Below are 72089 nucleotides of genomic sequence, written 5' to 3'. Positions count from 1 at the left end.
TTGAGGACATGTGGATAATAAATTGCGTTGTTTCTGGAACTTTTGCAGATCACGATCAAGGTCCAGGTCCCCAGTGCCATCTGTAAGTACACATCTATTGCTTTTATTGGTTTTATTGCAGAGCTCATTTTTGTTATAGGTTAAAATCGTTGAACTATATAATCTCCTATTTATCGTTACTTTGAATGGGGTCTAAGACCCTTTTTATTGTTTGGGTAGGATATTTAGTTAGCTAGGCTTGTTTTATGTTATTCTGTCCATGTGCAGCAAAAGAAAAATTTGAGCAAAAGCCCCAAGAAGGGTAGCCCCAGCCCCCGTCGGGAACGGAGCAAGAGCTTGAGCAAGAGCCCAAGCAGGAGCAGGAGCAGGAGCAAGAGCAAGAGTAAGAGCAAGAGTCCATCCAGGTACAAGTCTACTGAAACAATGGCTATATTCTTGCTTTTGTAGAACATCATATTATATTATTGCAAGATCTTATTTGGAAAATTTGGATAACAGGTAAAGCTGTGTTGGCTCAATTGCCTTAGCCGTTGCAAATCTCCATATTGGTTGCAAGTACTCAATTGGTCAAAGTTGTGGGAGATTAACTGCAAATAGAGATATTGGAAGGCTGGCATTTCTCAAGTATGATTATGTACTTAGAAGAGTGTTGTTTTTAAATTTTAGTATCATATGTTTGGTACTAAGGGTCTTTGGTAAACATTAGTACATTACTTTGTGATGACCAAGGGTCTTGTCATCGGTAAACTTTGAATCTTTTGCTACTGGATAAACATAGAATTGCTTCAGTTATGTCTAAACTGTTCTTTTTTGTTGATTAATCACTCCAGTTGTGTTTGGTAAGGATTTTAATCATTTTATGCTTTTCTGATCTCGTGGTAACATCAAGCAGTGCACCCAAATTCCTTGGGGTTGGCGCTCACAAATTAGTGAGATTCGATCAACATGAAAGTCGTATTACTCTAATCATTGACCTTATTGAAAATTAAGTAGCTAGAAGACATGTTGAGGTTTGACATGTTGAGGTTTGAGGCCAGCATATAAGAACAGTTGTAATTAAGCCTGTAGCAAGATTATAGTCCTCAACACTTCAACTATGTGGTTGAAGAACAAACAATGATAATGTTTCGTCAACACCATAGGCCTTTTGTATTGCAACAAACGTAACATACTTGATCATTTAACCTATACCTATAGCCAAGTATATCTTTAGTAAGTTCTCGCGCTGATCGTTAGACCTTCATTCTGATACCATCAATCTTGGGTGGTTGAGCTATAGTCTATAGGTGATAGGGTGTCATGACATTCTTTCAACGGCAATATGTAAAGGGTCTCACCATTTTGGCTGTGCAATACGTGGCTCTAGGTATAAATGGAATGGAGGATGGATTTTGCTGTGATTTGCTCAACTTATGTGAGTGTGTGATGCTTTGTTGAATTGCGGGTGTTATCATTGGAGTTGTTGGTAGATAATTTAGGCGGAGTTGCATCAATAGGAGAACGATGTGGGTGGAGATGTAAACTTGTAATGCTATATCTCAAATAAAAGTCGTTGTCGGATTTGACCAATTTAAAGGTAATATAAAAAATAATTTAGTGGGTGATCATATTTTTGTTTTGGTAGAGAGTAATTAATAAAGGCTATGAGGTTTTATTTTTTGTTAGAAAATCCTATTGTACCGATGTCTTTTACATGTTAAATCAGTCTAGCTTTGCAGGTCATACTCATTGAGAGTAAGAGGTTAAAAAAAGAGAAACATCACCCCAAAGAGCACGTATAAGTCACGAGGCCAAACTTTTAACATTAGGAGGAAACCAAGCTTTGCTTGGTGAACAAAGGGGCTATGAGGTGGAAGATGATTACTTACTTAGAGAAGGAGAATGGTAGATATAGGCATGTAGCTCATGGATGATTAAGTGATACTATAGGATGTAAGTTTTGATTGGAGAATTAATGTGATCTTTCTTGATTGTAGTGTATTAGTATATATAGCCTCCCTTGATGTGGAATCCTAATTGATATTTCTTGAAAGTGGTCCACGAATCTTCTCCCACACATCAAGATTACCTCAAATGTATCAAAATATTGATAACTCATCTTTATTTAAGTGTGTTAATCATCAAGGAACAAATAAAATTAAAATTGTGTCGAATATTATAAAACGATGTGGGTTCGGATTTACAACGATTAAACATTTTTCCTCTCTACTTTATATTAAATCGTTGCAAATAATATGAGACGGAGGTAGTATATATTTGTGTATGAATTGTGACAACATTTCCCGATCTGTGACGAAAGGATGTAGAATATTCTAATGAAAATAACCAAGGGAGAGGTAACACTAGTAGCACTGATTATTCGAAGATTCCCAAATCGGTGGATCTCTTAGTGCAGACAAAGTTGTGGTTGTTAGGAAGTAATGAAACAACGAAACAATTGAAGCCATACATTTAATGAACTAGAAAAAGGAAGCAAATGGATAGAGATAAAAGCACATGGGTATGCCACTATGTCCAACTTAATTACTTAACATTATCGGTCATATACTCATATGAAATGATTTTCATGGACCTTATATAATCTTATATTATAGTCTTTTTATGTATATTAAAATCTTGGGATTACGTCTAATTGACGCTAGTTTAATGTTTAAGCATTAGGACCACATCTATGTTTACTTACCAAGAGATTTTGCTTTGTAAATCATTCCTAAATTGGCCCATATACAAAGTTGCTTCTTTTATTATTATTAGAATATAAAAATAATAGGTTTCAAAAAAAAAAAAAAAGAATATAAAAATAATAAAGTTTTATTTTTGTACTTTTAGGAATAGTTACTTGAAACCCTAATCTGAATTTAGATGTTTTTACTTCAAATTGAACACTTATTAAAGACTAACAATTGTTCATTTCAACTTATTTCTTCTTATCTTATTTCGATATTATCTTATCCAATTCTTAAGTATTACTTCGATATTATCTTATCCAAATCTTATTTTACCATGCATATCTTAACTAATAGCTTTTTTTTTTTTTTTTTTTGGACAAGTTTAATAGAATTTATTAACCCTTACTCTAATCCTATTTAATCTTTATCAACCCTTCTATGAATGGATATAATTATCCCTGATATAAACTTACTAATGTATATCTTATATTATTAGTTAGACCCTGAAAACTAATCCATATTGATTATTTGACCAGAGACTTGATTTGGGCCTAAAACAATGACCCGAAACCTGACCCTACCCGAAGTAGAGTAGACCCGCTTTTGATCTAATACTCAAAGTGATTTTACTCGACTTACCCAAAGTTACATGATACGAAGTACACGAATTGACCCAACCTGATTCCAACTTGAATTGATTTGAATTGACTTAAATTGATTGATCGTTGACATTAATTATTTAATATCTTTTACTCCGTATCTTGTAATGTGTAAGTGTAATGAATCCGAGTGTTACCTAATGTATTGACCCAACGTGAACTTGTTTAGAAGTCTTAACTTGAAATCACCCAACTGAAAAAGACCCGAAGTCTCAATCAATTACTTGACCCAACCCTATTATGGACTATCAATCAACTCGAACATTCTCGAAAATCTAAATGACCCGACTTAAAATAACTTGACCTTGACCGTACCCGTACCCAACTCGAATGATCTGATTGCCGTATCCATAAATAAGTGAATGTGAGAAAAATATAACTTTTTTTTAATTTTGAGAAAGAGAAAACATACCCAAATGCAATTCAAGATGACAAAGTAAACAACTTTTATCAGTAATTCTATGCCACCATGCTTGAACTTGCATGCAGCATTACCTTATAATAATACAAGTAGTATAATACACAACCTATTGACTATTGGATCGTGTACTTAGTTACACCAAGCAATTCAACAGCTTTTCTTAGTCCAACCAGATGTGCTCATTCTCATTCTTCATACTTACAACTTGTTAAATAAATATATTCTTTTAATAACACATGCTTTAATACTAACCAGAATAAAACCATCAGAAACACCAGACTCTCACCCTCACATACACCAAACAAAGATAAAATTAAATGACCCCACACTAACTTTGATTATTTGGACCAAATATTGACACGATACCAACATTTCTCTTCATGCATTTCCCTCCACTAATTTCCCAACTTAACTAACACCTCCATTTTCTCCGCTTCATCTTCATCTTCATCTTCTCACCCCATTTTTCTTCCTCTCTTTAATTTTCTCCTCCATCAAAATTCCCACCACCACCGTCACTACAATGACTGACACCACCTTTTCAAAATTATCCGACGACGTAACCCTTAAGATGTTCTTTTTACTTGAGGATGACCCCCGCCACTGGGCGCGTTTGTCTTGCGTTTCTAAGAAGTTTAACTCCTTGATATCTACGGTATGTTGTAGATCAAAATGTCTTAGTTTTCTTCCTTCTGTTTCTTCCGATCTTCTTTCGGGATCGTCGTCGGACGGTTGGGCTTCTTTGTTGAAGAACGCTGTTTGCTGCCCTGGCCTCCTCCATGCCGGGGTTTTGCTCGATAACTCCGATTTCGGCCTCGGCCGTGAAATCGGAGCTACCGAGGAATATCTACAGCTCGAAACCCTAATCCAAACCAAACCTGAAACTGAATCAGAAACCAATATGATCTCTGCTTCGCTGTCAACCGTCAAGGATGATGACGGTAACGAAACCCAGATTGTAACAGATATCAATTCAAATGAAATCGATGGTGGTAATAATAATAATCCCAAGTTTGGGGGTTGGTCGTTGTACGATGATTTGTACTTTGATACAATTTATGACAACTCCGAGTCTAGCACCCCAATGGAGATAACAACAGGGGTGGCGAATCTAGACTCTGAGTTTATCGTTACAGTTAATGAAAACAACGAGGCGGCCAAGAGACGTAAGGTCTTGAGGCCGCAACGGTCGCACCTCGCTTCAGGGGTGTGGAATCTAAGTAGAGAGCAAGGGAGCAAGTTGTTAGCGAGTCGATTTCGAGATGATTGTTTGTACATAAGTGAATGGCCAGGGTGTGTTCATATTGAGGACAAGCGGAATTACATGTTGTTTCGAGGGGTGTTTAAGAACTTCAAGCGAACTCGAGTTTGGCGAACGATAAACGACGGGAATCGGAGTAGTATTGATCTAAACTGTGCGTTTTGTAATTGTAAAGAGACATGGGATTTGCACTCAGCGTTTTGTTTGAAGAGAGGGTTTGGGTTTCATGATGATGGTGAGCCTGTTGTTAGAGCTTATGTTTGTGAGAATGGTCATGTTTCTGGTGCTTGGACTGATTTGCCCTTGTACACTTAGGCTGAAGTGGGTTTCGAGGCAAGGGTAATATGGGAATTTCATCTTTAATTGAAAGAGGGTTATTCTTGAGTTGGAGGGTAATAACTTGACAAATTTGATTGCAATATTTTTGCTTGTTATTTAATCATTAGTATATTTTGTATTAATAATTCATAAATATATAAGTATTGATTTATTCATTTTGATAGTTGGTTGAAGTTACATTTTTTTTTTCCTCAAAATTGGTTGAAGTAACATACTTACATGATGGTATTCTCTCAATATTAAAAAAAAAACCTTATTATGACTCTTTGTACTATTCACATAAGTCACTTTGATCAATGTCCTAATTTATACTTCCTCCGTTTTCTTTTACTTACAACACACCTTTAGGGCACGCAGTTTTAGAAGATGATTAGTGACGGTAAACGAGCGATTTTATCAATATAATTTTTACACGAAGATTAGAATATGGTTAAGTATCATTTGTAAAAATTATAATGAATAATTTATCCGTTTGTATTACATAAACCCGACCTCAAAACATGTGCCACAAGGCTGTGTTGCAAGTAAAAAGAAACGGAGGAAGTAGAATGCATCTTGGTGCATAGCTTCTACGTTTTTTTTTGAAACACATAGGATGCTAATATAATAATTTGACATCTAAGAAGGCATATTTAGGGCGTGTTCGGCAATATATAGCTGTGAAGGTAGCTGTAGCTGTGGAGGTAGTTGTTAGCTGTGTAGGTAACTGTTAGCTGTCCTGTTAGTTGTGAAGATAAATAATATAGATATGAGTGTTCGGTAAAGTAGCGGTTGACTAGCCGTTACAACAATATTTTATTTTTAAAACTATAGATTAAATTTTTAACAGCTACCTCAAAAGCTATCTCTAATTTCAAAAGCTAATCTTTCTAACTTTTCATAAAAGCTACCTCCACCACTAAAAGCTACCATAACCACTACTTTGCCAAACACTCACATTTTTTGTTAAATAGTGGTTTGACTTGGTCAAACCACTAAAAGCTACTCAAAAGCTAACGCCGAACACACCCTTAAAAGTTTCATGTAGGAATTTCAATGGGGCGAGAATGGGTCTTGATTTGGCGGGTGGTGGGGCTGGGATGGGATAAAAATCATACCCACCATAGGTGATGGGGTGGGGTGAATTTTACATTGTACCTGCCTCATTTCGTACCCGCTGCATCCCCACCTCACACTCACATCTTTATATTTTTTTTAAAAAATTATATACACTATCGAATTATTGGACCGATATCATGGACCAAACTAAACTAGATTGGACGTTTTTCATAAACAAGATACGAAAAGAAAAATTTTCATAAACAGAAAGAACTATTTTATTAAAAATAGAGAAATCATGAGACTCTTTCACATTTCACTTTGTTTGATAATCAATGACGTAAAGGTACTCATCATCGGGTCTGGTTTTTGGGGAGACACAATCAGGTGTCTACAAAGGGTTTTTTTTTTGGGAAATTCTACATGGTGTCCTCCAGGCTTCAATTTTTCTACGTAGAAGACACGCTTTTTCCAACTCTCTCAAGTGGCACTATGGTTTTGCAAAATTATGTATAGTGTCCTTTTTTTAGTTTATGGCTAACTTATTATTAAAATGGTTAACCTAAGGTTTTTTAGTTTAAAAATTAATTAAATTATATTTTAAAATAATAATTAAAAAAAGGAATTTTTTTTTTTAAAAAAAAAATCCTAAACCCACGACCACCCTCCCACCACCACGTCCACCATCCACAACCCCAACCCCCATACACCGCCGACGCCCAGAATCCCCTTTTACCGCGCTGGCGCCGACGGCCCCGTCCCTGCCCACTGAACCCACCACGGCACCACCTGAACCCCATATCCCAAACCCAAAACCTTAAATTACCCAACCCGAAACCCCTTAAAAACTCTCTCCCACCACTTTAAACCCCAAATCAGGCCCTCCCCCACCCTTGAAACTCCGACGCCCAAGGTTTCGAGGGTGGGAAAGGTCCGTATTTGGGGTTTAACGTGGCGGGGGAGGGTTTATTCGGGTTGGATATTTGGGGGGTTTCAGGTGGTGGGTTCAGTGGGTAGGGGAGAGGGGGGACAGATCACTGGCGCCGGCGCGGCAAAAGATTGTCTGGGTAGCGGCGAAGGTGGGGGTGGGCTGGGTTGTCGGAATGGTAAAGGTTGCCGCCTTCCGGGATGGTGGTGGTGGGGAGGGTGGTCGTAGGTTGGGGGCTGTGATTTTTTTTTTTTTTGAAGAATTTGATTTTTCTAAAAATAAAATTTATTGTGGTTAACTAAAAAATCAAAAGGTTAGCCATAAAACCCAAAAAAGGGCACTGCCACTTGAGAGAATTGGAAAAAAGTGTGTCTTTCATGTAGAAAATTGAAATCTGGAGGCCACCATGCAGAATTTCCTTTTTTTTTTTTTTTTTTTTTTTTTTACAATGAAAAATAACTTGATACCCTCCACTTTCATTTTTTGTCAAATAAGTATGTACATTACTACCCTCCACTCTTGATTTTGTGGGATATCGTATCAGACTTTAGCAGTTTAGCCCCCTATTTTTATTTTTATTTTTTGTTTTCACAAGCTAAGAGACACACGCGATGCGTGCGTGTACAATATAAAATCTATCATGCTCGATTCTTTTTTTTTTCCCCTTGAAATGCTATTCTCCTTATTCTGATAAAATAATAATAAAAAAATACAGTTAACCATTGTTGATAAAAAAAAACAAAAAAAATATTCTTATTAAAAAAAAGGAAAAATTAGAAAAAATAATCCCAACTTTGTCTTATTTATGTAGAATAATCCCAACTTTCATTAATATTGGAATAATCCCAACTTTGAGGGGTCTTCTTTTTCTTCAATCCCAAATACTGGTAACCGGTTCAATGGGTTAATTTTTTTTTTGTTAAAGTGACACGTGTCACAAATTAATTGGCTAAAAATATTTATAAAAAAACAAAAAAAAAAAAAACAAATTAAAAACAAAATAAAAAAAAAATAACCATAACCACAAGCCAAAGCCCCAACCACCAGCCACCTCCCACGCCGGACCTCCAGCCTTCCCCCACCCCTAAAGTCGCCGCTCCGAGCCAAACCACCATCCCCCCTCTCCGAAACTCCGACACCTCTATCAAAAGCCACCAGATTCGAAAACACCAAAAGCCACCAGATTCGAAAACCCCGAAAGCCACCAACCCCACTCTCGAATATCCCTCACAGCCACCAGCCCACTTCCGAAAACTACCAAAACACTCCTCCCCCACCATCGAAAACCCTAGACGCTAGGGTTTCGGGGTGGGAGAGTAGTGTTTTGGGGTTTCGTGGTTGCAATTTGGGGTTACGATGGTTTTTGGGGTTGGTGATTTAGGCGGTTGCGTGGGGTTTCGGGGAGAGGGGAAAACGGCGACTCAAAGGGCGGGGGAGATGCGGCGGCCTGGGCTGTGGTTGTGGAGGTTAGGGTGGATAGGTGGGGCGGCGGGCTAGGTTATGGTGGTGGTCAGGTGCATGCTTCGGTGGGGGAAGGGGTTGCTGGGTGGTTTTCTTATTTTTTGTTTTTTTTTTTAATTTTTTAAATTTTTTTTAGACCAATCAGGACTTGACACGTGTCAAGTGACCTGATATAATAGGTAATTGACTTTGGTTGACCGGTTTGGGATTGAAGAAAAAGAAGACCCCCCAAAATTCGGATTATTCCAGTATTAACAAAAGTTGGGATTATTCTACATAAATTAGACAAAGTTGGGATTAATTTTTCTAATTTTTCCTAAAAAAAAAAAGAAGTATATGTTATTAATAAATTTATGTTGATGAATTCATGGATGCCAAATAATAGAATATAAATTCTTTAAAATTGGCTTAAAATTCTTTAAAATTGGTTTAAAATAATACCAAATATTAACGGTGTGTGCAAAATAATAAAAACTCAACTATTTGCTATTAGTGGTACCACCCGCTACATGTGCAAAATAGTACGCCAATCTCCAAAAATGTATTTTGCTGAAATTCCGTCTATCTTTTTAATTAATAATTATTTTTTATATTAATTTTTTTTGTTTTGTTTACAATCCAAATTAATAATGGCCCACCCTTTTGTTAGGATTTTTTTTTTTTTAAAATGTAATTTTTTTTTTTTTAATAATACGTGAGGAGGTAGGAATATATATTGCGTTGTTTGTTTTGTTGGAAGGGGAATTGTAAGGGGGATTGGGAGTGAGAATAAAATTGCTCTATTCCCATGATTTTATTACCTAGGGGGGCAAGTATTAGAGATAGAAATTAGAAATAAAGAGGAAAAGTCCATTTTGCCATTAATGAAAATTTTAATAAGGATATATCATTAGCAAGGTATTATTGCAAATTTGCAATTTTATTCACAATCATTTCTTTTTTTTTTTCACAACTGAAACAAGGGGTTGTTAATATTTTATTGAATCCCGAACTATAAATTTCAATTCCATTCCCAATTCTCTAATCCCCACATTCCCATTTCCACTTGCCAAACGCCCCTTAAGGAGAACGAATACAATTAGGGAATTAGTACTTTTGTTTTTAAATACTTGCTCCTCTTTTCTTTTCCGACCGTTTTTTAAATACTTGCTTCATTTTCTTATTTGGAAAACTTTTACAATATTTAATTCATTTCTTTTACCTAATGGACCCAACATAAATTATATTTTATTAATTTGATATTCTCTCTCCATTAATTCTCTATTTTATTACTTTTTCCAAATTCACCGCGTATGGAGAAATAAAACAAGTATTTAAAAATAGAGGGAGTTCCAGAAAATGGTGTGTGATATACATTAGAAATCAAAAAAGGACAAAAGAGAATAAGAGATACGAGTAGTATTAAGCATAAAATTGTCCAAGATGGCTAAACCCAAAGAATTTATCCAATTAAAGAGAGACGAGAGAGGAAGAAAATGCAGAAATGGGTGATAATAGCATGCCTTCTCTACTATTTCTTGATTAAAGAAATTCCGTTTATTGGAGTCAAACACTATAATCGCTACGATTTTCCTTCAGATTTTATATTTGGTGCTAGTTCTTCTGCTTATCAGGTGCTCTTTCCTCATAATTTTTCCTCTCTTGTTTCCATGAATATTCACTGATATCTACCAATTTAATTTATAGTAATTATGCTACTCCCTCCATCCCAAAAAGAACGCCCCATTTGGGTTGATTACGCGGGTATTAAGGAAGTTAAGTAAAAAGAGGTAAAAATATATTGGAAAGATAAATTTACATGGGGTTTGTAAAAAATAGAGAGAGAAAATAATAAAATATCATGAAAAATCAAATTTTCATATGGGAAGCTAATATTGCACAAATATTGTAGCAAATTGGTGAGTGTTTTAATGCAAATGGGTCATTTTTTTTGGGACAAAGTTTTGGCCAAATGAGCTGTTCTTTTTGGGACGGAGGGAGTACTATTTACACTGCATTTATCGTGTAATGTTCTGTTTCTCTTGAGGTTGTAATGAAAAATGCTACTTTGTCTTGTTGATAATTGTTTAACAAGTTGCAAACTTGAAATAAATTGACGTAATTTTGCAGTGTTTATAAGTAAAATCGTTACTGAATTTTAGCCAAAAATATTTATCAATTTTCAGAAGAGTTTGTGATCATTTTGAATACAGTGAAAAGGAAAGAGAGTTTATTTCTCCATTAGTTTTTAATTATACGCAGTAGTGGATACACTTGAGATTTTCACAACCAAGGATAAATGGTTGGAAAGTGAAAGAAATGTATTGAAAGAGTGGAATGTTGTTAGAAAAAATAGTTAGTGCTACGGTGACCTTTTGAAATATGACTACTATATTATTTTTCATGATAAATAATATGGTCGGTTTATTTTTTTACATTATAAAATGGACACAATTAGTCCTAATATATATATAGGATGCAAATATAATTTTTGAAAATTTTAATCTAATATAAAATTAATATTGTTCAAGAAACTATAAAATAAAAATAAAAATTACATAAATCGGATTAGAAATTTGAAATATAAATAAAAATGTTGCTATTACTATTTTATACCAAAGATTACGTAATCTCTGTATAATTTATTAATTGGAGAAAAATATGTCAACCATGAACTATATAATTATTAAAACATTATGGTAGTCATATTGTGATTTTAATTTGTGCTTCCACTTTGGAGGCTGCCCTCACCATGAGTTGCTAGGAATGCCTCCTTAATACGAAGTATATCATATTGGTAATTACGAAATTTTACTACCCAATGCTGTTGGACCTGCATTAATTAGATTAGTGACAAATAAAATGTACAATTGTCCAAACAATGAAAGGTTTTCCATTTAATTTCGATTTTAGTTATTGCTTAACTTTCGTTCATTTGATTGTGGAATTGGACAATGTTGGAAATAAAGCTTGTTTGAAGGCTATACATCCAAGCAAATTTTGCATGAATTTCATAGATTAACATTATTAACCATGTGAGCTCATTTAACTTGTGACACTCAAATTTGACCTTATAAGGCAAAGGAAAGACATTTTTATGTGTATATGATATGATGTGAGAATAAGTTAATTCTGCTATACATTGCTAGATTCGTGTCATGTCTAGTGTCTAAGCATGTGAACAAACATCATTAGCAAAGTTCTTGATATTATGAATTTCTACATTTTATGCATCCTAAACTCTTAATGAAGCTAGGTGTGTACCACCCAATGACGAGTTATAGTGAAGTATTGAAGAATAGGTTGACCATGCTAAAAGAAAGAAGTATGAAATTACATAGTTTTTCCTGATATGTTGGAACCCAATGTATCTCACTTGTGAGTGTCCCACATTGGAGAAAGAGTAGAGGTGGACAGGTGTTTCCACTTTATAAGGTAGAGGAGTAACTCTTACTATTGCCAACATTGGTTTTAGTATGGAAGCTCTTAAGCATAGTTTGTGGACCAAACTCTCCTCCTCCTTATTCGGGTTGCCTAGGCCCATTTCATATTGTTTCGAAATTTAGCATGATATTAACTTCTGCACATTGATAAATATGTATATAGGTGGAAGGAGCAGCATTTGAGGATGGGAGGACTCCTAGCATCTATGATACTTTTGCTCAATCTGGTAAGTTCTTCTTGTTGTGCCTTCTGCACTTCTACCTCAAGCTAACTTTGATTGTAACTTGTGATATTGATTTTTTGATGTGTTAAATTACTTACCATGCCCTGATTTGATTTGCTTCTTTTGTATAGTTGTTCCACTTCCTTTGGTATGTGTTCTAAGAGTGAAAGTTTAGGCATAAGTTTGTAATCACTATTAGTTGTTAACTGGTTTGCAAATCCAAGCATCAATATTATGGACATCCACCAGCCATTGCGTCATACCTTCAGTTTGGCAGTCAGCTATTCACATACCCATCTTTGACTGTCGTTTGTGAATCATGCGTAAGAAAATGTAAAGTTTGCAATTCTAAAGAGAACAGAGGAAGTGTATTAATAGTGTTGTAATTTTCTATTCGATTTTCTTCTGTGTGATGCTTTTGTCAAATGAGTATATTCTGTAAAACTTGTTTACATGTGAATCCAGATCCAAATCCATGTAACTAAGATTCTGATTTTTTTTGCATGTGATTAATCTGCATCAAATCTGTATCCTAGTTCAAAGATAGGGATAGGATCCGATCTGCTGCTACTATTGGTAGTGAAAGACTCAAAGGGCAGCCTCGCTCCCTACCTCATTGAAGTGAGGTACAAATCTTAGAACAAACTATTGTGTGTAAAAGCAAGGTAAAACAAGTTGTAGACATGAATACCGCAATCCATACACATTTCTGCACCACATCAGTAAGCCTCATTGAAAATGCTCTTCCAAGGCCTTTTGAGTGCTCAAGCAGCAGGCACAACTTTTTGAACACTGCTTATTCTGTTAGTTTGTTGATGGGACAAATCTATATGAAAGTAATTTCAATTAGTAAGATAATTTCTTTTCTGTTACATATCTTTGTCACAGTATTCATTCTTCATTTCAAATGCAATATTTATTTCAGGGCGTATAAGTGGTGGTGGAGAAGTAGCATGTGATGAGTACCATAGATACAAGGTGACCAAGTCTTGAAGTTCATCTTTTTTATTTTTATTTTTATTTTTTTATTGCCATAACCATTTCCCTTTTCTGCCACAATTTTCATACTCTTGTTAATATTATTGTGACCTATTCAGCATAATTAAGATTCACTTGTCTACTCCTCAGGAAGATGTTCAACTTATGGTAAACACAGGATTGGATGCTTATCGATTCTCCATCTCTTGGGCGAGACTTATACCAAGTATTATATATTTATATCTATCTTCATACACTACTTTCTTGGTTGAGACTTATCAAGACTTATATTAAGTCAGATTAGTGAGCCATAATTTTTTTAAAATATGTAACCACACTTTCTTTGTCTTAGATGGTCGAGGACCTATTAACCCCAAAGGTTTGGAATACTACAACAACCTCCTCAATGAACTTATTAGCCATGGTAATATATTTGTCTCCCAACTGATGTTTCATTGCTTATGCTTTAGGAACAGCTATGTGCACTTCAAAATGTATACTCCTCCATTAGGTAATTATAGCTCATTGCATCCTATATGATTTAAATTCTTTAGTTTAAATTTGCAGGAATACAACCGCATGTTACATTGGTTCATTCAGATTCACCACAGGTCCTTGAGGATGAATATGAAGGGTTTCTTAGTCCAAGGATCATGTATGTTGCTTATTTCATTGCTTCAATTTAAGAAATAGTTTTGTCAGAATTTTCTATTCCAGTTTACAAAATTAGTTAATGTTTGAAGAAAAAGATTGATTTTAAATAAGTTACTTACCATTCTATGTGAAAACAGAGAAGATTTCACAGCATATGCTGATGTATGCTTCAGAGAATTTGGGGATAGGGTTCAACATTGGACTACTTTCAATGAGGCCAATATATTTGCCTTGGGTGGTTATGATGTCGGGATTACACCCCCAGCTAGATGTTCCTATCCCTTTGGATTTTTAAATTGTACTAAAGGAAATTCGACAGCAGAACCATATATTGTTGCTCACCACATGTTGCTGGCTCATGCATCAGCAGCAAGGCTGTACAAGGAAACGTATCAGGTACTTTTTTTTTTTATTATGTGCTAATGGATTTTGCAAGAGTTGCCTCAACAAATATTTGCATTACGGCGTGTAAAGTTTTGTCTAACTTCATCTATTTCATAATATTTTTGTCATGTGGCCTCTTAAAATCTTATGAATTTCCTCAAGTTTAAATTATTTTGGAATGGAGAAAGTTAAAGTTGTGATTATCATCTTAACGTCCTTTTTATTTTATTGTTTTCATTTTTAGGCCTTGATAATTGGTAACAAATTTACCTCATTTTGGGACTAGTTACAAATTTTGCTGATGATCCATCTTAACATAGGCAAAGCAACGTGGATTCATAGGGTTCAATCTGTTTTCCTACCATTATCTTCCCCTCAGGAGTACAGCAGAAGATATACTTGCTGCTCAAAGATCATACATATTTACAATTGGGTGGTAAGTTCCAATAATTTTCCTTTCAGTTACAGTCTGACTTCAAAAAGTAAAAATGACAGTTCTTTTAACTGATTGTTGTCTATATTTCATAAAACTGTGGACAAGAATCAATCAATCAAAGCCTTAATCCCATAAGTGGGGTTGGCTCTTGCCATTGCTAGAAGGGCCATGCCTGAACTATGGACAAGTGTGTTGAATGTGCATTTTAAACAATGGATGCAATAGCCTATTAACGGGCCATAATGCCATGGTTTGTCTGTCACCAGGTTCATGGATCCCTTTGTGTATGGAGATTATCCTGGAATAATGAAAACTATTGCTGGCACCCGGCTTCCTTGTTTTACCAAAACTCAATCAGAAATGGTTAAGGGATCAATCGACTTTATAGGACTGAATTACTACACTATCAGTTTTGCCAAAAACACAAAGCTTATCCAGGAGCCAAGGGATTACATGGCTGATAAAGGAGCGAAATGGTTGTGTATGTGTTGCTTAAACTTTAATCTTAGTTTTGTGTACTTCGTACTAGTATTACTTTGTCTTAAAAATAGTCTTCCCTTTAATCCCCAAATAAAAGCCTTTAGTTTGCCAATTTTTTTTGTTTTGTTACTCACAATATTCACTATTTTTTAAAATGTGTTTACTACAGTTTTTAACAATAGCAGCGAGTCTCCTGCTGACTTGGTAATTACTAAGAAATTACATGTTAGCCATTGAAGTTGGTACATTTGCATTTCTCTCTTCTTTCTAATCTAATTACATTTAACTTCCATTTGATCCCTCAGCTTACATATCCTAACTTTCGATGGGGTTTGCAAGGATTGTTGGAGCACTTCAAGAATGTTTATGGCAATCCTCCTGTTTACATCCATGAAAATGGTACATTCTTCCCCCTTTTGCTGCTTGCCACATGAACTATAATTCAAACTGCAATGTTACTATTTTACTATTTCTCCATTCTCTTTGTAACACCGTTCTTATTTCAATGTTTGATTTATCATTTATGCATCTGGATGTACCTGTTTTAAAACGACAATCTCATCAATATTAAACTCGTGCACCTCACCATTAAATATATTTAGAGAGCCACAAGGGCAGAGGTGAAATCATATCGATCTCAGGATCTCCTGGAACCAGGAGGGAAGCTCTAACCACTTGAGCTATTCCCCACTCTCTCCACCATTATATATGTTTAATCTACATTCATAAAGATAATTTGTCATAATAAACAGAACATAGAGCAAATAAATATAATTATATAAAATTCAGACTCAAATAACATATAGTTCAAATCTATAGTACATATATAGGTATGTAAGAGATTCATGTTTATTGTAACGTTGAGTTATTTTCTTTTTTTGTATGCATGGAGTGGGAGGCACTCGCATCATGAGCAATATGCACCTAGGTTCATTGTCTAATCTTGGTTCTTTTTCTCTTCTTATTCGATGAAGATGTACATGAACAAGTTAATCCAATTACTTTTAACAATTCTTTGGTATTAAATGTACTTTTATGCCAGGCCAAGTGACAGAGTATAATTCGTCGTTGAATGATCCATCAAGAGTAGAGTATTTGCAAGGTCATATTGGGGCTGTGCTTGATGCGGTGAGGTAAGATCAGTTATTTAATGTATCCTGTTCAGTAACCATTATTTGAATCGAAATTCGAAAATGAATGCATAGAGGGTAAACCAGATCTTGTAAAGAAAAAGCTCACCCTTGCAATTTATGTCTGGTTAAGCTGTTAATAGGGATTGGCCAAAAAGTTGATGAAATGTATATGCAAAGGTGACCATTTACAGTATATTATTATATGGTATTCCTAGTAAATTTTTAGGTGTGGTATCCAAGATATGAGACTAAAATCCGTCTATACTATGGAGTATGGAGTAGTATCTTAGGTTGCTCTATGAAGAGAGAATAATGGGTGACTGAATTCCAAGATGATTGACATGGATTAACTAAATTTGCATTGGTAGTTGCGAATGTTGCCTTGTAAATATCACAGCAATTTAAAATTTAAAGTAGAAAGAGAACAAACTTGGTAATAAAAAGTGAAGAAAAATGGTTAATGTATTAGGGGGTTAATGTTTTGAGTAAATTCAAATTTTACTTTCATTGTGCTAGTCATTTGAACACAAATTTGAGACATCTAAAGTGTAGTATAAAATCAGAACCTATGAAGTGTATTGAAGTACTTCAGTTTTGTTTACTGTGTACCACTCTTTTTTCAATCAATTCTACAGATTTAATGTTTTAACCCTCAATTTGTTTGCAGAAATGGATCGAATACAAAAGGGTATTTTGTGTGGTCATTCTTGGACTTGTATGAGTTATTATTTGGCTACGATTACACCTATGGTCTATATTATGTTAACTTCAGTGATCCGAGTTTGCCCAGATATCCTAAGTTGTCCCAAAAATGGTACTCTGGATTTTTGAAAGGGGAAAGTGTGAAGATTGAAGAAGGCGATAAAGCTGAAGCCATTAAGCACCATAGTTACTAATATCGTACCTGTTACTTATAATTGTGGAAGTTGATTTTTTGATTTAGAAATTTGCAGATGAATGAAAAAGCAAAGCTATGTATATGTCTTGTAGGCAAAAATTGTATTCAAATATGTTATAGGAGAATTATGTTGTATAAAAAAAATTATAAGGGCATCTAAGGATAAGGTTATTACTACATTATGTACTAATAAAGTGTTGGTTCACTTGGTAAGATTCTTACCCCAATTTTAGAGTTTTGGAGTTCAAATACCAAGTGAGGGTAGAGATTATGTTATAGGACAATAGGAGAGTCATCCCCAAAAGCTAGCTCAAGGAGAGGAGAGCCTATTGACCTATATAAACCCCACATTAGCTCCCCAATGACCGTTGTTGGACTCAAGTCTTAGGTCTTGCAATGGAAAACTTATAACAGATTCCCTTACCCTCCCCTCTACTCCCAAGTGTCTGACTTGTAAATACTGGACCAAAAAAGGTGAGGGTTTGAGGTCTGGTTAGGATCCTCCTCACTATATTATGTTAGTTTATTCGCTGATGTTTAGCTACTTCTAAACTCTCGTATCTCATATTTTGACAACCATCAAACCCACAAGCATCCCTAAAACCCTCCCTTATAACTTATGAGCACCGTAGGCGTTGTAGTCTCATGCATTGCATCTATATAGCGTTCATTAAGGTTGAGCATGGGACGGGAACCCGTACTATTAGTACTAATGATTCGGGTACCCGGAATTTTGGTACCCCGATTTTCGGATCTGTTATCGGATATCCAATAAGGTATCCAATATTGATAATCAAACTTAATAAATTAGTTATTATGATATATTTTTAACACTAATTAAGAACAATAACACATGATCTTGACCAAATTATTAATAATATTACTAATCATTGATATTATATAGTGATTATGAAGAAAAATAGAATTTAAATATTGGAAAAATAGAATTTTAAATGACACCCAAAAACCATACACGATAACAAATTGTCGGAACGAGTACCCTAACGTTATGGTTATCGTATCGAGTACTCTAATATTCAGAACGGTAACGGAACGTGTTTTCATCGGTTTTTCGAGTAGTTTTGCTCAGCCTCATGCATTTTTGTTTTTGAAAGAGAAAGTTAAGAGGGAAATTCATCTCATTTCAAAGAACGGGATATTTTTTTGCATTAGTTAATAGCCCGAGCGTTGTCCCAGGTTGCTACTTTTGTAGATGTGTAATCAATAAATTTTGTTAAAGGCTCTTTCCAAACTGAAATTGTCATTAAAATTGAGTTATTCTTTGATTTTTTATATTTAATTTTTTTTCTAATTGAACCTTGTGGACTTGTGGTTTGCATTATATATTTTTTTGTACATATTAATAAGATAGCTGATTATTGGCTTGGATGGTCAAGTAGCCATCTTTCTTATAAGAGGTGGAAGGTTTGAATCTCATTATCCTCATGTTTTTATATGGATTGTTGTTGGTTGTTTGGGCAGCTCCAATCAAAATAATATTTAATTATTAAAAATTAATGGTAAACAGTCAAAATTGCTAAATTACGAAGATATAACTATTAAAAATTAATGGTAAACACCGCCCTCAAATCTCCAAGTAACGCCCACAAAATAAATCTAATTACAAACTTACCCTTATGTATTAGCACCATTGTTTTTAGTTACTACCATCTCCAATCACTTTCACCAACACCCATTTCACTCAACTCCATAAACTTTCACCACCACCACCACCACCACCACCACCACCACCTCCCTTTACTTACAAATCACCCAACCTTAGTTAATAGTAGTTAGGACAGTTAGTTATTGGTAATTTGGTAATAGGACAATCTATATATATCAATTGCTCTAAATTCTGGCTTATAATTTGGGGCACCGCCACCAACCCACCACCACCACCCTTATCCTGCTGTTCAAATCTGAACTAGATATGTCAATTCTCTCCAATATTCAACCATTTTTTCTTTTATAATTTATGTAATCCTGAAGTTCTGCCATTTCTCCCTTTAATTTTTATTATTTTTTCTTAAAATGTTTTTTCCCCTGGTTATTCGTTTGCTGAAATTTGTTACTAAATGATGAATTTTCTGGGTTTCTTTAGTGAATTTTGGTAGGAAACGCCCTTTTATTTCGAAATCTCTAGGTGGAAACGCCCAAAAATTTCGAACCACCGTCCAAGAAGCGAATTATTTAGGCGTTTCCTACTCTAGTATGCGAAAAAATGGGCGTTTTGGCCAGAATGTATTATTTGACGCCCAAAATTTATGTTAGTTTGTACTCCGTAGTTAGTATTGTTATTACAGTATTATTAACTTATTATTGTTGTTGACGAAGACGACAATTGTGGTGGAGGTGGTGGTAGTTTACATTGTCTAATTGCCAAGAACCCAAGCTGCAGCTCGCACTCATGAAAAGGAGGCTTATATGAAATCAATAGTGGAAAGCTAAACGTCGCCCTCAAATCTTCAACTAACGCCCGCATTTAAAACCTAAAAATACATTTCTACCCTTGTTATAAAACTAATCAAATATTTTGACTATCCTCTCTACTTCTCTAGTGTTCACCAGCCACCAACGAGGCAAGCAACAACCATCGATCACAAATTCACAACCATAACTTTCAAAATCAATTACATAATTCCAATTTTACAAAATCAATACTCCGTATTATTAATAACACAAACAATAATCAATAATAAAGACAATACTAATAATAATAATACTATTACTAACAACCACAATAATACTGTAATACAATAATCAATAATAATAATTGATGTGTTCATTTTATATATATATTTATCCCCGTCCCTTGTTCGTAATTAGTAGTGTTTTTGGCTCCTACGAGCCACTTTTATTACTAATTTGTGTTTTCCAGTGCTTTGGTAGTGTTGCTTGAGTTTTGTAGGAATTTGCGTACTTGGAGCATTTTCCCGGGTTTTCGTGGAGCATCTACAAGTGTTGGAAGACCGCGACCCAGTTCGATAGCCCAAGATCGATTGGAGGTAGCAAATCGGTGATTAAGGGCTCGGTTATGAAGATTCGAGGCGTTTGGGCCGAGTTCGAAGACCCAAGGAGGAAATCCGATTGGGCCGGAGAATAAAGGCCCAATCGAAGTCCAAGTGATTGCCCCAAAGAGAAGAGGCCCGGACCATTGGCCCCGCCCGGAGAAGGTGTTTGAGATGAAGAAGGCGGGCCCGGTCGGGTGGCCCCTTGCCCGGCCGGGCGCGTGTAGCTTTTAGGAAGTTGAGCTTTCCGATCAGTTTTGTTTAGCGAATAATACTTGCTTAGTATTAATGTGTTATTATTAGGCAAGATTAGGGACTTCTACTTACCTCTCTTATTCTAGTTTTTATTTTCCCCTCTCTCTATTTAGACTTTCTCTCTCTAGACTTTTATTTTCTCTTGTTCCTTAAACTCCATTGTAATTCCGCCGTCTTGGTACGATTTCTCTCTTAATCAATCTCAGTATTTTATTCATTCAATTTCTTCATGTCTTGTTTAATTATTATGTTTTGCTTAGTTTTAATTATGTCTGAGTAGTTTTCCTTCTAGGGTTTATGGGGATCTAATAAATAATATGAAGGGGTAATTTTATGATTGTTGATCATTAATGCTTAATTGATTTCCTATTGATTGTTTAAATGCTATGCAATTAGATTTGGCCAGGTTTAATTGTATGAGTTTAGCAATATTGATTCGAGATTCGAGAGATGAGAATTGATGTTTAGGCTTAGTTTCAATAGGCAGATTAATTTATAAATGGTTAGGTCGAGATTCGAGAGATGAGATTTAATACCGGTAAATTAATTCTGTGATTGTAATACGTAGCGAAAGCCCTTTATGATCTGATTAATTAATGCATTGATGATTGATTATTGTGTTTTGCCCTGGAATACTGTTTATTAGTGAACCTATGCCCTAGGTCTTTTAATATTTGATTTCTTCCTTAATTATTCTCCTTACTCATAATCTTCGTAGTATAGTTTATAATCACAAACAAATATTGGTCACTTTAATAATTTAGACTATATTAATTAATTAGGAGTAGAAAGACTTGTTTCCCTGTGGATTCGACCCTACTTCCCTATCTGCATAAGCTAGTGGACTTAGGTAATTATTTTTGATTAGGTGATACGACTTTAGCCTGTCAAAATTTGGCGCCGTTGCCGGGGAAACGGTTTTATTTTTATTTCTAATTGTTTCTGTAGTCTAGATTATTTTTCTTTTGCCTCAAAGGACATTAGTTCTTTGAGGTAGTTCTAATATCTGTCTTTTTAGTTCTTTGTTTATGCCCAGGTGTTCCAGATCAGGTTACATTCCATTCGATCCTGAGATCGAACGCTCGTTTCATAGACAGAAGAATTTTAATAGGCAGATCCTGGCAGGTTCTGGGAGTAACAATATTCCTAGAAATCCATTACCTACTTCTAGTGATTCGGAGCACTCTTCTGATTCAGAACTAGAGATGGGTACACCACCACCACCTCCACCTCGCAAGCTTAGCGATTATTCGCAACCATCCCTGACGGATTTTCCACATCTTTCCCCTACACCTGATCTCGAGGGAGTCCAGTTCGAGATCAAGCCCCAGTTCATAACGATGATAGAAAGAAAGCAGTTCAGTGGAGCTAAGGGTGAAGATCCTAATTGTAATACCCCTCATGATTGCTTTAAAAGAGTTTGATATACTACTCATATCAACAAGATGCATCTTCCTTTTAGGAAGCTCATATGCTAAGAATACTCCATAGTTAAGCGTGCTTGGCTGGGAGTAGTCTTGGGATGGGTGACCTCCTGGGAAGTTTTCCTGGGGTGCGCATGAGTGAGGACAAAATGCGCCGGAAGGACTTGTGTTGGTCTGTGGGGACAGTTGTTGGCCCTCGATGCGCATTTCGTGACAATAGGCCCCTCCCTAATTCGTTTGGGGTCGGGGTGTTACACTAATCTTCACATTGCAGATTTCTGTCAATATTGCAACACTATTAGGCAGAATGGGGTAACGCAGGATCAAATCAGGGAGATTCTTTTTCCCTTTTCTTTATGTGGAAAAGCTAAATTGTGGTTTAATGGTTTGAATAGAGCTGCACTTGGTATTACTAACTGGGAGACTCTTGCTTTAAATTTTTATAATAAATATTACCCTGCAGAGAAAACAACTTTATTGAGAAGTGCCATCCAGAATTTTGCCCAGGAGACAGATGAAGCATTATATGAAGCTTGGGAAAGATTCAAGGATCTGCAGAGGGAGTGTCCCCACCACAATTTGGCAAAGTGGCAGTTGATTCAAGCTTTTTACAATGGTTTAGGAAATGCATCTAGGACAATTTTAGATTCCGCAGCTAGCGGTAGATTTTTGAATTTAAATGTTGATGATGCAGGTCAGGTTATTGAAGATATGGCGATCCATAATTCCCAATATGGGAATACTAGAGGTTATGCTAATAAGGGCAAGCATCATGTTGATTCAGTAACCCTTATGCAAGCCCAGCTTACTTCTATTTGCCAGAAACTAGATAGCCTTACTACTAACAATCCTAATTCTGTTGCTAATGTTTCTGCTGTTTCTAATAATGCTAATGATGCTTTTTGTGAAAATTGTGGAAGTGTAGGTCATTATGAACAAGATTGCAGGAGTTCAATGGAGCAAGTTAATGCTTTCCAAACATACAAGCAAAATAACCCATACTCCAATTCCTACAATCCTGGCTACCAGAACCATCCCTACCTATCTTACCGTAGCACTAATGTTCAAAATCCTCCACCTCCACAACAACCACAACAAGCACCCCCTCCACAGCAGAAATATTACCACCCTCATGCTAACCAGAAACCCCCATCACAAGCCCCTACTACATCTTCAGACCCTGCTTTATCAGAAATTAGGGCAATGCTGACCAGTATGCAAAAACATATGGAGAGTAAAGACCAACAGATTGACTCTATTATAGCCCATAATAAAGTCATGGACACCCAAATAGCCCAATTGTCCTCTACCCTTCAATCTCGCCAGCAGGGAGCTTTACCAGCGCAGGGAATTCAACCTACAGATCATGCTAATGCAATCACCTTAAGGAGTGGTTCACACTACGATGGGCCCCAAATGCCCAAAGAGGATGAACCTGATTTAATTAATATTGCTAATCCTGATTCCGTTGTACCAAGTTCCCCTGCAGGGCTGCAGGGTAAAATTCCTGATACTAATATTTCTGATGATTCATTGCAGGGTACAACCTCAGGGAAGGATGCACCCCAGGGGAAGAGTAGGGAAGCACCACCAGTTATCAAATTACCATTCCCTAATCGCCAACTAAAGACTAAGTTGGACAAGCAGTTTGGTAAGTTTCTGAAGGTTGTTAAAAATTTGCAGGTAACGGTCCCCTTTACTGAACTTATTACACAGGTTCCTGCATATGCTAAATTTATGAAAGATATTTTGACTAGGAAGAGGGCCTTTAATGAAGTAGAAACTGTAGCTTTTACTGAGGAGTGTAGTGCATTGTTACAAAATAAATCTCCTCCTAAATTAAAGGATCCTGGTAGTTTTTCTATCCCTTGTCATATTGGTATTGTCTTCATAGATAAAGCATTATGTGATTTGGGTGCTTCTGTTAGTGTAATGCCATCGTCTATTTGTTCTAAATTGAATATGGGTGAATTAAAAATTACTAATATTACTTTGCAAATGGCAGACCGTTCTGTTAAATATCCTCTAGGTATTTTAGAGGACGTCCCTGTTAGAATTGGTAAATTTTTCATCCCTGTTGATTTTGTTGTTTTAGACATGGTTGAGGATACGCAAATACCCATTATATTAGGTAGGTCTTTTCTCCATACTGCAGGAGCCATTATAGATGTTAAAAATGGTAAACTAACTCTATCTGTTGGTGATGATAATATTACTTTTAATTTAGGGAAGGTTTTAAAAGGTCCTATGCTTGAGGAAAATTGTTGTTTGATCGATGTTATTGATATAATGGATGATATTTGTGAGGATAGCTTGACACAGATTCTTGCAAGGGATCCCTTGGAAGAAATACTTTGTGGAAATTTGTCTGCAGGTGATGCGAGTATCTGGAGTAAGGAGGTGGATAGTATTGAGAAAGCTCTTGCCATAGAAGAACTTGATGACAAAGAAAACAAGAAGGTAGTAAAATTTGTTCAGGAATCGAAACCTGCAGAGGTAAAGAAACCTTAACTAAAACCTCTCCCTTCTCATTTAAAATATGTTTTTCTTGATGAGCAGGAAATGCACCCTGTGATCATTAGTACTGCACTTGATGACCCACAAACTTCCCAACTTCTAGAGGTTCTCAGAACCCACAAAAGGGCAATAGGGTACAGTATTGATGATCTCAAGGGTATAAGCCCAGATTTTTGTATGCACAGGATACACTTAGAGGACAACTACAAGCCTTGCATTCAACCCTAGAGGAGGTTGAATCCCAATATGCAAGAGGTAGTCAAGAAAGAGGTTATGAAATTACTTGATGCAGGTATTATCTATCCTATTTCTGACTCTAAATGGGTAAGTCCTGTTCAGGTGGTTCCTAAGAAGGGTGGGATGACTGTGGTTAAAAATGAAAAAAATGAATTAATTCCCACTAGCTGTTACAGGGTGGCGTATGTGCATTGATTATCGTAGATTAAATGTCGCCACTAAAAAGGACCATTTTCCTCTCCCCTTTATTGATCAAATGCTTGAGAGGTTAGCTAATCATAAGTTCTTTTGCTATTTGGATGGGTATTCGGGATTTTTCCAAATTCCGATCCACCCTGAAGATCAGGAAAAGACTACATTTACATGCCCTTATGGCACTTTTGCATATCGTAGAATGCCTTTTGGTTTATGTAATGCACCTGCTACTTTTCAACGTTGCATGATGAGCATATTTTCTAATTTCATAGAGTCTATCATGGAAGTCTTTATGGATGATTTTAGTGTCTATGGTTCTTCATTTGATTCATGTCTAATTAATTTAGCTAAAATCCTGAAAAGATGTGAAGAATGCAACTTGGTCTTAAATTGGGAGAAGTGTCACTTTATGGTGACAGAGGGAGTAGTCCTGGGTCATATTGTATCTGATAAGGGCATACAGGTAGACAAGGCAAAAATTTCAGTGATTGAGCAATTACCTCCCCCAGTTAATGTTAAGGGAGTTAGGAGTTTCTTAGGTCATGCGGGGTTTTATCGCCGTTTTATCAAAGATTTTTCTAAAATTGCTAAACCACTGACTCAGCTTTTGCTTAAGGATGCCCCTTTTGTTTTTACTGACGAGTGTCTTGAGTCTTTCAACAGGATTAAGCAGGCTTTGATATCGGCACCCATCATATGTGCACCCGATTGGAATCTTCCATTCGAGATCATGTGTGATGCAAGCGACTTTGCTCTAGGAGCCGTGCTTGGACAAAGGAAGGACAAAGTTTTACATGCTATCTACTATGCAAGTAAAACCTTGGATGAGGCTCAAGTTAACTATGCCACCACGGAGAAGGAGTTTTTAGCTGTTATTTATGCTTTAGAAAAATTTAGATCATATCTAGTTGGTTCTAAAGTTATTGTTTTTACTGACCATGCAGCTCTAAAGTACTTGATAGCCAAAGCTGAATCAAAGCCTAGGCTACTCCGGTGGGTTCTCTTGCTCTAGGATTTCAACATTGAAATAAGGGACAAAAAGGGTGCAGAGAACGTAGTGGCAGATCACTTGTCACGAATCAGGTATGATGAGGGTAAGGATTTTCTTCCTATAGATGATTCATTCCCTGATGACAACCTGTATGGAGTTGTAGAGCAACACCCCTGGTATGCCGATTTTGCAAATTATTTAGTGGGTGGTACTCTACCTCTTGACTTGTCCTACCAACAAAAAAAGAAATTCCTTTCTGATGTTAAACATTATTTTTGGGATGATCCTTTTTTGTTTCGTGAGTGTGCAGATGGACTATTTCGCAGGTGTGTCCCCGAATGGGAGGTACATGGTATTCTCACTAGCTGCCACACATCACCTTATGGAGGACATCATGGTCCCTCTAAAACAGTGGCCAAGATAAATGAGTCAGGATTTTATTGGCCCACCATGTTCAAGGATGCTAACATTTTTGTGCAGGCTTGTGACTCTTGCCAGAGGACTGGCAACATCTCGCGGCGGCATGAGATGCCTCAAACTGGGATTCTGGAAGTTGAAATTTTTGATGTTTGGGGTGTTGATTACATGGGACCGTTCCCTTCTTCTAGAGGGAACCGTTATATACTAGTCGCCGTAGATTACGTATCCAAGTGGGTAGAAGCCATTGCCACTCCTACCAATGATGCCAAGGTGGTCCATAGGCTTTTCAAGAAGACTATTTTTCCTAGATTTGGAGTGCCTAGAGCCATAATCAGTGACGGAGGATCCCACTTTCATGAGCGGAAGTTAGATACCCTCCTAAAGAAGTATGGTGTTTACCATAGGACAGGGTTAGCCTACCATCCCCAAACTAGTGGCCAAGTCGAAGTGTCTAATCGCGAGATTAAGGTCATCTTAGAGAAGGTGGTAGCAAAATCTAGGAAAGATTGGAGTGATAAGTTGGATGAAACCCTTTGGGCATATAGAACCGCATTTAAGACCCCTATAGGTACCACTCCCTATAGACTTGTGTATGGTAAAGCATGTCATCTTCCGGTGGCGTTAGAGTACAAGGCATATTGGGCTATAAGGAGCTCAATTTGGATGCTAAGCTAGCGGGAGAAAAGAGGCTTCTACAACTTAACCAGCTCGATGAGTTTAGGTTGATGGCCTATGATAGTGCGCGAGTCTACAAGGAGAAGACTAAGAGATGGCACGACAAGATGATCCTTCCGAGAGAATTCAAAGAGGGTGATAAGGTGTTGTTGTTCAATTCTAGGCTTAAACTGTTCCCAGGAAAGTTGAAGTCAAGGTGGTCGACGAGCATGGTAATGAGTTCAAGGTAAATGGTCAGAGGCTTAAGATATATCATGAAGGGGCTACAATTGGTGCAGTTGAACTACTACACCTGACTAGTTCCAGTTCACCTTGAGAATACTATGGTAAGAAGGTCGTGCGGGACCTAGATAAACCAGCGCTTTGCGGGAGGCAACCCGTATTTTACTTGCTTTTATTTTTGTTTTTCTTCTTTTTCTTATGAGAGGAGAGAGGAGGGAATTTAATGAGTTTTATGAGTTTTTGGTACAGATTACAGGAAAAGAGTTAGCGAAAATTTGAAGAAAGTTAGGTCGACTAACTTTGCTCTCGGGCCCGGCAGGGCGAAGCTTCGCCCGACCGGGCGCGAGAGTTGGGTTGGAAAAAGCTTGAAATTGGCCCGACCGGGCAAAGGTACGCTCGGACGGGCGCGAGAGTTGACGTATACGGACATTTTATTGGCTCGACAGGGCGAAATAACGCCCGACCGGGCGCGAGAGTAAGATCTCAATACTGAAGAAAATCGCCCGACCGGGTGGTGTGTCGCCCGATCGGGCGCGAGGAGAGGGATGATCAGTTGTTGGAGATCGCCTGATCGGGCGAAATGGCGCCCGACCGGGCGCGAGCAAACGAGTCATCCAAGGGTTAAGATCGCCCGACCGGGCCCCATACCGCCCGGCCGGGCGCGACAAACCCCCCCCACCCGTCTTCTTTCTTTTCCTTCTTTCTTCCTCCTTTCTTCTTTCTTTCTTCTTCCTTTCTCACTTTCCTCCATACTTTATCTCTCTAAAACTCAAAATTTCTCTAACTTCTCTCTAAGATTTCTCCTCCATTTCTCACCCAAATCCAAAACTTATTACATATTTATACTCCTCTCTTCATCCTCTACATTCCTATATCAAAAATTTCCATTTTCCACAAAATTAATTTTTGACCACTACACTAATGGCGGCTAAAAGAGCAAGAAACCTACTAGGAGGAAGCTCGAGCGGCTCTTCTCAACAATATGATCCAGCCTTGCAACTCCCTCAATGGCCGACGATCAAGATCGCGACGGCGGAACAAAGGTAAAAGTTGGAGGTGCTCTACGGACGAGAGGTAATTCCCTCACGGTGGTTACACCGTCCCACTTTAGAAGCTTTAGGTATTTATGGCTTTGTTAGGAGATTTTTGAATGATATTGGTATGCGTAAATTTGTAGATATGCATTATTCGACATACCGTGAATTAACTTGTGAATTCTTGTCTTCTCTTGTTATTCAAAGTCATAAAAATGGTCCAAAATTAATTTTTAGGCTTAATAATAGAAACATCACTCTTTCTTTTGTGGAATTCTGTAAATTATTTGAACTGGAACCTGATTTAGATAGGCAATGGAATGCTGAGTTTAAAATGGATGATGTTTATTTTGCTTTGACTGGTATTCCCCATGTTTCTGCACAACATGCTAGTGCTAGGCCTATCCACCACCCCGTCCCCAAAATGTGGCAAAGATTTGCCGGTGTCTGTTTCCTAGGTAGGAACGAACCCCACAACTGTCAGACCAACGAATTAGCTGTAATTGGCCATTATATGTTTGGGTTTGGGAAATTGAACATAGCCCGATATATCATCCACCACCTAGGTAGGCACGCTACGGCCAGCAACCAGGTCACTACCCCCATCCGTCTTGGTGGCATTATCACTAGGATAACCATCAAGGCCGGCTTTGTAGAGAGTGGACCCCACCGCATGACTAACATGGGACCCGACACCTACATTACCTCTAGGTACCTTGAGGAGCTTGGGTGGTTGTGGGTAGACGGGAGCCAGGTCGCCCATTGGTGCATTAGGATAGGGACTGAACAACCCTTACCCATCTTTCCTTTGCCCAACCCCGACCTGACTGCCTTTCCCCCAGGGCAAGAGTCTTACACTTATGCCCTCTTAGTTGCACATGCTAGGGGCCAGGATCCACAGCAGGCCCAGGCCCAGCCACAGCCTGTAGTTGAGCCTATTCCACAGCCACCATCACCACCCCGACAGTCCTATTCCGTCCCTCACGGTGACTCTGACCCAGTTTGGGACTTGCAGAGTATAGGCCAGGCCATAGGTCGCATAGAGCAAAACCAGACCGAGTTTAGACAGATGATTGGTTCTGTCGACCATAGGCTAGGCTACCTAGAGAGGAACCAGGGTAGGGGACTCTACCCCAATTATGATGATTATGCTCGTCGGGGCAACATTCCCGACGATGCTGTTTACCCAGACTGGTTCCAGCCCCCACCTCAGGGATACGATAGGGATCCCACTGCCCATGGTATTTACACAGACTATTCTTCGTTCCATGGGTACGGCCAGGACATACCTTTTGGGGGACCGCCGGGGGGGACTTTTCATGCTAACTATTTTGGTGGTAGCTCCTTTGGTGCAGATGGTGCAGGTTCCAGTGGTGGAGCAGGTGGGTCCACACGGATGGACCAGGATGAGGATGACTAGCCAGCTGGGCTAGCTTCGAGCCAATGAGGACATTGTCTGATCTTGGCTTGGGGGAGATTTTTGGATTTGGTATATATTTCTTCTTCCTTTTTCTTTATTTTTGGTGTGTTTTGTTAGTTTAGATTTATTGCTTTTTAGATTAGTTTATTGCTTTCCTTATTGCTTTCCTTATTCGAAAAATACAAAAAAATTGAAAAATCAAAAAAATAAAAAAATATGAACCAATGAACTGTAAATCATGCTTCCCTGTGCCCCATACTAGAGAAAAATTGTTTTGATTCCTGGTATTTGATTTTGAGCATTGTGGATTTGTTGATCATGATTTGAAGTTTAATTACTTGGATTCCTAAACTTGCGTCAATTTTGTCCAACTGCTTGTGAATATAGTGCTTGACTAGTTGATTTGGTTAGGAATGTGTGATTAGTTCCTGGTATGTCGATGAATTTGAGTATTGATTTGCAACTATGAGTAGTGTTTCATAACTCACTATTATGCACATGTGGAGGACGAAGGCATTTGTTCTTTTAGGTAGCCTTCAGATTGATTTTAGATACATTTGTTCCCTTCTTGCTACCCATGTTGTTGCTTGTGCTCTTTTATTGTTTTTAGCCACATTACAAGCCATATTTGCCCCATTGGTTACTAGTCCCAAGCTTGGCTTGGGGGAGCTATTAGTGAGTGAGGTGAGGGAGTTTGTAGTGTGCACATTATTTGCACAATTTGGGTGGGTTTGAGAAGTTATTTGTTCTTGATCATATTTTTGTTTTGATGAGTTTTATAGTGTATACATTTGAGAAAAAAAAATAAAAGTGTGATGGAAAAAAAAAGAAGTTCAAGGAAAAAAAGTGAGAAAATAAAAAAAAAAGTGAAAATCTAGAAAAAAAGAAAAAAAAAGAAAAAAAGAGCAAAAAGAAAAAAAGTGTTTCATGTTCAAATTATCTAAGTGAAGGTTTATCAAAAGAAAAGGAAAAAATTTGAGTTTCATTGTAAATATTTGAGCTTGAGTTTAGAGTTTGTTTATTCACTCTAGTTTATATTATCATATTTTTATGAGTGAATTTTGTAAGTATTGGGTTGGTTTTTATGATTGGAGTATATTTGGTGGATTTGTGTTGGAGTTAGTTTTGTTGGAGATGTGTATGATCATTATATTTGGTCATGGGTAAATTAGGATATGGCTCCCTTTTAGCAAGGCTTTTCTCTCACATATTCCCAAATTTATCCTACCCTTTCACCCTAGCCTTACATTACAAGCTTTAAAAGATCTTTTGACCTTGTGCATAGAGTTGTGTAAATGTGAAAGTGTTGTTTATCAATGCAAGTTATGACTTGACATATTCCGAGTCGACTATTAGGTTGAGCGTATGTCTTTTTAAACACACGAGTGTTGTGAGTTTGGGAGGGCATTGTTCACATTAAAGGGGTTGGTTGGAGAGCGATCGAGTACATCTTTTACTCGCCACATAAATGAGAGTTGAGTGTGTGAGCACTAGTCTTGAATTCTATATGCTCTTGTGGTTTGCTCTACTTGACAATTGTTGGGGATGAAGGGTGATTAGATGGATAAGATTGGTTGATTTTGAAGCATGTTCACTTGATTTGCCTTGAATCGTTTGTGCTTGATTTTTATATTGGGGTGAGGCATGTTTTATTGTTCATTGAGGAGCTCTTTGCTTAGGGACAAGCAAGGGTTTGGCTTGGGGGAGTTTGATGTGTTCATTTTATATATATATTTATCCCCGTCCCTTGTTCGTAATTAGTAGTGTTTTTGGCTTCTACGAGCCACTTTTATTACTAATTTGTGTTTTCCAGTGCTTTGGTAGTGTTGCTTGAGTTTTGTAGGAATTTGCGTACTTGGAGCATTTTCCCGGGTTTTCGTGGAGCATCTACAAGTGTTGGAAGACCGCGACCCAGTTCGATAGCCCAAGACCGATTGGAGGTAGCAAATCGGTGATTAAGGGCTCGGTTATGAAGATTCGAGGCGTTTGGGCCGAGTTCGAAGACCCAAGGAGGAAATCCGATTGGGCCGGAGAATAAAGGCCCAATCGAAGTCCAAGTGATTGCCCCAAAGAGAAGAGGCCCGGACCATTGGCCCCGCCCGAAGGCGCGCCCGGCCGGGCGGGGCGAAGCAAGGCTTTGAAGAGAAGCCGCGCCCGGAGACGCGCCCCGCCGGGCCCAAGAGATGAAGAAGGCGGGCCCGGTCGGGCGGCACCTTGCCCGGCCGGGCGCGTGTAGCTTTTAGGAAGTTGAGCTTTCCGATCAGTTTTCTTTAGCGAATAATACTTGCTTAGTATTAATGTGTTATTATTAGGCAAGATTAGGGACTTCTACTTACCTCTCTTATTCTAGTTTTTATTTTCCCCTCTCTCTACTTAGACTTTCTCTCTCTAGACTTTTATTTTCTCTTGTTTCTTAAACTCCATTGTAATTCCGCCGTCTTGGTACGATTTCTCTCTTAATCAATCTCAGTATTTTATTCATTCAATTTCTTCATGTCTTGTTTAATTATTATGTTTTGTTTAGTTTTAATTATGTCTGAGTAGTTTTTCTTCTAGGGTTTATGGGGATCTAATAAATAAAATGAAGGGGTAATTTTATGATTGTTGATCATTAATGCTTAATTGATTTCCTATTGATTGTTTAAATGCTATGCAATTAGATTTGGCCAGGTTTAATTGTATGAGTTTAGCAATATTGATTCGAGATTCGAGAGATGAGAATTGATGTTTAGGCTTAGTTTCAATAGGCAGATTAATTTATAAATGGTTAGGTCGAGATTCGAGAGATGAGATTTAATACCGGTAAATTAATTCTGTGATTGTGATACGTAGCGAAAGCCCTTTATGATCTGATTAATTAATGCATTGATGATTGATTATTGTGTTTTGCCCTGAAATATTGTTCATTAGTGAACCTATGCCCTAGGTCTTTTAATATTTGATTTCTTCCTTAATTATTCTCCTTACTCATAATCTTCGTAGTATAGTTTATAATCACAAACAAATATTGGTCACTTTAATAATTTAGACTTTATTAATTAATTAGGAGTAGAAAGACTTGTTTCCCTGTGGATTCGACCCTACTTCCCTATCTGCATAAGCTAGTGGACTTAGGTAATTATTTTTGATTAGGTGATACGACTTTAGCCTGTCAATAATACTATTACTAACACTAACAATATTCAATGTAATACGATGATGTTGAGTTTTCCCAATTTTTGATTTCAAATTCAGGCATTGGAGATTGGAAGGCATTGTTCATCCGTTTTGCGTCTGTAATCTCTCTTTCATTTTCTCTCTCTACAAAATAATTCTGGGAGTAAAAAAAAATAGATTCTGGGCAAAATGCCCATTATGTTCGCACAACAGAGTAGGAAACGTCTAGAAATTTCGACTCTTGGATGGTGGTTTGAAATTTTTGGGCGGTTCCACATGAAACGCCTAAAAATTACGAACCTCCATCGGTGGTTCGAAATTTCTGGGTGTTTTCACCCAGAGATTTCGAAATAATTGGGCGTTTTCACCCTTTTCAGAAAAACAAAAAAAAAAAATAAAAAAAATCTTTTGGCGTGCCGGCGTCCTCCATAACGGCCTTCCCCTTGTACTGCATCGACATTTTCACGCGACGGTGATGCGAATCTACAATTTGGGATGTTTTTGAAGTGTGGGTGGTGGTGATTCTGTAAGTAAAGGGAGGAGGTGGTGGTAGTAGTATTGGGAAGAAGCAAAATACTCTTTGAAATCTTCTCTCTCCTGAAAATAGGATGAAAGTGGGGGGAAGCTTACTTACAAACCCAATCTCTTCTGATCTTTGATTTTGTTTTCCCCTAATTGTTGTTTTGTAAGAAAATTAATTATTCACATTCTTTGATTTTCATCAATTTTTTTATTGTTTTGTAATTTAGCTGAAAATTTTGAAAGCTTTTGGAGTGGAGTGAAATGGGTAAGGGTAAGGGTAAATTTGTAAATTTAGGTTATTTTGTGGGTGTTACTCGGAGATTTGAGGGCGGTGTTTAACAACCCCCAATCAATAAAAGCATATAAATTTTCCATCATTGAGCTTTGTTAATAATAATACAATTGTTTTTGTAAAGTTGGAATAATTTGATTGTTAGTATTATTAATGTTAAAGGACCAACTCAACCAAAAGCTTAAGCTGATGGTTGAGGCCCAGGAATATGTTTTATACTCTATCACGCCCCCTCACACGAGAGCCCGTTTGGGCTAGAAGTGTGGATGCAGCATGGGCCTCCCTAATACCCAGCACTTAACATGGTATCAGAGCCAACGTGACACAAAGGTCACGGGTTCGAATCTCATCCACCCCTCCTTTAAAGTGGAATTAATTCGCACCAGGTATGGGTAGGCCTGTGTTGCATCCACATTTCAAGCCCAAAGTCCAGGAATATGTTTTATACTCTATCAATTAATATTATTGATTTTGTAAAATTGGAATCATTTAATTGATTTTGAAAGCTAAGGTGGTTGATCAATACTCATTAGTGGCTGGTGACCACTAGAGAGGATAATCAAAATATTTGAGGTAAATTTGATTAATTTTATAATAAGGGTAGAAATGTATTGTTAGGTTATAAATGCGGGCATTATTTGGAGATTCGAGGGCGCTATTTAGCGTTCCATATATATATATATAATATATATATATATATATATATAAGGGGAATAAAATAAAGAGCATTGTTTTTTTGGTGAAGATAAAATAAAGAGCATGAGCTGCATGACTCAAACTTTTAAAAACATAATTATTGATTCAGATCGAGATCTTTAAAGATTAGACAACAAGAAATAAACACAAATACATACATATATAATCTGTATGCATCAACATCATTATACGGAGCGCTTATTGTTTTTTGGTTATTTTGAAGGGTATTGGCTAGTGCTTTAATTAATGGTTAACTATGTCAATATGCTTTGCTGTTATATTCCTATAGTTGAAAATGATACGTAGGTCGGCAATTGAATGAGCAACATATACGGAACATAATCGAATGGCATTTTTTTTGACATTTATTTTTTAAATATAAAAAAATTTTATTACTCCGTAATTTTTTTTAAGATAATTGAAGATTTTATTATTTGAAGTTACACATTCAAAATCAGCGCGTATTGTGTGCGGCTGACCACACTATGTAACCACCTATAAAAGTATAAAATAACCTCTATAACACTGACCCAGTAAATCGCTAAAACAGTGATCGAGGACCTGTTCTCATTGACTGAAATGAGCTGGACTGAAATGACCTGAACTGAACTGAACTTATTGATTATAAATACGGATTAATGATCTTTGATTATTTATTATTATATATATGTGTATATACAAATAAACATATTAAAATATTTATGAAAATATACTATATAATTAAATATATATGAAAAATATACTCCCATCGTGTTTTAATAAGTGTTACACTTATCAAATCCGGCCGTATTTAATAAGTGTTACACTTTCTTTTTTGGCAAAAAGTTACATTAATATGTTATATTTCTCCTCTTATGTTCCCCACCCAAACCTACTACTAATTTTATTATTAATTTTTTTTAATTTTTATTTATTTATTTATTTTTTTATATCTTCTCTCACATTCAATACTTTTCAATATTCCATTAACCCCACTATCTTTCAATTACAATTTTTTTAACACTCCAATTACCCCACTTACCTCTTATTTTATTTAAGTCAATTAAATTACCTAAAACTATGTGCCGGTCAAACTGTAACACTTATAAAAACACGGAGCGGGTATTAAAAACATGGAACCTCAAAACATTTTAAAAACATATAATAATAATAATAATAATAATAATAATAATAATAATTCCAACAGGGGGATCACTCTTCAGCCTGGTTGCGAACGGTCCCGATATCGGGTTTGGGTCAGACTATGAATGGTAAGACTTACCGTAGTGTTCTTTGCTATCGATTGGGTGTTCCATTGTTCTCCATTTCAACATCATGTTCTACTTGCTCAAGGGTTTTTGATGGAGATATTTATGGGGATCATGCAGTGTCTTGTGCTGAGATGGTAAGTATTAATCATTGGCACAACGTTGTTCGTGACACCCTTGTTCATATTTGTTTTCGGTCTGGGATTTCTGCTCGAAAGGAGGTTAACGGTGGGTTGACTGGAGGGAACGAGGGGGCGCTACGACCAGCAGATGTGTTGCTTTATTCCTAGGATAAAGGTCGTGATGTATGTGTCGACTTGACGGGGTCTTCACCTTTGACACATTCGGGGTTGTCTGACTACGTTCCTGGTCATGTTGTGTCGGCGGCAGCTCAGCGGAAGCGGGACAAGTATGGGGCACGTTGCAGGGCTATTGGCTATGGTTTTCTTCCTTTCTCCTTTTCTTCATTAGGGGAATTAGACAAGGATGCTATTGCGTTGCTGAAGCGGGTTCAGGCGTTCGCTAAGATTCAGGATATTGGTGCTCGTGCAGCTGCTCACATCTTCAGTAGGATCAGGTTTGCTATAGCTAGAGGGGTGGGGGCCCAGATTGTATCTCGGCTCCCTACCAATTTCTTGTAAATTGATCTAAACCGTATTTTATTATTATACAATGTTGATAATTAGAGATAGATATTTATTGTTAAAAACATGGGTTTGCAAGTGTTTTAATAGAAAGATGCCAACTAAAAAAATAGAGAAAGTATAACAACAAAGCAATAATTTATGGTCACATTTTAAAATTTGACGCATTGAAATTCAACGGGGCAAACAAATAAAAATAAGGGAAGTATTAAAAATTTTATGTGTATTTTATTTTCCCAAAGTTTAAAATCTATACTACTCCGTATATACTAAAGACCTAATGTAATAAGCGGATAAAATTTTCTCTCCAAAATGTTATGTGTTTTTTCAAAAAAGACATTCTATTTTATTTTAAAAAAAACTGAAATTCTTTAATATTTTTTTTTTTTTTTAAAATATATGCAACACATAAGAATTTTAAGGATAAACATTAAATTAATTAAGTCCATTTCAATTGACTGTTTATCATTAGTAATATATCTATTATTATGAATTTGTCTTTACACAAGGCCAAAACTAATAAAGAGTATGAATTATATGAATATTATGCAATAAAAGTCGTGATTGCACCCAAAATGTAAAAAGAAAAACACGTGATTATTATTAACTAGATGAACTCATGAACCCGTGCATCTTTGTTTGAATTTTTTAAACTTTTTTTTTTTATTTTTTATTTTATTTTATTTTTTTTATGTGATAAAACTTATTATAAATTTAGATAAAATTCTTAATTTCAAAAGATAATATATAATATTTAATTACTAATTTAAACTTAAAAATCTCATACACTAATTTTATTTATGTGACATTTAAATTATTAAAGTCTAAAAGAATTAATAATCTCTTATTTAATACGAAGTATGCTACAACTAAAATTGATAATCCTACATAACGCGCTAAGAAAATTAAATCTACATAGCTCTCTAAACACTCAGAAAACTCCCGTTTTTATAATATATATTACATTAGATTATATTGTTAAGTCAGACCACAACATTTTAAGTTTGAAACCAGAAAAACTAGGACAAAGTAATAAGAGACCCATTCTATTCAAAAAAAAAAAAAAAAAGAAAAAAAAAAGGTAAGAGATTACTAAGAGATAAGAGAATCAATGGCGATGATAAAAAGATTGGTAATTATATTATCGATTTTGGTTGGACAAGCAGCTCTTGGGGACAAACAATATAACTATAATCGCAACGATTTTCCAAAGGATTTCATATTTGGTGCTAGTACCTCTGCTTATCAGGTACTCTGTTTTGCTTTCATCATTTTTTCAACGTACATACAAACCTTACCCAATGTCAACTTTAGTTTGTCCGAAAATTTTATAGTGGTCGATTGAAATAATTAGTTCTTTCATTTATGAGTACTTGTAAATTTGTTACTCGTATATCTAAAGGTTGAGGGAGCAGCATTGGAGGATGGAAGGACGCCCAGCATTTATGATACTTTTGCTAATCAAAATAGTAAGCTTGTGTCATTGAGTGCTTCCATCAATTTTCTTAGTATTTTGGTATCTTTTCTAATACGGAGTAATTAAATTTAAGATATTGACCAAAAATTCTAATTATATGCAGTATATACAAAGAAAAAAATAGTCATGTGAAAGATTATAAGTAGTTTAATTCTAATGTGTGGTTTCATATATAATCTCGAATCAAATAATGATTAATGAACACGGTAATTTGCTATATGTTCGTTGTGCAATGAAATGTATCAATATTTATCATACCAACTTCTAATATTAAGCTCACATTCAAATTTGCAGGGCATGGAAAGCATGATCCAGATGTAACATGTGATCAATACCATAAATACAAGGTGATTATTAAGTCATATAATCTTTCTTATTTTACAATTTTAAGTTATAATGGAAGTCTTTCGTTAACAAGCTAAATTCTTATAGATACATATACTATTTAAAACGTTTTAGCAATGGTTTGTGATTCAATTTAACATCGTACTTATTATGAAAAGAAAAACGCACATGTGAGTTGGGACTAATGAATTGCAAATATAGAATCTAAGAAATTGTTGAATGATAGTGTTACTGTTAAAAGATAAGGTATCCCCTTTGATTGATCTTTGAATAATGTAGTTAATCGAATTGGAATAATTATTGAATTATTATCTAATTATGTTAATGATTTCTGGTATTAGGATGATGTTCAACTCATGGTAGAGACAGGATTGGATGCCTACCGATTTTCAATCTCTTGGTCGAGATTAATTCCAAGTACCAATTTTCATACATACCTTACCACCATATTTATCAAATTAATCAATAATTAAGTTTATGTTTTATGTAAACTTATTCACTTTCTTAATTTTCTTTTGGAAATTTTGTCAGAAAAAACCATTTATAGCAACCCTTTTGTTGGAAAAAACCTTATAAAAATTTTTTGGCACAAAGAAACCAGATTGTAAAATTTTTTTGTTGAAGACAACCTAAGCTCTCTAATCACTCAATTAACCTCTAATTTTCCCTTAAATCTTCAAATTATTCATAATTCTCACTAATCAATTTAATAATTAAGTTAATTTATAAAAAAAAAAAAACCCACTCCTCACCACCACCGGGCATCGGCCGAGCCACCCTTTCCTTCTCCCCCTGCTATGACAATAACCCCCTCTCCCGTCCCGAACCTCCGCGTAGATCCCCCACCCCCATCGATCAACCTCCACCGCCGAACCTACCCCCTCCCTTTCCCATTTACCCTCGCCGCGACTACCCTCCTAAACCGTAACCCAAAAATTCTACCCAATAGAGTGGCCACCATCACCGCCGCAATAGAATTGCTTAAATCTCTTCCGGAATTGAAATGCAAAGGGTTTGATGTTTGTGCAATTTATTTTGATAACTTGCCGGCAAAATTTGCGATTTGTTTGTGCGATTTCTTTTGGAAGGTGAAACTTCCCGGCGAATCGGGGTAGGGGCGGCATTGGCGCCGGCACAGGGTAAGGGAAGGAGGAGGTAGACGGAAAGTGGTAGGGGTGGCGCCAATTCTGGCCGCCGCGGCTGCTACAGGGGAGGGGGTGGCTAAGGTGGGGGTAGGTTGTTTTATGTTTTTTTAATTAATATAATTAATTAATTGAGAATTAAAGGCTAATTAGGGAAAATTAGAGGATAATTAGGGTAATTAGAGTTTTTGGTTGTGTTCAACAAAAAAATTTTATAATCTGGTTTCTTTGTGCCAAAAAAATTTTAAGGTTTTTTCCAGCAAAGAGATGGTTATAAATGGTTTTTTCTGACAAAATTTCCTTTTCTTTTAAATGGCAGAGGAGCTATAAACATGAAAGGTTTAAGATACTACAACAACCTTATCAATGAACTTATTCGCTATGGTAACATTTTTCTAGCTGTAAACACATTTTAATTGAAATACATAGTATAAACATCTTTGATAAAATGTTAATTAGGCTATATAATAGGATTATATAGAATGTTCAATTAACTTTAAACTCGCAGGAATCGAGCCACATGTTACTATAATGCACACAGATTTACCTCAGGTCCTTGAAGATGAGTATGGAGGTTTCCTCAATCGAAAAATCATGTATGTACTTTGTCATTTAATTAGTTTATCATAATTTGTACACTGTTTCACAAAATAGACCGTAACAAATAATCGCATTGACCTAATATTTTTATAGTTAAAGATATGATATGATATTCTTATCATCATAAACCATCACTTGTTGCATTATATATATATATATATATATATATATATATATATATATATATATATATATATATATATATATATATATATATATATATATATATATATATATAGGGGAGGGATCCGGTGAGAATAGCTTCAAATGTGAGAATTCATACTTATATGAGAACTGATTTAAAATTTAGAACATGTGAGTAAAAATTTAGAACATGTGAATAAAAATTTAGAACATGCGAGTCAAAATTTAGAACATGTGACTCAAATTAAAATTTTGAACATATGAGTAATAATTTAGAACATTTGTGTGAGTAATAAGTTTAGAACATCAGATTTAAGAATTAAAACAAGTGATTAAAAATTTATAAAATTTGCTTTATGAAATTTTAAACATACTAGTAAAATTTAGAACATCTGATTTAAGATTATGAACATGTGAATAAAAATTTAGAACATCTGATTTAAAATTATAAACATGTGAATAAAAATTTAGAATAAACTAATATAGAATATAGAAAGTGTGAGTAAAGTATTTAGAACATACAAGTAAAAAAATAGAACATATGCTTTGAAATCTGGAACATATAATTAAAATTCTTAGAACACACGTTTTAAAATTTAGAACATATAAGTTAAAATTTTGGAACAAGTTATTTAAAATTTATGACATCAAACTTAACTAATTTATGGTTTAGAACATGTGAGTACTAAATTAGAAAATTTGATTCAATTTAAAACACCTAAGAAAAAGTTTAGAACATCAGATTTAAAATTTAGAACATATGAGTAAAAATTTAGAACATAAAGAGTGTTCTCGCATAAAAAAAATTCTCACGAGAGCCTTCCCCTATATATATATATATATATATATATATATATATATGGTCAAATGAGAAGGATGAGAAGGATTTTATGTGCATAAAATTTTCACTGAATGTGCATATTTTTTAAAAAAAATGTGCAAAAAAAAATAATTGACCGAAATTGAATGTGCATATTTTTTGCACATATTGTGCATTAGTTCTCGTTTTTTCAAAAATTGCAAAAAAAGTATCAGGCCCAAAATCAATTATGCACATTTAGTAGAAAATATATGCACATTTAGTTCAAAAGAAATGCACATTTCATCCTTCTCGTTCTTCTCATTATGTATATGTATATATATACATATATATGTATTCTTTTTTTGGCAATAGCAAAGGAACAAGAAAAAACTACAACAGGTAGGGTAATCCGACATTTCCTTGCAATGTCATTTGCCCTTTGAATCTGATCTCTATGAACTTTTAGAATGAATCGTACACCTTTGGAACGAGGCCCCCACTTCCCTTATCTCTTTTAGCATCCAATTAATCGAAATCTCCTTACCACAGTTGTCCAGTACATTGTTCAAAAGGGAAATAGAGTCAGATACCAAAAGGATTCCATGTCTTCCATTAGCCCGAGCTCACTTCATAGCTTCCAGGCAGGCCCATGCCTCGCATTGGATAACTGAAGATGTTGCTCCATGTTTTCCTCCTTCATTCAAAACATAGCCCTGGGAGTTGGTCTTCACAGCCCAACCAATACCTGATCGCAATGACTTTTTATCCCACAACCCATCAGCATCAATGATGAAATCATCAAAACCAGTCTTATCCTTACCTAGATGCACATAATTGAACCCCGGAGGGATGATAGGGTTATCCTCCAGTAGCCTCCACGTCAGTCGATTGATTTGCTTGCTGGTTAAAAACCATATGGTCTTGCATCACTTGATTTATAAACTCCCTTACCAAGCTCGTCGCTCCTCTAGCTTCTTTAAAGCACCTCTCATTCCTTCCTTTCCATAAGCCCCAAAAAGTAGCCATAAACAAAGCACACCGATTACTATGCTTACGATCCTCGCTATAAAACACTAGGATATAGTGCTGGATCCATCTTGTCAATGAGTTGGACCCTGGAAAGTCGTGGCAAATAGTCAAGGAGCTCTCTTCCCAAACCTCTTTTGCCAGAGAACGGAAACGAAAGAGGTGTTGACTATCTTCATCCTCCTCCCCGCAGTGATCAAAAGTTACCTCAACATCTATGCCTCTTCTAGCCAAAAAACCTTTGACTGCAATACCATCATGGAAGAGCCGCCACAGAAAAAGCTTCCACTTTGGCTGGATATCCATTCTCCATATCAAATTTACAAAATCCTGATCCCTAGCCAAGAAATTGGCTCTTTCTAAACCCAAATCCTTAGACATATAGTAGTACCCAGTTTTAACAGTGTACCTCCCCGAAGGATGGTATTTCCTGTATAGAAAATCGTCCTCCTTGATTAGTTAACCCAGTTTTAACAATGTGGCAGCTCCATTGCCAAGATTGATTTTGCATTGTTCCAATCGAAACACTCCCTGACCTTCCCTACATTCCAAGTCCTAGTATCCCTGTCAATAAAATCACTCACCTTCCAATCGAAGGCTGCCCTCAAAGTCTGGCCTGAGTTAACTAAGGGAATTTCCCATTTCACCCAAGGCATGCTGATAGCTTTAATGTTGTTACCATTACCTACCTTCCAAGCAAAGCCCTCCTTGAAGACTTGAGTAACTTTTTGAACATTGGACCTTCCCATGGAAGGATTTCCTTCCCTTATAAAGGGACTAATAATGTTGCATATACCACACGGTTGGAAACCCTTGTAAACTCATGAGAGTAAAAGTTGAGAATGCAGGTGCATCCTAGTTGCTTGCTTGAAGAGGAGGGCATCATTAAGATTTGAGGTGCCTCTAATTCCCAACCCTCCCATACTCTTAGGAAGTTAGGTTACACTTCTATTCACCCAGTGCATCCCTTTATTCCCATTGTTAGACCGCCAAAATCGAGAAATTAACGAATCAATCTTGCTTGTAATGCTCTGTGGAAGCTTCATACATTTCATAACATGAGCAGACATGCTTACCAGAATAGTGTTGTTGATAAGGATAAGCTTTGCTACTTGGGAAAGGTGTAAAAAGGCCCAAGAGATGATTTTCCTTGCAACTTTGTCAACTAAAAATTGGAAAGAAGAGCTCTTCTTCCTATTGCTATATATCAGAGCCCCCAAGTGAGTCCTCATATTATCCATTTCCGCCATAGAAAGGAGTTGTTTCACAGCTAGCCTTTTATCATTGTCGAGACCTGGTGAGAATTTTAAAAAGGACTTCTAAAGATTTAACTGTTGACCAGAAGCTCTACCAAACCCGTGGAGAATGTCTGAAATGCACACACAAGCTTCTTCACTTGCCTTGAAAAAGAGCATAGCATCATCTGCAAAAAAGAGATGAGAGATCGAAGGAGATCTCCGAGAGACTTTTAAACCCTGGAACTGGTTTATGTATTTTTCCAAGGTCAACATCCTTGACAGGATATCCATACAAAAGATGAAAAGATACGGGGAGAGTGGGTCCCCTTGTCTCAACCCGCACTTTGGGGGTGAAGTGGTCAGAGGTCTTCCTGTTGATGACTACTTTAAAACTTACCGTTGAGATACACTGAGATATCATTCTTACCCAGTGACTAGAGAACCCATAAGCCTGCAAAACTTTGAGGAGAAAGAGCCAGTCCACTCTATCATGAGCTTTTGACATGTCGATTTTAACTGCTGTGAAATTCGACCCTTTCCTTCAATTTATAAGATACATCAACTCATGGCTTTGCAGAATATTTTATCCTCCATATACCTACCTTGGATAAAAGCATGTTGATTTTTCGTAATCAAACTGGGAAGAACCGACTTAAGCCTGTTAACAAGGCATTTAGAAATGCACTTATAGACCGTGTTACATAAACTGATAGGTCTGAACTAACTAGCAAGCTCAGGCTTTTTAAACCTTTGGAATCAGCACCAGGAGGGACTGATTCCATTCTCTAAGCATATTCCCTGTTCTCAGAAATTGGTTCACACTATCCACGACCAACTGCCCGACCTCCTTCCTGTAGACCTTGAAGAAATCTACCGTAAACCCATCTGGACCCGAAGATTTAGAACAATGCATGTTCAACATTGCCTTTTTGATTTTCCCATCTGAGAAACCTTTGTCAAGCCAAAGACTATCCTCGCCTGAAAGGGTGGGGATATCACGCTGTCGCAATAAGAGGATTGTAAACCTCCTTGATAGAGGTTAAGATAACCTCTTCCACTTCCTTTTGCCCTTCCACCCAAGAATCATTATCATTTCTTAGAGTCAGAATTTCATTCTATAACTGCCTTTGCTTAACTTTCCTGTACATGGTAGGGGTAGGGCAGTCTCCATATCAAACCCAATTTGCCTTCACACGTTGCCTCCAAAAACTAAAGCACAACTGGCTTTCTGGAATAAGCAAGTTAATCCTATGAATATAACTCTCCCCTTCCTGAAGCGAGCTAATATTCATCCCAGTATTTTGAAGTTCTTTGGTAACCTTTCTCCAATTGATCCCCCAACATTTTTTTATTTTCCAAACACCAATATTGGAGCTTAGATCTTAGCCTATCAAGCTTCCTCGAAAGCTGAAACATGTGGGACCTCTGAATGTCCTCCTTCCATGATGCTTCCACTATTTCTTTAATTTCTAGGAAGGCTAGACATCAATTTTCAATCTAATATGGTCGATTAGACACCAAAGACCGCGGCTGATCATGGTAAGTAATGGCCGCATGGTCCCAGCAAACAATAGGTTCATGAACAATACGACCTTCCGGAGAGTGACTGAACCATTCCTCCGTGATGTAGGCCCGATCTAGCCTTTCTAGAATAAGGTCACCTCCTTCCCTCTTGTTACTCCAAGTGAACCTTGGCCTTGCAAAAGGAACTTCTGTAACATTACTACTAAACCTCTAATCTAGGAAAGCATCAACTCCTCTAATCTGAGTTGACCCTCCTAGTTTGTCACTCCCGCTTTCTACTTGGTTAAAATCCCCTATGACTAGAAAATCTTTGAATTCCTCTAAGAACCATTGCAATTGTTCCCATACTATCCTTCTTCACCACAAAAGAACAGTACATACTTAAAACTTCCATTAGATTCATACATCTTACATAGGATAAAGTTTTTTGAAGAGTACAAACAATCAACAACATCATTAGACCAACCTATAAGACACCTCCCACTACTTCCTTCCGAATCCCACCAAAAGTGGAAGTAGGGCCTAGAAAACTTAAACTAGCCGCCTCCTTGATAAAACCCAACTTGGTTTCCTAGATAATCGGAAACATAGGTAGCTTCGAACAATAGAGCCACACTAGGTAGGGAATTGCAAGAGAGTGTGGATCATTTGAACCCCTACAATTCCATGCCACAACATTCATATTCCCTTCGGGGGATGACTTGGAGCATCCTCTTCACCCTTCGAGACTGATTTCACCGATTCAAGAATAGATTATTGAAGATTAATGTCCATATCATCCCTTACTTCCCTAAAAGCTGATGTCACTTCCTCACTTTTCTGCCTTTTGTAGGACTCGAAAGAAGACGACGAGATGTCTTGAGGGCGTTTGTTCTTGTCCCTCATTCGGATATCACCATCAATATCCACCCCAAATTCCATTGCCATGTCGGGATCAGAATTAGCTTTTGAAGCAAACATGTTTCCCCCATTTTCATCCTTGAGCTAAATGGAGAAACCACCTTTTTCTGACCACCTATGAAGCCTCTTAAGCCTCTTCCTTTCGACCCATTCAAAATCAGATTCACTATACCTAATTGAGTCTCTATCACAAATATTCGGATAGTGCTCAATTGCCTCCCTTATGCGCTTTTTGTCATTAGCACTGTCATCATGGTTAAATAAATCCGTAAAATTAAAAGAACTAAAAAGCAATACCGGAGTGTTAGGAGGATCAGATTCCGTGAGAGGGAGATTTGGGAGCCCCCCTAAATCTGATGGTGAGAGCCAATAAAAGGTGGAGTTGTGGTTCTTGCTGTTCGGTGGATAGATTGAATGTCATCCCTTTGCACACTTCGAATCCCCAAAGACAGTATTGTACGTACTTGCTTCCATTATGCAAACATACTCCTCGTTTGGTAGTTGTTCTACCTCCCCAAACCTTCGAGTTGCCATGATTGAAGAGCCTTTCAACCATTGTTGCGAATAAGACCAAAGGGGAAGCTCTAACCCCCTGTTATTATCCCCTGCATTTCCAAACATACCAACCGAGTTCCATTCGAACTCAATGAATGAAGCAACCCACTCTGAGATTCCAAGCGTATGAAACATCGTTCCAAGCCTGCCTCCCTACCTAGACACATGCGTGCTGGGCCAACGGAGAGTCCTCTGGAATTTCAAACTGACGGAGATCAACTCCTGAGTTTCGGAACCTATACCAATCCGGAAGGCCACGAATGAAATTTGAATAGAACGGATACTCAGTCGGCCCGTATAGCACATGTATCCCATCCCCTTCCACTTCGTCCAACCTACGTCTCACTCTTCTCCTTGCTACCGCAGCATGAAGCTTACACCGAGAGGTCGAATGACCTGCGCACCCACAAGATTTGCAGATTTTGTAGGTGCCTTCGTACCTCAAGTACACCCAAGTCACTCTATATCCTTCTAGGGGAATAAAGCATCCCGGGATAAGAGGGACAGATCAATCGATTAACATACAAGCCCTGATTTTAGCATGAGCAGGGAGATCATTACCTTTATGATCTAATTCTTCAATATACCCCACGTGCCGAAAAATTTGTCTTGCCCAACCTTCGGTGAGGTAGGCTAAAGGAAGTCCATACACCTTCACTCATACCCTCGTAAGAGTAAAACTCATATGGTGGGGCGCAAAATCAACTTGATACCTTCGAAAATTGATTATTCTTCCATCAAAGATTGCAGTTTTGGCCCGCACAAGACTTTCTTGGTCTCTGTTGCTCCGGCATTCGAACATAAAGTATAGACTTGACCTGTGGACCCTTATCTCCCTCCTAATTATCCAACGAGTACTCACAATGTGTTGCACGTAGTGTTCCGAAGGGGGATGTGGTCCAATAAACAACCCTATTACACTTGAGTTGAAGTTATTAGTCACATTATTGTAAATACTAAAATCGGCAGGAGTGGGAATAAGAGGTCCCCCCCTAGATCTTGAATGCATGTGACGTTCCTCCTGATCACTAGGAGGATATCCATCATTACTCATATTGTTGACAATAAGAATGAAAAGGATAAGACAAGAATAATTAAGGAGGAAGAAATTAAATTTTTGCAGATTTAGAGAATAGAAGAGAAAAAGACAAGAGAAAGAAGAATAGAGTAGTTAGTTAAGAGAAGATGAATTACAAATCTGAAACGCTTAGCATTTATAGACGAACTCCGGTTCTTGGAAGATTAACCAAAAACAAGCATGAGGAGCAAGCACACTAGAGAAATTAATCTCTAATTGAATAGCCACCTCTAGCTATAAATGACTGCACCAGTAAGAGGAGAGCTATTACTGCTGACTTGTATTGGTTGCGGAAAACGAAGAGGTTCTTAGCAATGTTGGAAGGATAAAATAGCTTATAAAGGTTAAAACCTTTTAAGAAAACCGAGGATATATTTAATGCCAGAATTAATCTTATTCAAATAAGAAAAAGAGGGTTAGGAAAACTACAGACACAACGATTGATATCCCTCTACTGCTAGAAAGATTATGAAGAAATGTTGGAAGAAAACCAAGCATGCAAGAACTCCTTCAAGGAGGGTTAAAGAACCCTAGCTGAGCTAGTAAAATTCACTTCCTAGTGAGAGATGCTCCCAATTTTAGAGAGAGAAGTGACCATTGGTTTCGAACAAATAAATTGAGTTTTTATTTACCATATATGGCACGTACTATAAGTCATTTCTTACTTAAATCTTAGAGAGATTATCTAATAGGGGACAGTTTATAAGCTCCTAAATTCACTTTAATTTGTCGAACATGGTCTAATATGATCTTATTCTACAGTTTCAAATTAATTTGGTGTCAATTTTAATTATTTTAAAAACACACACTAATAATTTATTGTGATGGATGATATGTGAATGCAGAGAAGACTTCGCAGCATATGCAGACATTTGTTTCAGCAAATTTGGTGATAGGGTTAAGCAATGGACAACTTTCAACGAGGCGAATATCTTTGTCTTTGGTGGTTATGATGTAGGAAATACACCTCCAGGAAGATGTTCTCCCCCTTTCGGAAAATCTAATTGTAGTAGAGGAGACTCGACGACTGAACCATATATTGCTGCTCACCATCTATTGTTGGCTCATGGATTTGCTGTTAGGTTGTACAAGGAAAAGTACCAGGTATGAATGTATGATATTATGTTATTTTTACGCCTTTTCTTCCATATATGTATGTTATCAATAGAATTGGATACAGGCCAAACAACATGGATTTGTTGGGATGAATCTCCTTTCCTACCATATGTCTTCTGCTACGAATGCACAAGAAGATGTAGATGCTGCTCGAAGATCCTACGATTTTCTTGTTGGCTGGTAAGCTCCAAATTAAAGGATTATAATAGATACAGTCTTAAAGGCTAACTACTTGTCAATCTTGTCTATTAGTCCAGAAATAGTGATATATAAAATTAATACGGAGCATATTTAATGCTTATACTTAACATGTATATTAGCCGAAGATATCAAAATCTTGTGGCATGCTAACTTTTAGCCTTGCTCTGTTGGCATTTTTAGGTTTATGCATCCCTTAACATATGGGGATTACCCTGAAGTAATGAAGAAAAATGCTGGCACCAAATTGCCTACTTTCACCAAAGAAGAATCAAAATTATTGAAGGGATCATTTGATTTTATTGGAGTTAATTATTATAGTATCATGATGGTCACAGACAACTCTATGAACAGTTCCATAAATCCAAGACCAAGAGATTATTTTGGTGACATGGAAGTGGAGTGGATATGTATGCTTTACACCTACTTTCTTATAAATTGAAAAAAACAACTATGACAGTTGCACTAACTTTAACTCGTCACCAGAATAATCACCAACTATTATAATGGGTGTAACATACTTTAACTGGGATATTGCAACCTTATAGAAGGTTAAATTAGTGTTATTTTCACTATAAAAAAAGTAAAATTTATAATATGCGATGTTACCTGTTACAAAAGTTGGTGATATTCTAGTTGCTAGTCAAAGCTGGTGTTCCTCAATGCACCGAAGCTACCAATTTTATTCATTTGGATTATTTTATTTTATTTTTTTTTAATTTTTTTTTGTTTTTTTTGTTTTTTTTTGGTCAAATACTAATAACCTTCTTTGTTACAGATTTTGATTTCGATGCATTGCCAGAAAAGGTGAGTTTTAAAATCAAACATCTTCATTATGATGTGGTTGTATTTATGTATTCTTGATTTATTAATGTCTAACATGTTTTAATTTTGATATAATTCCTAGTTTATGTTTCCAAATGAACCATGGGGTTTCGAGCGAGTATTGGAATATTACAAGGATGTTTATGAAAATCCTCTTATATATATCCATGAAAATGGTATTCAATCCTTTTTCCTTATAACTTTTTGAAAAACAATTAATATGTTTTGAGTTGAAATTAATTGCAGTCAAATTGAAAATTGGTTAGGTCAAGTGGCAAATTATAATACATCTACAAATGATACATTTAGGGTTGAATATTTAGAAGCCCATATTGGGAGTTTGCTTAATGCTATGAGGTAAGGCTCTATTAAATCCTATGATAACAACTATTTGTTGGCTACATACTCCCCCGTTTTTTTAATTTAATATTCCTGCATCATTTACGTGCCAATTTATTTTTTATTTTTTATTTTTTTTTAAACTAATATACAGAAAACTACTAAAATAATCAATATTAAATATTATTGGGTTTTCCACACTGTGCATTTTAAAAATATTTAAGGTACTTCCTTCGTATTTAAATAAGTAAAACGTAGGGGTGTCAATCGGGTTTTCGGTTCAGTTTTGGGTTCGGTTTATCGGTTTGTAATGGGTCAGTTTTTAACGGGTTGGAATTATTAACGGGTCAGTTCGGGTCGGTTTTATATAATTTCGGGTCGGTTCGGTTTGGTTTATTTTTATTACAGTTTCTTTTCGGGTCGGATTCTAATCGGTTCGGGTCATAATCGGTTCGGGTTAAATTCGGTCGGTTTAAAAACGGGATTTGTCAGTTTAAAGCGGGTTTTGGGTCAACACATATCGGGTCCTAATCGGGTCGAGTTGTAATCGGTTCAAGTTGAACTCAGTCGGTTTGACGACTGGTTTTGCCAATTTTAAACGGGTTTCATTAACGTATATCGTCTAGTAAATCCTCAATATTCTTTAATTAGTTAATACTAGTAGATCATACGGAGTATTAATTAGTTATTTAACTTTATGTCCCTTTTTTGTATTATGATTTTTAAGGATCAAATAATAATAACAAATCTAGAGTAAGCTTTTGATTTAGATTTTTAATTTATTTTAATACAATATAGTGTTCCATAAGCCATTACTCGTTAGAGGATGATAATATTTTAACATAAGAGTTTCAATGACATCAAAATTCCAAACCTTTTCAATATAAATACTTTGTAATTTAACTTAAAACCCTTTTGTTTTACTATTGATAAAATATACCCAAAAAAAAAGAAAAAAAAAAACTCCACAGTCATTACGGGTTACGGACTTACGAATTATAAACGGTTCGATTATAACCAGTTACTGCTTGTAAACGGTTGGTCATAACTTATTACGGGTTATAAACGGTTCAATCCTAACCAGTTACAGGTTGTAAACGATTTGGGTTTATCGGGTTTTTGCCGGGTTTAAACGGTTTCGGTTTACAATGGGTCGGGTTGCTATCGGGTTCGGAAGTACTCGGTTCGGGTTGTTCTTGGTTTCGGGTTGTATCAGTTCGGCTTGATAACGGGTACGGTTCATTAACGGTTCTCAAACATTCGGATCGGTTCAGTTTCAGGTTTTAAAAAATCGGGCCGGGTCGGTTTACGGCTTTAAAATAACAGGTTTTTTGCGGTTCGGTTCCTCTTTGGAACAGTTCGAAACGGTTCGGATTCACCAGGTCGGGTCGGTTTTTGACAGCTCTAGTAAAACGTTTTGACTTTTTGCACTATTTATAATTCACTTTGACTAATGTTTGTGATTCATACATAAAAATAAATGTAGTCATGTGGGTACTTGTTGGAATCGTCTTAATGAATAGTCTAGTTTTATTCAATTGTTATAATTTTACTTATTGATAATTTAAGATATTACGGAGTATCAGTCAAAGTTTTACATTGACATACGTTTACAAAAGAGCATTTCACTTACTTAAATAATGAGAGTATATTTTATATACTTGGTTTTTACTTTTTTGAACTAATGACTCATAAAGTTTATTAGACCTTATTTAAGGTGTAATTAGAATTTAAGTAATTTTTTTTCTTTTGAAGAAAGAATTTAGGTAGCCTTAGTAACTTTTATTAGAACTTAACCAAATTAATAATTACCCTTAAAGAAATTAAAGTTACCATAAAAATTGTTAAAACTACCCTCAAGTAGACTTTTTAACAATAAAATTAACGTAAATACGCTTTATACAATAAACAAGACTTAATCAATAATCAATAATATAATACTAAAACTGACACCAGAAGGTTTAAATAAAAAAAAAAAAAAAAAAATTGACACTAGAAATGACACGTGTCATTCTTGGTGTAGTTTTCCCCTCCAAAAATAGACCATTCCTTCTTGCTAAAATCTGCTTGGGTAATTTTCGTATAATATAACTATTATAATATTATTCTAAATCTTTTATACGTATCTTTTATAATAAATATATTCTCTTATAGCTATTATTACTCTATTTTCATATCTTTTTATAATGGGACAATACATCATAATAAAAACTTCGTATTACTCTGTATGCTACATTTTTAATACGAGTACATCATAATTTATTCCTTGAAATGATGAATATGTTTTAAATTAGGTCGTATTTTGGTAACAATATTTAAAATGATGAATCTATTAAATAGTTTTTTATAGATTTGTACCACACAAATTATTATTATTATAATAATAAAACGGGAATTTTGATTTTTTTTTAATTTAATATTTTATTCTCGCCTATTTCTAATACGAATAACATAACAAAATGAAGGGAGTTTAACAATATAGCATAATGTTATAAACACTTTATCTGTACATGTAATTATTTAAAAAGTTTTGATTAATTAAAAATTCATTCGTTTTTATTTGTATCTCTAATATTTTCATATATTATCATATTTTAGGAAAAAAATTTGTCCAAATATCATAAATCGGGGTTATTATTCCTGGCCATTAGTGTAATACATAATTTTTAATACTTATATGCTTGATAAAAAATTTGTTACTAATTTTTCATTGAATTTTTAAAACATTCATTTGGTTTAACATGTAGTTTTAAAATACTTATTTGTCTAATAGACTATTTTCGTTATATTTCATGTTTCATTTCAATATATACGCAAAATAAGAAGATAATACATTTGTTATAGTTGTATTTATCTATGTTATTTTTAAGAGAAATTTTTTATTTTATTGATTAAAAGTAGTGAAATTACCGTGTGTGTCACAGGACCTAATCTAGTTACCACAACATTTAATCCTATGATAATCTAGGGACAATATCTTGATCTAATGACTGTTGTTACGACTCTTTCAAAGGATCAAATCTAAATGGACCAAATTTGCTTCTACAAAAACTATTAATTAATAGGCCCACTAATAATATTTTTTAATTAATAGGCCGACTAATAATATTTTGTAAGTAATATGCCCACTAATAATATTTTGTTCTAACTCTTTTTTTTTTCTTTTTTTTTTTTTTTTTTTTTTTTTTGTTGAGACAATTTTGTTCTAACTTAGTATATGACGTTGTTCATGTACTTACATAGATACATGATAATACATCATACCAATTATTAACTCATTTACTATATTAATGTTAATTTTCCTTGCAGAAATGGATCAAATACTAGAGGGTACTTCATATGGTCACTTATGGATGTATATGAACTATTGTTCGACTTTGATTATACTTTCGGTATATACTATGTTGATTTTAATGATCCGAATCTAACAAGACATCCTAAGTTGTCTCAAAGATGGTATTCTCAATTTTTGAAGGGAGAAAGCACAAGTATGCATGTAAAAAAGAATATATATAGTAGAAGATACAACGAAGTATCGAATTTCAATTTAATCATTCTTCATTTGGAGAAGATGAGAACTTGAGAAAGCACCCCCAATCACTCCATCAACAAATGTCTTCTTAGGAAATACTTTATTTAAATTATGTACAGATTTTGATGATAACATATTAATATTTTATATTTAAATTTGAAAAAATTGGAAATGCCTTTTCATTTAATCAAAATCCATGAAATGTAGTATGCTATCACATTGGAGAAGGTGAGATACGCTTTGTAATCCTTGTCACAAAAGAAGAAAACGAAAAAAAATGAGAAAGTCATGGTAAAGAAAAGACATTATCATGAAATATGTTCTTAGATAGATACTAAATACAAGTATAAAGTTTCATCATATCAATTTTTATACCCCCTCCGTGTTTTTTTATATGCATCACTTTGACAATTGCACTATTCACATACCATGGTTGACTTAATTTTATCACCTCTAAAAAATGAATAAGTGTTATTATATTATATATCATTAGATTCGTCATAATTTCTAGCTTCATAATATAATTTTGTTACAATTTTTACTAATACACAATTAAAGATATTTATGGTCAAAGTAGTGTCTCGACAAATGTACCGGTCAAGCTGATACATATAAAAAAACAGAGGGAGTAATGTTTACTTATATTAATTACGTAGCAGTTATCCCCGAGTTATGCTAGGATTTTAAATTTAATAAATAGTTGAATAAATTGGGATTCATATGTATGTAGTGTTGTTATATCCGATTTAAGAATTACTAGGTACTTTATATAATATAAGTATAATATACTTCCTTAGTTATTTTAATTGCAACACTTCTCACTTCACACTAGCCAATGCATAATTTCAATCACTAATATCATTAATTTTCAAAAATGTAACAATTAAAGAAATTTGTATTGCCAAAATGTAAATCAAGTAAAATCTAATACTTCGTAATAAGATTTTACATTAAGTAAAATCTAATACTTTGTAATAAGATTCTACATAAGTACATAAGTATATGGTACCTTAACTATAAATTATCAAAACTTGTCAAAGGAGTATTTTCAAGATAAAGATAAATTACATTCTTAAAAAAGAAAAAAGAAAAAAAAAAGAAGGGTTGATTTATAGGTGTAATAGACTAATAGATATATATACAAGGTTAATATATTGACACATGTGTCGAAGTTAACTGTTTCAATGATTCTAAAAGCAACTACATTGGTTACCCATTTAAGGTGGGCATCGAGAGAGAGAGAGAGAGAGAGAGAGAGAGAGAGTATTAAAAAACTCAAAAGATGATACTTTAGGAGAGAGAAATCTAATAATAAGGTCATGACCATGACCATTGGCAAACGGTAGACAAATAATGAAACAATATGTATATGCCACTTGTCACGGTATGAGTGGTTTGTCATTTTAGAGATGAATATTATGATCATAAAAATTTAGAAGAAAACCAATGAGTTTATATGGGCATAACTGGACATGGTGATTAAGCATGGATGAGATGGAAGATGAAGGGAGTATAAAAGAACATACATAATGATGTCATAGTGGGTGTTTGGTGGAGAGCTTATTGGAGCAAGATTAGCTGTTTCTAACCCATATTAGGAGCTTAACCACTACAATAAGCTAAGTGCGTGGGGGAGGGGGGTTGGTGGTAAGATAATTTAAAATGTTGATTCCACAAAATATGCTCATTTTCATCAATAAGTTGTTTGGAGGAGTTTTTCATCATCAACTTATTCAAGTACTTTAAGTTAAAACAAGAACTTATCCATCCTTATTAGCTTAAAACTCTACCACAATTAGAAGTGTAATTGTCCTTATTCGTCATTTTACATACTCAAATAACTTAAAAAATTAGTTAATTATCAAACACTTTTATACATACAATCAAATAATATAATTAGTTAATTAGTCAAATCAATCAATATATATAATCACTAAGTCAAAATCAATTAATACCATTAGCTTTATATTTTACCTTTTCACCAAAGATGCAACCATATATTATGTATTCCCTTCCATAAAATTTTGATCTATGTACAAGTTCAAGAATCATGATAAGAGAGAACCCAAAAAAAAAAAAAAAAAGAAATTGCACATCAAGAGTATATTGTTATACACTTATAGTTAGCACTGTCAAAATGGTTTGACAATTCGGTTTGAAACCGGTTGGGTTTAAAACGGGTCGGTTTGAAATCGATTTAGTTGGTTAATGGGTCGGTTTTGGTTAGGTTAAAATTATCATAGGTTAGGTTCGGTTTCAGTTTATTTTTGTGCGGTTTTAATTTGGTTCGGCTTGTAAACGGTTTGGGTACTAAATGGTTTGGTGCAAAAGGATTACGGTTTGTAAACGGTTCAGTGTAAAAGGTTTTTAACCCGGTTCAAAAGGTTTCGAGCAAGAAACGGTCCGGGTTAACAATAGTTCGTTTCATCTTTTTCAATTCATTAAAGGAATCAGTTCTTATACGGTATTACATTATTTAGATCGGTTAGATTTCAGGTTTACTAAAATAAGATTTGGGTCGGTTTTCAGTTTCAAAAAATCGGTTGTTTATCAATACGTTTCTCATTTGGGTCGTTCAGTTTCAGGCAGTTAATCGGTTTTGCTTTGAAATTTAATAGTGCGTGCTTTCTAACCTTTTACTAGTTTGCAGGTTTCATTTAATGTCAAGCCGAGACAACTTCATCACTTCATTTTTAGGCATCATATTTTATATAAATCCTCATTGATTTTATATATACATATCATGTCGTGTTTCAAGTTTAGTTATACTCATCTTGCTGTCATTAGAACAACTATAGAACATCTTTTTTTTTTCTTTTCTGCCATCATTGGTAATTTAACTTTGAACACTTTCTTTTCTTCTATAGTTGTTCTAATGATTCCTCAAAAAAGGACGGAAAAAAAAATGTTCAAATGATATAATGATGTAAGAACATATATAGCCTAAAAAAGCGTAAAATAAATTAACAGTTAACTAACTATTAACTTAACCGATACTCTAGTAATAATGTACTCTGTAGTAAACATGTGTGCATGATTAGGTTTCATTTAAAATTATTTCTTTCTATGTGATTTTTATCTTTCCTTTATAGTTCAGAAGTTTAGATTAAGATGACAAAGAATAATTCTACTGAGGCTAACAATTTATAAAAGTAAACGGTTTAATTTGGTTTATAAGTGGTTTGGTTTATAAACTGTTCGATTTAGTTTATAAGTAGTTGGTTTATAAACTATTCGATTTGCAACTGGTTTGGTTCAAACGGGTTGTAATTTGTTAACAGTTCAGTGTAAACGGTTTTTAACCCTGTTCAAACGATTTTGGGTTAGAATCGGTTTGGGTTAACATTGGTTCGGTTCTTTTCAGTTTGGGTTATAACTTTTTCGGTTCGTTGCGGGTTGGGTTCTTATACGATTTAGCATAATTAAGATCGGTTAGATTTCGGATAAACTAAAATACGGTTCAGGTCGGTCTTTAGTTTTTAATCAATTTCGTTCTTGTTTGGGTCGGTCGGTTTCGGGTTAAAAATTTGACAGTGCTACTTATAGTGGTCAACAATCAGTGGTTAATGATCCCTCACATGTCTTCATCAGTCCTTTATGACCTTTATAAAAGCAAAATTTGAAAAAATTATAAAATGGTTGCGGCAATATAGAAACAAAAGTACATGTAATGCGCTTGAACGTTAAATTGAAAAAGAAAGCAGTGTTTTTTTGGAAAAAAAAAAAAAAGCAAAGTTGGAAAACGTAGGGCTTGTTGCGGCAATATAGAAAATAAAAACTAAAAACAGGAAACAAAAAAAAGGTGTTTCCATTTTTTGGTTGTCAGTTTTTAAAATTATCATAATTTTAATAAAGAAATTTTGTTAATTACTACCTCAAAAAAGGGGTTTTTGTGAATAACTACCCCTAAAAAAAATTGTTAATTACTACCCTAAAACTGATGAATTCTATAGATTGCTACCCTTTTCCCTAATCAACTCCTAATTAGATGCTTTAAGCTATTAATGATATCATTATCCGGCTAATTTATAATTAGTTACTTTTAGGCATGATTAATTAAATAAACCCTAACACCACCTTTAAACCACCACTACACCACCTCCGGCAGCCCCCGTACCCCATCCTCACCATCTCCGACAGCCTACCCTCGCCCCTGCATCCACCCCACCTCTAAACCACCCATTGCACCACCTCTAAACCCCCCAACAATCCCTCCAACCCTCGAAAAAATCCCTCATCCCCACCCACCGGCGACCCTAGCCCCCTCCCCCTTGCCAAAGAACCCTATTAGGCCCTCCCTAAGCCCTAAAATTGAAACCCTAGGGTGGTGTTTAGGGCGAAAGGGGGAAAGGGGATAAAGGAAGATTGGGGATGGTCGAGCAAGGTTTTCCGGTGAGGGGTAGGGGGTCAGGGCCGCCGCGAGTAGGGGATGGGGGTATCGTGAAAGGAAGGTGGTTTTAGGGTGGCAGGTGGTTGTAGGGTGGGAACCGAGAAAGGGGTGTTGTCATTGTGGGGAGTTGGAGGAGGTAGGTTTGATAGTGGGTGGAGGGTGGCCGGAGGTGGTGCAATGGCGGTGTGGAGGTGGTTCTAGGGTTTAATTAATTATTTAAGCTTTAAAAGCAACTAATTACAAATTAGTCGGATAATGGTATCATTAATAGATTAAATCACCTAATTAGGGGCTGATTAGGTAAAAGGGTAGTAATCTATAGAATTCATCAGTTTTAGGGTAGTAATTAACAACTTTTTTTTAGGAGTAGTAATTCATAAAGGCCCCTTTTTTAAGGTAGTAATAACAAAATTTCATTTTAATAAATTTGACTAATTTTTTATTCTTTATATGATATATATCATATGATTTTAAAAAACAAAAAACCAAAAAACGGAAACCACAATAATGCCAAACGAACCCGTAAGTCCGTAACTATTATGTTTTTCGACTGTAGTACCATTTAATATAATTGTAACATATTTAATTAAACTCGTTGTTGAAACTGGTAAGTAATTGAGAGATATAGATAGAGAAAATCGCAAATGAGGGTTGAAGTTTGGTTGTGTTTGTTGCATTTATGCTTAGCACTGTTGAGACTTGAGAGTGATTGCTAGAAGTGAAGGCAAAGAGTGTAATCGTTACGACTTCCCGAAGGATATCATATTTGGTGCTAATACCTCTACTTATCAGGTACGCATTTTATTACTTCTAATTCCTGATTTTCATATAATTTAGCCAAGTAAAAACGTATAGGTAAACAAATAATAAAGAGTAAAACACATTTAGAATGTTAATCGTATAGATAACTATTAGTGGACCATCTCAACCAAAAGTTTAAACTGATGGTTGAGGCCCAGAAATATGTTTTATACTCTATCACGCCCCCTCACACGAGAGCCCGTTTGGACTAGAAGTGTGGATGCAGCATGGGCCTCCCTCATACCCAGCGCTTAATATTCCACTTGAAAGTGGGGGTGGATGAGATTCGAACCCGTGACTTTTGTGTCACGTTGGCTCTTGATACCATGTTAGTGGACCATCTCAACCAAAAGTTTAAACTGATGGTTGAGGCCCAGGAATATGTTTTATACTTTATCATTTTGGTCATCTTCTTCAAATATTTCATGCTCGGTTAAATTTTGAGTTTCAATATTTGTCTTTTTTTCAGATGCATGTATGATAAATCACATATTGATAGCTTCAAGAGTTATACACGTATATATTTCATGTTCATTGATTGATATCTTTCATAGGCATTTTTAAACTAATGCATGTTCATTTTTATATCAATATATGTACATTTTCATATTCAATTATGTAAATATTTTCATTATTGTATTAATAGTTGTTCATTCCATATAAATAGATGATCATTTCTACACATATATGTGTTCATTTCCATATCGATCATTTCAATTGTTATATTTTCATATTCTTATGAAAATTGGTTCTTTCAACACTTATTCTTGCTCAAATCTAACTAAAAATTCTTGTTTTTGTCTATTAGTTAAACAAAGAATTATGGATATAGTGAGTTACACCACATGATAGCAAGGAAAAAAAGGAAGACAACAAAAATAAGGGAATCAAGAATGCATGGATTCACGCAATATCAACCAATAACACTAGCTTGAAATTTTCGATTTTGGATCGATAATTCATTGTGTATAATAATATGTGTAGAATTGAGTTGTATATTTAATTCAATATTTTAATTTTTGGTGATATACAATTTCTATTTGATTTTAATAAGAAGGAAATAACTTTTTCGTTTCCCAAAATATTATTACAAATCACGTCCTTCAAAAGCAAACATTTAAATAGTATATACTACCTCCGTTTCATAAAATCTGCAACAATTTCCTAAAATGGAAACAACACATTATGTGCAACAAACCAAAAGTTTCCCCTTTTAGTAAATTTTTTTGTGTAAAATACCACCATACCCTTACTAAATTATACTTAACTACAATAAATAACATATTAACTCTTTAACCCACATTAATTTATCCTTAATTAAAACCCTAACCCACATTCTCTCTCCACCCTCACAACCACATCCACCACAAACATCACCATTTTTTCTCTCTCCTCCCTATGAACCACCACCAACAGCACAACACCACCACCAACAGCACGACACCACCACTCAGTTCTAGTCGCTATCTTCACTCACAACCACGAAACCACCACCACCACGAAACCGCTGCCTCTGTTTCCCCGTTCAAAGTTGTCGTCGTTCACCCCTTTCACGTCACCCTGCGAGTTCGCGGCGATTTGGAGGTCTGCGATTAGGGGGTCTGCGATTTGGGGGTTGTGCGATTAGGGAGGTCTGCGATTTGGGGGCCTGCGATTAGGTTGCGATTCGGAGGTCTGCGATTTGGGAGGGGGGGGGGGAGGTCTGCGATTAGGTTGCGATTTGGGGTTTGCAATTTGGTTGGGTGGGTTCATTGGTGGTGGTAAGTGGGGGTTTTGGTTCTTTGGTGGTGAGTTGGGGTCTTGGTTCGTTGGTGGTTGGGTGGGTTGTTGGCGGTGGTGCGAGTCGGTTGGATGGGTTTTGGGTGGTTGTGTGAGGTGATTGGTGGTGGTGAGGTTGGTTTGTGCGTTGGTGGTCTGGTGGTGTTGGTGGTCTGGTTGTGGTGTTGGTGGTCTGGTGGTGTTAGTGGTTTGGTGCAGTGGTCTGGTGGTGGTGCGCTGGTTGGGTTTTGGGTGGTTGTGGTGGGGTTATGTTCTCTCTCATCCAATTAATCATATGCCCTTTTGTTTACTAATCTTTGCTTAAGAAATTTTGCCTTGGGAATTGTGCAAGGCCCTTTGTTGCAGATTTTATGAAACGGAGGTAGTATATAATACTAATATTTTTTTGACGACTTTGAACCATCATTCACTAACTATATTAGAATATTTGACACTTTATGTTCATAAACACACCTGAACGATCAATAGAAAACTGTACAAAAGTTAAACATTCAGTTCTTGTATCAAGTCTCTCATAGGACCTAATATTTTCACACTTATTATCTTTATAACCCTTATTAGGACAAATAAATCCTTTCATAAAACATGAGCCATCCCTTCACCTCTTACTCCTCCCAACTCTAATCCCAAAACCTTTCATAAAAGCATACTCATTATACATTTCATAAGCATCATCTTCAGAAGGAAATTGTTTCCCCCAATAATCAAAGTGACTTGCTTCTTCAAAAATAATAGCATCCTCTGTTCCCACTGCAATAATTAAACATGTAATAAATGAATAATTACAGTAGCAATAATGGTCAATTACAATAATGCATTTGATCAATTACAGTAAAATTATCATAAATAAAAATATAAATGATCATCTATAGTTACATAACTGAACATTATTAATGAAACTACAAAACAGTGATAATCATTAAAAGTTACATGTACAACTTACAATTTCATAAACACAAGTGTATCTATAAATGAACATTTATAATTACTCCCTCCGTTACTTTTTACTCGCAACAAATACTATAAATGGTTGTTACACATTACTTGCAACAAACTTATTTATTTCCTTTTATGGTAAGTTTTTTTGTGTGATTTTACAACATTACCCTTAATTTTTTCTCTAAACACCCTAATTAAACTACTAATTTTATCCTATGAACTTAAGCATTTCTACCAAAATCATTCTCCTTCCATCTAATTTCATCATCACCTTAATTGGCAACCACCACGTACCACCACCACCACCACCACCGGATCTCCACTCTATTTACCCAGAAATTTCTCTCTCTTTGTTCATCTCCCCTGATCTCCACCGCAACCATTGCCGTGTCCCGTTGTTGTTTTCGCCGACTCGCCGGAAGTCGTATTTACTCTCTCTCCTCTTCTTGCTATTTCTAAAGCTTAAATTTAAAGGTTCGAGTTCGTGGTCGTGGTTCGAGGGATTGTGGGTTCATGGGTTGTGGGTTTCAGGGTTGTGGGTGGTGGATCTGGGCTTGTGGGTTGTGGGTTTTGGGTTTCGAGGTTCGGGGATTGTGGGTGGTGATTCTGGGTTCGTGGATTGTGGGTTTCGAGGTTGTAGGTGGTGGTTTCGGGGGTGGGCGAAATTGTGGTGGTGGGCGAAATTGTGGTGGTGGGCGACATCAGGGGTGGTGCTGGGTTAAAGTCGTGGTGCTGATAGGTGGTGGTGGTGGTGGTATGGTGCTAGGTGGTGCTGTTGTTGGTGATAGGTGGTTGTAATTAATTTTGTTTTTTTTTTGGGGTTGGATTAATACTAAATACATGCCCTTATTTTTTGTTAATTACAATTACCATCTTTTGCCTAGGAGTCCGCAAACTACTAGTTTGTTGCGAGTAAAAAGTAACGGAGGAAGTACATAATTGAACATTATTACAACAAAACAGAATAACAAATGTTAAACTATTTTTTTTTTTTTTGAGGGAACAAATATTAAAATATGTTCACTAGTTAAAATTTATATGAGCATCTTTAAAAGAATGAAAATCATTGAAATTCACATGTACACCATATATTTTCGTATACGACTACAATAAACCTATAGTTTACTATATAAACATACATTAAACATAATTGAACATTTACTATTACACAAGTGATCATTTTTTTTAACTAAGATTATTTTTAAATGATGCACCAAGGTGATAAAAATAATTGGTTTAGCAAAATTATAACAACTATAGAGGTTCATATAAGACGCACAAAACTGGAAAGGCAACAATCAAATAATAAGATTACAATCAAAATTACAAAATAAAAACAATTACGCAAATAAGATTCAAATTAGAAGAATAATACAACCAAAACTATGAATCAACTACTATATTAGAATAACAATACAAAAAACAGAGCATTATTATCAAAATTAAAATCAGTAGAACAAAAATTGTGAAATCAAAACATTATAATCTTACAATTACAATCGAAAAACATAGCATTATTAAAATCGATTGATTGATTATCATTTAAAGTACGATTACTTACATTGATGTTTAAACGAAACAAGTAATCTAACTCCAATAGGGAAAATTGACTCACAATCATGATCAAATGCAATTGAGTTTGAAATCTCCATGGAAGAAGAGAGAGAAAATTAAAAAACAATGTAGAAAAAAGAGGAGAGAGAAAATAAAATCAGTGAAAAATAGGAGAGAGAAAATTAAAAATTTGATCTATAAATTATATATTTAATTTTCTTGAATGGAAAGTTAAAAAAAAAAAAAACAAAAAAAAACAAAAAACAAAACAAAAAACAAAACATAAGATGGCATTTAAACGTAGTTAGTGGGGAGGGGGTGTAGGGGAAGTTGCCCAGTGTAGTGAAAAATTTGTATTACAAAAGATATTTTACGACAATACTCAACAGTTAGTGTGGTGTGGCCCATTTTATTCGAAATTTGACGTCCACAACACTTTATATTTGTAACTATCTAGAGAAACAAGGACAAAGTAATAAGAGACCCATTCTATTCAAAAAAAAAAAAAAAAAGAAAAAAAAAAGGTAAGAGATTACTAAGAGATAAGAGAATCAATGGCGATGATAAAAAGATTGGTAATTATATTATCGATTTTGGTTGGACAAGCAGCTCTTGGGGACAAACAATATAACTATAATCGCAACGATTTTCCAAAGGATTTCATATTTGGTGCTAGTACCTCTGCTTATCAGGTACTCTGTTTTGCTTTCATCATTTTTTCAACGTACATACAAACCTTACCCAATGTCAATTTTAGTTTGTCCGAAAATTTTATAGTGGTCGATTGAAATAATTAGTTCTTTCATTTATGAGTACTTGTAAATTTGTTACTCGTATATCTAAAGGTTGAGGGAGCAGCATTGGAGGATGGAAGGACGCCCAGCATTTATGATACTTTTGCTAATCAAAATAGTAAGCTTGTTTTATTCTAATGTGGGTTTTATATATAACATCGATTCAAATAATGAAAACAGTACTCCGTAATTTGCAATATGTTGTGCCATGACATGTATCAATATTTATCATACCATTTCCAAATTTTAAGCTCACATTCAAATTTTCAGGGCATGGAAAGCATGATCCAGATCTAGCATGTGATCAATACCATAAATACAAGGTGATTATTAAGTCTTTTAATCTTTTTTTTTTTTTTTTTTTTTTTTTTTTTTTTTTTTTTTTTTTTTACAATTTTGAGTTATAATGAAACCTTCCAGTAACATGTTATTATAGATAACATGTACGAAGTATATACTTATTTTGAAACGTTTTAGCAATGGTTTGTGATTCAATTTAACATCTTACTGTACTTATTATTATGGATAAAAACGCACGTGTGAGTTGGGACTAATGAGGTACGAATATTCAATACATTATTGAATGATAGTGTTATTGCTAGAAGAGAAGGTATTTCTCTTGATTGATCTTTGAACAATGTAGTTGATCACTTGATCAAAGTGGAATAATTATTGAATTACTATCTATTAATGTTTATGATTAATGGCATTAGGATGATGTTCAACTCATGGTAGAGACTGGATTGGATGCCTACCGATTTTCAATCTCTTGGTCGAGATTAATTCCAAGTATGCACCAATCTTCCTACCTTACAACCATATTTATCAAATTAATCGATAATTAAGTTTATGATATAGATAAACTTGTACACTTTCTTAATTTTCTTTTAGATTGTAGAGGAGCTATTAACCCGAAAGGTTTAAGATACTACAACAATCTCATCAATGAACTTATCAGCCATGGTAATATTTTTCTAGTTGTAAACACGTTTTTATTGAAATACATAGTACTCCCTCCATCATTTGATTAGAGATTCAATTCATTTCTAACATTTATTACTCATATAATAAAAGGAAATGGTTCTCTAATAAAAGGACGGAGGAAGTATTAATATCTTTGATAAAATGTTAATTAGGGTATATAATAGGATTATACTGTTAATTAAATTAACTTCAAACTCGCAGGAATCGAGCCACATGTTACTATAATGCACACAGATTTACCTCAGGTCCTTGAGGATGAGTATGGAGGTTTCATCAATCGAAAAATCATGTATGTACTTTGTCATAATAATTAGTTTATAATTTATACACTCTGTTTCATAACATATATAGTAACAAATAGTCGCATTAGACCTAATCCTCGATCTTATAATTAAAGACATGGCATGATTTCCTCATCATTCGATTTAACAAAAAGAGTGGATTACTAAGGGGTTCATTCATAAACCATTACTTGTTGCATTAATGTACAAGTTATATATGTGACTATTGGTTTTGAACAAATAAATCGATTTTTATCTACCGGGGAAAGTTTATAAGATCCTAATTTCACTTTAATTTGTCAAACATGGTCTAATATGATCTTATTCTATAGTTTCTAATTAATTTGGTGTCAATTTTTTTTTTTATTTTGAAACACATACTAGTAAATAGTAATTGTACTGTGATGGATGATATGTGAATGCAGAGAAGACTTCACAGCATATGCAGACATTTGCTTTAGAGAATTTGGTGATAGGGTTCGGCAATGGACAACTTTCAATGAGGGGAATATCTTCGTCTATGGTGGCTACGACGTAGGAATTACACCTCCAGGAAGATGTTCTCCCCCTTTCGGACCATCTAATTGTAGTAGAGGAGACTCGACGACTGAACCATATATTGCTGCTCACCATCTATTGTTGGCTCATGGATCTGCTGTTAGGTTGTATAAGGAAAGGTACCAGGTATGAATGTATGATGTATGATATTATGTTATTATTACGCCTTTTCTTCCATATATGTATGTTATTAATACAATTGGATTTAGGCCAAACAACTTGGATTTGTTGGGATGAATCTCCTTTCCTACCATATGTCTTCTACTACGAATGCACGAAAAGATGTAGATGCTGCTCGAAGATCCTACGATTTTCTTATTGGCTGGTAAGCTCCTAATTAAAGGATAATAATAGATATAGTCTTAAAGGCTAACCACTTGTCAATCGTGTCTATTAGTCCTAAAATAGTGATATTTAAAATTAATACGGAGCATATTTAATGCTTATGCTTAACATATATACTAGCTGAATATATCAAAATCTTATGGCATGCTAACTTTTAGCCTTGCCCTGTTGCTCATTTTTAGGTTTATGCATCCCTTGACATATGGTGATTACCCTGAAATAATGAAGAAAAAAGCTGGCACCAAATTGCCTACTTTCACAAAAGAAGAATCTAAATTATTGAAGGGATCATTTGATTTTATTGGAGTTAATTACTATGGTATCATGATGGTCGCGGACAACTCTTTGAACAGTTCCATAAATCCAAGACCAAGAGATTATTTTGGTGACATAGAAGTGGAGTGGATATGTATGCTTTACACCTACTTTCTTATCAATAGAAAATAAACAACTATGACTCCGTAAAGTTGCTCTAACTTTAACTAGTCACCAGAATATCACCAACTATTGTAATGAGTGTCGTAACAGACTTCAACTGGGACACTAACAACCCTATAGAAGGGCAAATTAGTGTTACGTTGAGGTCCAGGAATATGTTATATATAATATATTCTAATAGTTTTCACTTTTTAAAAAAGTAAAATTTATGATATGCATTGTTGCCTGTTACAAAAGTTGGTGATATTTAGCTGTTAGTCAAAGTTGGTGCTCCTCAATGCACCAAAGCTGACAATTTTATTCATTTGGTTTGTTTTTTTTTTTTTTTTTTAATGTCACATACTAATAACCTTCTTTCTTACAGATTTTGATTTCGGTGCATTGCCAGAAAAGGTGAGTTTTAAACTCAAACATCTTCATTATGATGAGGTTTTATTTGTGTATTCTTGATTTATTAATGTCTAACATGTTTAATTTTGATATAATCTAGTTTATGTATCCAAATGAACCATGGGGTTTAGAGCGAGTATTGGAGTATTACAAAGATGTTTATGAAAATCCTCTTATCTATATCCATGAAAATGGTATGCCTTTTCCCTTAAACTTTTTTAAAACATTAATATATATTTTTAAATTTTTAATATGTTTTGAGTAGAAATTAATTATAGTTAAAATGAAAATTGGTTGCAGGTCAAGTGGCAAATTATAATACATCTACAAATGATACATTTAGGGTTGAATATATAGAAGCCCATATAGGGAGTTTGTTTAATGCTACGAGGTAAGGCTCTATTGAATCCTATGATAACGGCTATTTGTTGGCTGCATCATTTATACAGACTACTAAAAAATATTGTCTCCGTCTCCAAATGATAGTCCTTTATGGGCAAAAATCACGGAAATTATAACAATTGAATATTAATAAGTAAATTAAAACAATTGAATATTAAAACTACCCTCTAATGAACCCTCACAATAAAATTAACGTAAGATTGTCTTATACAAGAAACAAAGACTTAAATTACTACAACATTTAAGCCTATGATAATCTAGGGACAATATCTAGATCTAATTATTTTTGTTACGAGTGTTACGGGATCAATTCTAAATGGACCATATTTGCTTCTACAAAAACTAAGTAATAGGCCCACTTATAATATTTTGTAATAAATAGGCCTACTAATAATATTTTGTATGTAATAGGCCCACTAATAATATTTTGTTCTAACTTAGAATATGACATTGTTCACTTAATTACATAGATACATCATACCAATTATTAACTCAATTTACTATATTAATTTTAATTTATTTCTTGCAGAAATGGATCAAACACTAGAGGGTACTTTGTATGGTCACTTATGGATGTATATGAACTATTATTCGACTTTGATTATACTTTTGGTATATACTATGTTGATTTTAATGATCCAAATCTAACAAGACACCCTAAGTTGTCTCAAAAATGGTATTCTCAATTTTTGAAGGGAGAAAGCACAAGTACGGATGTAAAAAAGATTATAGTAGAAGATACAACGAACTATCGAACTTCAATTTAATCGTTCTTCATTTGGAGATGATGAGAACTTGAGAAAGCACCCTCTACCACTCCATCAACAAATGTCATCTTAGGAAATACTGTATTTATGTATATTTTAATGACAATATTTTATACAAGTATATATTAAAATTGCAAATGTTTTTTCATTTTATCAAATTCATGAAATGTAGTATGCTATTGTACGGGATAGTGCCGACATCGTTAAGGATTAGTTATTAAAATACATTATGTTGTTGACCATCCATTATCAACATATCAGCTAAATATCCATAACGACCCTTATTTCGGCCACGTGGACAGCTGCTTGCCTGCTTTCGACCACGTAGGCACCTATTGCCCGCAAAGTCAACTTGCCACCTATGTCGATAGGTGACACCAACTTGGTTGTCTTTTTATAAATACCCAAGCATATTTCATTATTAAGATATGATCTTTTCTCTCTTACTCTCTCTCTCTAGAAACACATTTTTACCTTCTCTTTTATTCTCCTCATCAAGTAAAATCTAATACTCCGTAATAAGATTCTACATAAGTATATATCACCTTAACTATAAATCATAAAAACTTGTCAAAGTAAAGTTTTTTCAAGATAAAGGTAAATTACATTTTAATAAAAGAAAAAAAAAAGGTGGATTTATAGGTAATAGACTATATATATATATATATATATTTATATATATATATATATATATATATATATATATATATATATATATATATATATATATATATATATATATATATATATCATGTTGACACATGTGTCAAATTTAATTGTTTCAATTATTCTAAAAGCAACCACATTGATTATCCATTTAAGGTGGGCATCAAGAGAGAGAAAGAAAAAAAAAAGTATTACTCGTAAGAAACTCAAAAGATGCATGATATTTTAGGACAGAGAGAAATTAATAAAAATAGTAATTGATGACCACCATTAATTTGGGCAACCATTGGCTTTGTTGTAAGATGAAGGGAGTATAAAATAAAAGAACATACGTAATGATGTCACAAAGGATGTTTGGTGGAGAGCTTATTAGAGCAAAATTAGTTGATTTAAACCATATTAAGAGGTTAACCACTACAATAACCTAAGTGGGGGAACGGGGGTGGTGGTGAGCTAATTCAAAATGTTGATTCCACACAATATGCTCATTTTCAATAAGTTGTTTGGAGGATCTTTTTCATCATCAACTTATTCAAGTACTTTAAGTTGAAACAACAACTTATCTATCCTTATTAACTTAAAAGTCTACCACAATTAAAAATGTAATTGTCCTTATTCGTCATTTTATATACTCAAACAACTTTAAGAAATTAGTTATTTATCAAACACTTTTATACATACAATCAATTAATATAAATTAGTTAGTCAAATCAGTTTATACAATCACTAAGTCAAAATCAATTAATACCATTAGCTTTATCTTTTCGCTTTTCACCAAAAATGCAACCCTATTCTGTTATGTATACACTTCCATGAAATTGTGGTCTATGTATAACTTCAAGAATCAAGATAAGAGAGAACCCAAAAAAAGAGATAATTAGGCATCAAGTGTATATATTATATATACACTTAGGCCCCATTCTTTAAAGCTGCTCTTCTCTGCACTGCTTTGCTCTGCTCTGCTACTCTGCTCAAATCAAATCAGCTCTGCTCTGCTCTGCTCAAAAGAAATCTGCTCTGCTCTGGTTGGCTCTATATTCAAAAAAATAATTAATAATAACAACAATAATAATTAATATTCAATAATAATAATAATTAATATTGTATAGATGATAATAATTTATTATTTTGAATAATTATAATAATTATTAATATTAAAAATAATTTTAGTAATTATTAATAATAATAATTAATATTTATTAATTATAATAATAATTAATAATAATAATTACCAATAATAATATTTAATAATTCAAACTATTAAGAATTAATAATTTCTAATAATTATAACAATTCTTTCAAATAAATAAATGATAATAATAATAACAATTTTTTTATAAACATTTGATGATAATAATGATAATAATAATAATAATAATAATAATAATAATAATAATAACAATAATAACATTAATAATAGTCTTAATAATAATGTTGAAATCTGCTCTGTTCGGCTCGGCTCTGCTTTGCTCTTTTATTCTGAAATCTGCACTCCTCTACTCTGCTGAAATTTAATTTGCTCTGCTCTGCTGACCCCTGCTCTGCTTTGCTCTGCTAAGCCTAGAAGCTCAAAAGAACAGGGCCTTATAGTTAGCACTGTCATTTTGACTATACAGTTTCGGTTCGGTTTAAAACCGGTTGGATTTAAAACGGGTCGGTTTGAAATCAGTTTAGTTGGTCAATGGGTCGGTTAAAATTATTATCGGTTAGGTTCGGTTTCAGTTTATTTTTGTGCGGTTTTAATTTGGTTCGGCTTGTAAACGGTGTGGGTACTAAATGGTTTGGTGCAAACGGGTTGCGGTTTGTAAACGGTTCGGTGTAAACAGTTTTTAACCCGGTTCAAAAGGTTTCGGGTTAGAAACGGTTCGAGTTAACAATAGTCCGTTTCTTTTTCGGTTCGGTTCTATTTCAAATCGTTAAAGAAATCGGTTCTTACACGTTTTAACATTATTCGGATCATTTTGATTTCATATTTACTAAAATATGATTTGGGTCGAATTTCGGTATCAAAAAAAATTGGTTGTTAATCGATTCAGTTCTCATTTGGGTCGGTCAGTTTCAGGCTGTTAAATCGATTTGGTTTGAAATTTGACAGTGCGTGCTTTCTAACCTTTTACTAGTTACTAGTTAGCAGGTTTCTTTTAATGTCAACCCGAGACAACTTCATCACTTCATTTTTAGGCATCATATATATATATATATATATATATATATATATATATATATATATATATATATATATATATATATATATATATATATATATATATATACTCACATCTTGCTGTCATTGCCATGATTGGTTATTTTAACTTTCGACACTTTTTTTTCTTCTATAGTTTTTTCTTCCGATGGTTCTACCGTAGTCGTCAACTACGGACGACTATAGTCGACTATAATAAGAGACTAAATCTGAACCCTTGATATTTTTTATTGTTTAATCTTAGCCTTCGAATATTTTTTTAAAAAAAGATTTTAAAAATCAAAGTTACACAGTATTTAAGTCATGACAAGTTAGCGCCCAGTCAGCGCCTAATCAGCAAAGGGTTGTTTGGTTCATTACTTTTAGAGGGTATTTTTTTTTTCCAAGTTATAATATTGTAATTTATAAATAATCATTCAAAGTTATAAAATTGAAGAAAATCATCCAAAATAAACGATTGACAAAATTCATATGTATGTCTTCATCCCCATTTTGACAGCTTCATCCATCTTCAATGGCGCACCTAATTTTTGATCAATTTTAAAGGGCCACTACATCTTCAACCTCCAATAATCTTCATTATTTATCCGAAAATTACCAAATTACATATTTTAGAATTTGAATCAATAAGATTAATGTTTAATTATCACTGCTTTAATTTTTTATTTTAGAGTTTGTATTAAATTATATTTAACTGTATAAAAACTTCGATTAAAAATTACGGATCATATCTTTCGGGACTATTATTAGAATTGGAATGATTTTTAGTTTAATTTTGATCAAACATATGAATCCATGAGTAATCATCCGCCATTGTTGAATGTTGAAGCTTGAGCAAGATTTTATGTTAAAAATGAACAAAAATAAATAGTAAGATATCATACCAAATTAATTAGTTGTTAACTTGTAAATAATTCATTTTTTCTATTTTTTTATTTTGTATCACCATTGATGAGTTTTGAATATCCAAAATAAAAAAAAAATTTATTGATGGTTAAAAAAACCAACGACAAGACAATGCAATGCTTTTTTTTTTTTTTTTTGAATTTAAACGAAAATACAGTTAATTAATAAAAAAAAAAGGTTTCAAAAAAAAAAAAAGAAACACACGTTGAAGTTTTTTGTTATTTTCCTTGAATAATGGTAATATATTTGACTAAATCTATCCTTTATTCCCGTAAATAAAAAATAATAAAAAAATCTATCCTTAATTACCTTAGCCAAAAATGGTTTGTTAAAATATTTTAGCTTATTAACATGGTGATTTATTTGACTAAATCTATTTCTTATCATATCTGCCAAAAATAATATGTTAAAAAGATTACGAAGTATAAAATATTAAAAAGATTATCTTTTGCCAAATTTGTATTTTTATCATTTAACATTTAAAAACATTTAGTTATAGACTTATAGTATATAAATTTGGATTTTTTTTTTTTTTACTAGTTTCGCTTATATTCAGATATACAATACATCCTATAAAAAAAATTTAAAAAAAAAAAAAAGGATTTCAGATTGTGAGATCAAAGCATATAAATGGTAAAGTGGGTGCCCACATCAATCAAGCTATTGTTCAAATAATTGGTCCCTGTTTGAAATTTTTTGTACAAATTA

At 34.8% G+C, this 72089-nt stretch overlaps 4 protein-coding genes, 1 non-coding gene and 1 pseudogene across 11 annotated transcripts in view; 5 read left to right on the top strand and 1 right to left on the bottom strand.

Moving 5' to 3' along the window:
* LOC145618591 (serine/arginine-rich-splicing factor SR34-like) overlaps window positions 1–846 on the top strand; it is a 7387-nt gene extending 6541 nt beyond the window's left edge. For 3 of the 4 annotated variants that reach the window (XM_081673372.1, XM_081673369.1, XM_081673371.1), the window contains one exon: window positions 1–82. This exon is cut by the window's left edge and continues 345 nt beyond it. Coding sequence is in view for 1 of the 4 variants with exons in the window: in XM_081673367.1 (XP_081529493.1) it covers window positions 49–82; window positions 268–404; window positions 499–502 (175 nt within the window). In the remaining 3 variants the exon portion in view is untranslated. Of the gene's footprint in view, window positions 83–267; window positions 405–498 lie in introns of those variants that run through there. The other variant, XM_081673367.1, reaches the window with a different exon arrangement.
* A 3287-nt stretch (window positions 847–4133) lies between these two features.
* On the top strand, window positions 4134–5504 carry LOC145617518 (phytochrome A-associated F-box protein pseudogene; annotated as a pseudogene).
* A 4675-nt stretch (window positions 5505–10179) lies between these two features.
* LOC145618675 (beta-glucosidase 22-like) lies at window positions 10180–17569 on the top strand. Of its 3 annotated transcripts, XM_081673449.1 has the most exons (13): window positions 10180–10389; window positions 12362–12425; window positions 13348–13400; window positions 13551–13626; window positions 13753–13824; window positions 13968–14055; window positions 14192–14450; window positions 14759–14874; window positions 15141–15355; window positions 15524–15558; window positions 15660–15753; window positions 16397–16487; window positions 17155–17569. In XM_081673449.1, the coding sequence occupies exons 1-13, from the start codon at window positions 10252–10254 to the stop codon at window positions 17381–17383; spliced, it is 1530 nt and encodes a 509-aa protein (XP_081529575.1). In that variant the 5' UTR covers window positions 10180–10251; the 3' UTR covers window positions 17384–17569. The 3 variants fall into 3 exon arrangements, with proteins under 3 accessions (XP_081529575.1, XP_081529576.1, XP_081529577.1); XM_081673450.1 differs by lacking the exons at window positions 10180–10389; window positions 12362–12425 and adding an exon at window positions 12977–13048; XM_081673451.1 differs by lacking the exons at window positions 10180–10389; window positions 12362–12425 and adding an exon at window positions 13067–13258.
* A 4980-nt stretch (window positions 17570–22549) lies between these two features.
* Window positions 22550–22656, bottom strand: LOC145618756 (small nucleolar RNA R71). The gene has a single exon (XR_014108010.1). It is a non-coding gene; the product is annotated as a small nucleolar RNA R71 (small nucleolar RNA).
* A 14727-nt stretch (window positions 22657–37383) lies between these two features.
* On the top strand, window positions 37384–53321 carry LOC145618700 (beta-glucosidase 11-like). Of its 2 annotated transcripts, XM_081673480.1 has the most exons (14): window positions 37384–37592; window positions 37746–37812; window positions 38115–38167; window positions 38507–38582; window positions 39325–39331; window positions 39627–39691; window positions 39816–39903; window positions 48020–48278; window positions 48355–48470; window positions 48672–48898; window positions 49267–49295; window positions 49396–49489; window positions 49580–49670; window positions 52962–53321. In XM_081673480.1, exons 1-14 carry the CDS (start codon window positions 37455–37457, stop codon window positions 53233–53235), a joined length of 1584 nt encoding a protein of 527 aa, XP_081529606.1. In that variant the 5' UTR covers window positions 37384–37454; the 3' UTR covers window positions 53236–53321. The 2 variants fall into 2 exon arrangements, with proteins under 2 accessions (XP_081529606.1, XP_081529605.1); XM_081673479.1 differs by lacking the exons at window positions 39325–39331; window positions 39627–39691.
* Window positions 53322–63130: 9809 nt separating this feature from the next.
* On the top strand, window positions 63131–67801 carry LOC145617963 (beta-glucosidase 11-like). Its single transcript, XM_081672735.1, has 13 exons — window positions 63131–63339; window positions 63493–63559; window positions 63712–63764; window positions 64155–64230; window positions 64333–64404; window positions 64627–64714; window positions 65132–65390; window positions 65474–65589; window positions 65792–66018; window positions 66412–66440; window positions 66538–66631; window positions 66738–66828; window positions 67369–67801. Exons 1-13 carry the CDS (start codon window positions 63202–63204, stop codon window positions 67604–67606), a joined length of 1548 nt encoding a protein of 515 aa, XP_081528861.1. The 5' UTR covers window positions 63131–63201; the 3' UTR covers window positions 67607–67801.
* The last annotated feature ends 4288 nt before the right edge of the window (window positions 67802–72089 follow it).

The sequence above is a fragment of the Chenopodium album genome, chromosome 26 (assembly GCF_948465745.1).
Source record: "Chenopodium album chromosome 26, dcCheAlbu1.1, whole genome shotgun sequence".
NCBI lineage: Eukaryota > Viridiplantae > Streptophyta > Magnoliopsida > Caryophyllales > Amaranthaceae > Chenopodium > Chenopodium album.
The sequence above is the reverse complement of the archived record's forward strand: the minus strand, read 5'-3'. Positions and strand labels throughout refer to the sequence as shown.

Bases quoted from the DNA above. Each gene is read 5' to 3' on its own strand.
- LOC145618675 (XM_081673449.1), top strand. From the start codon at position 10,252: ATGCAGAAATGGGTGATAATAGCATGCCTTCTCTACTATTTCTTGATT. The intron at 10,390-12,361 runs GTGCTCTTTCCT...ATATGTATATAG, and splicing joins CTAGTTCTTCTGCTTATCAG to GTGGAAGGAGCAGCATTTGA. The intron at 12,426-13,347 runs GTAAGTTCTTCT...TATTTATTTCAG, and splicing joins TGATACTTTTGCTCAATCTG to GGCGTATAAGTGGTGGTGGA.
- LOC145618700 (XM_081673480.1), top strand. From the start codon at position 37,455: ATGGCGATGATAAAAAGATTGGTAATTATATTATCGATTTTGGTTGGA. The intron at 48,471-48,671 runs GTAAGCTCCAAA...TGGCATTTTTAG, and splicing joins TACGATTTTCTTGTTGGCTG to GTTTATGCATCCCTTAACAT. The intron at 49,490-49,579 runs GTATTCAATCCT...AAAATTGGTTAG, and splicing joins TATATATATCCATGAAAATG to GTCAAGTGGCAAATTATAAT.
- LOC145617963 (XM_081672735.1), top strand. From the start codon at position 63,202: ATGGCGATGATAAAAAGATTGGTAATTATATTATCGATTTTGGTTGGA. The intron at 66,019-66,411 runs GTATGCTTTACA...TCTTTCTTACAG, and splicing joins CATAGAAGTGGAGTGGATAT to ATTTTGATTTCGGTGCATTG. The intron at 66,632-66,737 runs GTATGCCTTTTC...AATTGGTTGCAG, and splicing joins TATCTATATCCATGAAAATG to GTCAAGTGGCAAATTATAAT.